Below are 72089 nucleotides of genomic sequence, written 5' to 3' on the forward strand. Positions count from 1 at the left end.
GTTGAAACAGTCAACGTGATCAACAGCGGTCATTGGTCCTACCCAAGTTGGCCAAGTGGAAAGTGACTCCAACTGTCGATCGGGCCTGAAGTGTCCGATCTGCCAAGCGACTTGTCTAAGTGAATCACTTGTCTGGTCAGGAGCACTACGACAATGACATTAAACGCTCATTACGGATCGGAGGAACACTAAGGCAATCGGAGCGCTTGTCCGGTCGGGTGGATACAATCTACTGAACCGAGTCACCGCGGGAAAAAGCAGCAGAGGTTGGCCAAGTGAAGGAGTCTCGACCGAGCGGCTACCCCTTAGGAGATAATGCAGCTGATAATAGGGCATGAGCAATAGGCGGATCGTACGACGTAAGCTTCTACTGTCTTGTTAGGGATTTGCATGCCCTGTTAAGGTATAGTGTCAGAGACACTTTTCTGGCATATCCTTTCATAGGACAGTTTAGAGAACGTGCTCATACTTTGAAGAGTGTGCACATCGCCCATTAGGGCACTATATAAGAAGGGGTCCATGTATCAACGGAGATACGCATTATTCACTATTCATATCTATGTTTACTGTTGTTCCGCTTTTCTTCTTCTGGTATATATATATATATATATAAAGTTACCCTATGTAACACCCCACCCTCCTCGCTACTGGACTGTGAGGGCGGAGCGCTACTGGACTACTAACTTTACTTAACTATCCTTGTTCACATGTTGATAGTAATTTCTAAAACTCTCAGAGAACTCAAAACATACAATTAACTAGCAGCAGAAGACTAAATGACTCATCTAATACATTCTTAATAAATGACAATATTAATAAATTCTTATGTTAGGTCCCAAGGCTTCTATAGTCCAGGCATCACACATCCATCCGCACCTTCTTGTCGCCTTCCTTTGCTATAACTTTTCCTTTCCTTTATCTGCAGTAAGAGGAAATGCAACTATAAGCAAAATTGCTTAGTAAGCGCTATCTAACTCACAAAACTCGAATATACATGTGAATATACTGAAATCTAAAAGCTGAATGCTCAAAAGGAAAACTACTCATGCTCATCTACAAGCAAAAGAAACATACTGAAATGCTAAACGTGTAAAACAAATCTATACAATCATGCTAGCATAATCTTGTTGAATTTTAAACACTTTCTGAATCTTATTTCACTTGTTTAAAAACTTATACTTTAATACTTTTATACTTATGTGAAAACTTATTTTACTTGTTCAAAAACTTATACTTATAATGATTCAAAATAGTAATCAACTTCTCTTGGGCCCAGGCATAGTACCATCTTATGCGCGTTCCCTAATAGGTTGGGGTAGCGAGCCACCAATCCTAAAAGAGCAGACCTCGGTCTACCATGTTGGTGCAACCTTAGGTCATAGTTGACCTGGTTGACCTGACTCGAGTTGACCTGACTCGAGTTGTGTTTTGATGTTTGACGATGTTTGACGAGAAGAGAGTTGTATTCTTGATGTTTGACAAGAATAGGTGTTTGGGAGATTGTAGGTGCAACCTTAGGTCAAGGTTGACCTGGTTGACCTGATTCGGGAAAAGTCCAAGCAGGGAGCTTGGCACGCGAAAAGTCCAAGTATGGAGACTTGGAAAAGTCCAAGTACGGAGACTTGGCACGGGGAAAAGTCCAAGCAGGTAGCTTGGCACGCGGAAAGTCCAAGTATGGAGACTTGGCACGGGGAAAGTCCAAACAGGGAGTTTGGCATGGGGAAAAGTCCTGGTGAGTGAAGCCAGGTGAGTGAAGCCAGGCAGTGGGAAATCCTAGTGAGTGAAGCCAGGTGAAAATCCTAGTGAGTGAAGCTAGGTGAAAGTGGAAGTCCTGGTGAGTGAAGCCAGGCATTCGGGAAAGTCCTGGTGAGTGAAGCCAGGCAGTTTGGAAGTCCTGGTGAGTGAAGCCAGGCAGATTGGAAATCCTGGTGAGTGAAGCCAGGTGAAAACCCTAGTGAGTGAAGCTAGGTGAAAGTCCTGGTGAGTGAAGCCGGGCAAGGGAAAATCCAGATGGATCAAGGGTGATCGGACATCTGGTGTTGAGAAGGTCAAGTAGGTCAAGGGAGTGACCGGATACTTGACACAAAGAGGAAAGTCCAAGTGGGTCAAAGGGATTGACCGGACACTTGGTAGGGAGTCTTAGCAGGTCAAGGGAGTGACCGGATGCTAAGCATGATGTACCAACAGGTCAAGGTTGACCGGATGTTGGTTTGAGAGACTTGGGACTTGGTTTAGGCAAAAACCAAGCTGGATCGGTCACCGGACCGATCCAATGATACGCTTGTGTATTTGATCGGTTTGCTGACCGATCGATAACAAAAAGGCACACATCGATTACGGAGCTCGATCGGCCGGGAACCGATCAAGCATGGAGCGATCGGTCCGCAAGACCGATCAGCGATATCTGATCGATGCCGACCGATCGGTGACGATCTTGAGGAGTGCGAGGAACCGCGCTTAAGCCTGATCGGTCGCCAGACCGATCAGGCCTTCCCTGATTGGTCCCCACGACCGATCGAGCACGATCGAGCTAGCGGTTTGGGAGAGCGCCGATCGATCGTGGATCGATCAGACACTCTGATCGATGTCCGTGGACCGATCAGGCACTAATCTGAACGGCCCTATTCCGTTTTTCTTCGCAGGTATAAAAGAAGCTACAGGGCTTCGTTGCTGCCACTGCTTCCTCCTTAGAACTTCTGTTCTTGTGCTCTAGAGCTTCTGCTCTTACCTGCTATCAGAGCTTTGCTGAGCTCCTCGCAGCTGAAGCTTCGCGTGAGCTTCTCGACTGGATTCTCGTCAGCTGCTGCTGGTGTGAAGCTGCTGCTTCATCACTCCAGTCAACAAGAAAGGCAAGCAAGTGTTTCATTTCGTTTTTTGCTTTCTTGTATCTGTTGTACTCCTATCTTGCTTGTGCAAGAAATATTGTGGCGAGGTTTCTCCACCCAGAAGGAGTATATTGTATTAGCCGGTTCTCCGGGGACTCATCCACCGACGGATTGGTAGGCTTCGTCCACCTTACGGACACGCCGAGGAGTAGGAGTTCATCTCCGAACCTCGTTACATCCATCGAGTTTGAGGTTTGATCTTCTCACCGTTTCCTTTCTACTGTTTTATTTCCGCTGCTAACTCGATTTGTAGAAAGAAAGCGAATTTGGGGTCGGCTATTCACACCCCCCTCTCTAGCCTCCGTACGAAGGATCCTAACAAGTGGTATCAGAGCGAGGCGCGCTCTTCGTCGGATTAACACCCGTGGGAGCACAAGCTAAAGAATGGATCGACTCGGAGAAGACATTACGTTTCCACCCTTCTACGAGTGCTGCGACTTCGCGTATTGGAAGGTAAGAATGAGGTATTTTCTTATGTCTAACCTTGAAAATTGGAGTTGTGTTCAATTAGGTTTCAAGCCTCCGATGGACAAGAAAGGAGAACCCCTAGAGAAGAAGGAGTGGACCAAGGAGCAAATCCACCAATCAACCATCAATGATGAGGTAACGAAAATCATTGAATTCTCTTTACCTAATGATGTTTTGTGTAGGATAGGTGGATATAACGATGCCAAGGAGTTGTGGAATAACTTGGCAAAGTTCCATGAGGAGAACTCCACTTCAAGTCATGAAGAGGAGTCAAGTGAGCCAAGGAGTTCACATCATGGAGGAATGGATTTAGAAGTTGAGGGCCACTCAACATCTAAAGAAGAAGAGGAGAGTTCTTCTTCAAGCTCGGAGCAAGAAGAAGAAGCTTCTACCTCCGGAAGGGATGAAGGAGAGAGCGTTCATCCATCCTCAAACCTAGGTAACTCAAGCATTTTAATTTCTAGCAAATTACACATAATGTGCTTTGAGTGTAGGGAATTTGGGCACTACAAGAGTAAGTGTCCAAAGAGGGTTAGGAAGTCTCCACCGGCGCCAAAGGTCAAGAAAGTCGGAGTCCCGATATGCAAAGGCAAAGAGCACGTGGTGTGCTTTCAATGCAAGCGAAGGGGACATTATCGGAGTCAATGTCCGAGGGGGAGGCAATCTCACAAGGACAAGAGACCGAGCACGTCGATAGGGGGAGCTAAGGCAAACCCTAAGGTAACATTTAAGGCACATTCTTGCAATAATAATAAGACTCATGCTAGTAGTTTTATTGCAATTGTCAAGAATGATAAGCATGATAATCTTAGGAATCAATATATGTGCTTAGGTGCCAAACATGTGAGCCTAGAGAAGGATAACACTAGGAAAGTCAACCCTAGAATTAACTCATCTAAGGCTAAGGAAAACCTAGGTAGGAATCCCAAATCAACTAGACACATACCTAGGAATGCCTCAAAGAACAATGAAAAATTAAAACTTGAGGTATTAGAGAAGGAGAATCAAGTCTTGAGGTCAAGACTTGATACTTTGGAAAAAGGCTCTTAAGAACTTGGAGAAGTCATCTCTAGGGTTTAAGGGTCAAAAACCAATGTCCAAGGACAAGAAAGGTTTGGGTCACAAACCTAGGTCCCAAGTGGTCAAGCCCACTTATCATAATGTTCCATTCGATTATGGAACAAAATCTAGGGCTAGGAAGACCATCACCAAGGTCACAAGGGGAGTCACCCCGAGAGTTGATCTTGATGAGTCCCAAATGACCAAGGCTTTAAAGCCTAAGAGGGTCATTAGGAGGGTTGCTAGGGAAGTTATCCCCAGTGAATATTTAGTGAACCCAATGAGCTCAAATAGGTATTGGGTTTCTAGGAGCATCTTCTCTACCCCATAGATGGGTTAGAGAGTGTCAACTCCGATTAGAAGGGTAGTTAACCCAACTTTGAGGAAATTGACGCTCAAGGAGCATTTTCAAGGTTTTTGGGAACCTTTGAAAATGAAATGGAATATTTACTCCTTGGAAGAGTAAAATGTGCCATCATGGAAAATGATGATGTTAATTTCAATTGGCACAATTTGGGAAAATCTAGAGAACTCTTGAGGAAAAATGAAACATGCCAAGATTTGAGGATAAATTTGATCTTTAAGTGGCATGAATGAATCTAGAGTTCAAGAAGTGTCAAAATTAGGATTTTGGCATATTAGGGCAATCAAGGGTTAAAGCTTAAGTATTAGCTAAGGCTAAGGATACTTAGATAGGTAATCTAGGTATGTCTTATTCATGCTAAATCTTGCCATGATTGTTTGCCCTCACATGTCATGACATCATATTTAAGTTTATCTTTTGAAATGTCATGATAATGCTTAGGTTAGTTTTATGTCATGTTTATTTAAGTTCCAAACTTTATGCCATGACATCATGACATAGGCACATGCTTCTATTTATGATATTATTTCATGCCATGTCATCATCTCTTGCATTAATGATCAATTTAAATTGATTTAAGGATAGAAACACAATTTGATATTGAGATCAAATTGGTGTTTAGAAAATGCATGAGAACTTAGCCTAAGATGACCTAAACCCATATCTCACATCAAAATTGACTTGGATGTGTTTGATACACTTTAGATGTGTGTGAGATATTAGGATCATGAGTTAGGATCAAGGTGCATAGTTCTTGTACCTAGATGAGCCTAATTCAAGAAATTGAGGATCATAGGGAAAGCCTATGTACAAGTCATGTACATTTAGCCCTAAGATTGTGGTCCTAAATTAAAGGGTTAAAAATCATTTCAAAATTGATTTGAGAAACCTTGATGAAGCCATTCTAGTGATATCATTCATCATTGAACATTGTGATACAAAGTTTACTTAACTTTGAACTATTTCAAAGTCTTTTGAACTTTGTATCAAGATTGAAAAATGGAAGTTATTTTCATAGAAAACTATTTTTCCTTGACAGTATATGGTATGAGGAATGTATCCTCAAAATTTCACAATTTTTCGAATTTTCTAGAATTTGTTGTGAGTTTCTGAATTTCGGGAGAGAAGAAATCAGAAACCGCCTGATCTGAACTTGGATCGGTCACTGGACCGATCCAGAGGGGTCCTGATCGGTCCGGTGACTGATCAGGAGTGCTGAATTTGCTGAATTTCGACTGTGGTCTGAAATTTCAGTTGTGGGAGTTGAGTTTCGGGTTTCTAAAGGTTTGAAACTCTCCAAGACATTGTTGGTGCAATGGTCAAGGGGGAGTTGACCTTTAGGGGGAGTCTTAACTAATTGTCAAGGGGGAGTTGACTTTTAGGGGGAGTTTTTAAGACTTTTGAGGATCAGTGATATGGGATTGTCACTAAGTTGAGTGTTGAGTTTAGTATCAAGGGGGAAATTAAGGGTTTCAATGAAAGGTATGAGACTTTCATTAGGAAGAAACTCTTGACCTTGATTCCCTCTTTTTGATGTGTGTCAAAAAGGGGGAGAGATGTCCAAAGGGGGAGAGTGTAGGTTTTGGAAGAATGTTCAAGGAAGAACATTGGAAAACCTAAGTTAGGTTATCGGGTTAACCTAACTTGATTTTGGATTTTGTCAAACATCAAAAAGGGGAGATTGTTGGTGCAACCTTAGGTCATAGTTGACCTGGTTGACCTGACTCGAGTTGTGTTTTGATGTTTGACGATGTTTGACGAGAAGAGAGTTGTATTCTTGATGTTTGACAAGAATAGGTGTTTGGGAGATTGTAGGTGCAACCTTAGGTCAAGGTTGACCTGGTTGACCTGATTCGGGAAAAGTCCAAGCAGGGAGCTTGGCACGCGAAAAGTCCAAGTATGGAGACTTGGCACTGGAAAAGTCCAAGTACGGAGACTTGGCACGGGGAAAAGTCCAAGCAGGTAGCTTGGCACGCGGAAAGTCCAAGTATGGAGACTTGGCACGGGGAAAGTCCAAACAGGGAGTTTGGCACGGGGAAAAGTCCTGGTGAGTGAAGCCAGGCAATGGAAAGTCCTGGTGAGTGAAGCCAGGCAGTCGGGAAATCCTGGTGAGTGAAGCCAGGTGAAAATCCTAGTGAGTGAAGCTAGGTGAAAGTGGAAGTCCTGGTGAGTGAAGCCAGGCATTCGGGAAAGTCCTGGTGAGTGAAGCCAGGCAGTTTGGAAGTCCTGGTGAGTGAAGCCAGGCAGATTGGAAATCCTGGTGAGTGAAGCCAGGTGAAAACCCTAGTGAGTGAAGCTAGGTGAAAGTCCTGGTGAGTGAAGCCGGGCAAGGGAAAATCCAGATGGATCAAGGGTGATCGGACATCTGGTGTTGAGAAGGTCAAGTAGGTCAAGGGAGTGACCGGATACTTGACACAAAGAGGAAAGTCCAAGTGGGTCAAAGGGATTGACCGGACACTTGGTAGGGAGTCTTAGCAGGTCAAGGGAGTGACCGGATGCTAAGCATGATGTACCAACAGGTCAAGGTTGACCGGATGTTGGTTTGGGAGACTTGGGACTTGGTTTGGGCAAAAACCAAGCTCTGGATCGGTCACCAGACCGATCCAGTGATACGCTTGTGTATTTGATCGGTCTGCTGACCGATCAGATAACAAACAGAAGGCACGCATCGATTCTGTGAGCTTACTGATCGGTCTGGGGACCGATCAGCATGGAGCCTGATCGATCTGCAAGACCGATCAGGCGATATCCTGATCGGTCTGCCGACCGATCAGGTGACGATCTTGAGGAGTGCGAGGAACCGTACTCAATAAGCCCTGATCGGTCAGCAGACCGATCAGGCCATACCCTGATTGGTCCCCACGACCGATCAGAGCACGATCAGTAGCTAGAGGAGTTCGGGAGAAAGCGCTGATCGATCTGTGGACCGATCAGGGCACTAGCCGTTGCGACGCAACGGCTATATTCCTTCATGTTTTTCTTCGCAGGTATAAAAGAAGCTACAGGGCTTCGTTGCTGTAGCTGCTTCCTACTTAGAACTTCTGTTCTTGTGCTCTAGAGCTTCTGCTCTTACCTGCTATCAGAGCTTTGCTGAGCTCCTCGTAGCTGAAGCTTCGCGTGAGCTTCTCGTCAGCTGCTGCTGGTGTGAAGCTGCTGCTTCATCACTCCAGTCAACAAGAAAGGCAAGCAAGTGTTTCATTTCGTTTTTTGCTTTCTTGTATCTGTTGTACTCCTATCTTGCTTGTGCAAGAAACATTGTGGCGAGGTTTCTCCACCCAGAAGGAGTATATTGTATTAGCCGGTTCTCCGGGGACTCATCCACCGACGGATTGGTAGGCTTCGTCCACCTTACGGACACGCCGAAGAGTAGGAGTTCATCTCCGAACCTCGTTACATCCATCGAGTTTGAGGTTTGATCTTCTCACCGTTTCCTTTCTACTGTTTTATTTCCGCTGCTAACTCGATTTGTAGAAAGAAAGCGAATTTGGGGTCGGCTATTCACACCCCCCTCTCTAGCTTCCGTACGAAGGATCCTAACATACCAGGGTCAAGACCTCGGAATTGGACACCTGGATTTGTTTAACGACAACCTCGGAAATCGGGTACTAGCCTCTTCAAAGTAAAATATCTTATTATCTTAATTACTTCTTCTTTAAATGCCTCGGCATTTTAACAAGCACCTTGTGTGCCAAAATTCCCTAAAGTCTTGACTTTGGGATCTACTTAAGGCCTTGGCCTTTTTCTTTCTTTTCTTTATCTTTCTTATACTTGTTAATACCTCTAATAAAAGATTGTTTCTTTAAAAAGAAACTGAAATGTTTAAACAAATTCTAACTTTGAAATGCATAAACAAAAATCTGCATACTATGCTAATCAAAATTCTGCATACTATACTAATCAAGATTCTGCATTCTATGCTACACTATTTCTGCATACTATGCAAACATAAATTCTGCACTATAATACTTAACCAAACTGCACTATAATCTTTTTCTTTAAAAACTGCACTATAAGTTCCATTAAAAATCTGCACTACAAGTTCCACCAAAAATCTGCACTATAAATTCCACCAAAAATCTGCACTACAAGTTCCACCAAAAATCTGCACTATAAACTTTAAAGAAATCTGCACCATAAGCTCTTTAAGAAATCTGCACTACAAGCTCTAAAGAAATATGCTCTAAAGAAATTTACATTTTAAGCTCTAAGAAATCTGCACTACAAGCTTAATTAAAATCTGCATTATAACCTTACATAAAAATCTGCACTATAAGCTTAATTAAAATCTGCACTATAAGCTTAAATAAAAATCTACACTATAAGCTTAATTAAAATCTGCACTATAAGCTTAATTAAAATCTGCACTATAAGCTTACATAAAAAACTGCATTATAAGCTTAATTAAAATCTGCACTATAAGCCTACATAAAAATCTGCACTATAAGCTTAATTAAAATCTGCACTATAGGATTAATTAAAAATCTGCACTACAAGCTTAATTAAAATCTGCACTATAAGCCTACATAAAAATCTGCACTATAAGTTTAATTAAAATATATACTATAGGCTTAATTAAAAATCTGCACTATAAGCGCTTCTTATGCTTCGAATTCAAGAAGAACAAAAGTCCGAAACTACTCCTACTGCAGGTGAGAAGCACTTACCTTGCTTCTTGGACTCACAACCGAACAAAAAGGACTTCTAGGACCTTGGCCGGTCGCCGGAGATGATGCCCTAACTCCCTTTCATTTTCTGCTCGAGCTCCGCCATCGTACGCAGAAGAGAAGGAGAGAATGGTTTAAGTCACAAGAAAACAGAGCATCAACTTATCCCTTTTTATAACTTAATATTTCTGTTAACTCCTTAAATAAATTCGCTATCTTTTCTAAACAAACAAATCCAACATCAACTTATCCCTTTTTATAATCCAATATTCTGTTAACTATCTTAAATAAATTCGCTACCTTTTCTAAACAGACAAATCCAACATCAACTTATCCCTTTTATAATATTCTGTTAACTATCTTAAATAAATTCGCTACCTTTTCTAAACAGACAATCCAAGATCAACTTATCCCTTTTATAATCCAATATTCTGTTAACTATCTTAAATAAATTCGCTACCTTTTCTAAATAGAAAAATCTGTTTGCACACCTGGTCAGCCGGGTTTTGACCGAGTCAAAGGTCGTGGGTTCAATTCTCGGCTTGGATATTTTTTTGTCGAAACTTCCTTCGTTTAGTAAAAATACCAAACGACCTCCAAAAATTACATAAAAATACTCTAAAAATTTCTAAAAATCTCTAGTGTTTTTCTAAAGTATTTCTAAATATTTTTAAGAACTTTTAGAACTCATAATGAGGAGAATTGGGTCGTTACACGTTACTTATAGTAGGTAGTGTGATAATATTTTTTTTATAGCTATCCCATGTATGATTGTGTGTGAGTGAGAGAATTTTTATAACTATTTTTTTTTTATTTTTTGCTTAGTTCGGGAAAGAAACCTTCTCAGTTTTTATTAGTTAACACTGAGTATCTAATTCTTCAAATCAATTAATTTTTGAAATGATTAACCTAATTCCATAAAAATTTTCTATCGATTCAGAGGTCTCTCTAGACAGTCTACTGTTTCAAATCTATTATCTATTAGATCCCTATAATTCAAAAAGAAATCCTCTTCGATCTGATTTTATATTGTTTGAGACCCCAAAATTGACGTTTATTTACGGTACCCCAAATAGTATTTGAGACCCAATTTTGTATTCTTGTTAATTTAAAAATAAAAACTATTAAATTTGAACACATGAAGCTAATAAAATTTATTCGAGTTCATCATGAAAAATGTGTCATTCAAATCTCGTGTCAAATCATGATATAATTTTCTTTCCGTCAGAAACTTCTTCTTCTTCTTATTTTATGCTCCATATCAATTGCATTGATAATGTTTCGTCGTATTTAAGCAAGATAACTCATGTAGCACATGGACGTGGGTTTATGCTTATGATATTTATTAAAAATGTTAAAAATCGAAATCAATTTGACTTTAGATTTCTAAATTATTCACTTGAATCCACTAATCAATTCAATGATATTTTCGTGTTTTGGCTTGCAAATTATTTAGTTGAAATAATAAAAGACTTTGGATTGAAATAAATTTCTGGGTAATTTAATCGAAAGTTTATGATTGCGAAGATAAACACTTAGGGAGTGTTTGGTACCGGGACGGCTCCACCCCTGAATATTTTGATTTTAAAAATATTTTTTAAAACCCTAAATAAAGATGCTCCAAAGACTCTCTTATAAAAATATTTTAAACCCTAAATATTTTTTACACGTCGCCTCTTAATTCTTTTAAATATTTTGATACCTAAACCCTAAATCCTACAGTACTCTTATATTGTAAAAAAATTATACATAAATTATAATTAATAAAATATCTTCCAAAATCCTTTATTAATTTGCAACTGAATGTCTGAATCAAAAGAAATTATTTTTCTTGAAAGATGCTCTTTGTCGGTAGTCTTTATCAATTACTTTTTTTGTTATGTGATAATTTTTTTATATATGTATTTATGAAATCTGTCGCTTTTATCCCCCCTTGATAAAATTTTTGAATCTGCCCCTGTTTGGTAAAGCTTCTACTAAGAGTTTCATAGATTTTAATTATCTGGAAGTATTTTTGAGTGTTTGTGAATATCAAATTCTATTTTAACTTCTATAACTTTTATTCAAATGCTAGAAGCAAGAATTTAGTGTTTTTCTTACTTTTATTTTTTTTCGTTTATGGTCTAAAATTAAAAGTTGATATTTATATATTTAATAAATTTATCATTTTATATAATTGTTATTACACTTTTGACCTAATTTCTCTTCTCATTCACATTACTTCCCAAATCATTTATAAAAATTCAATCATATTTTATTATAAGTATTTATTTTTAAATAATATTTTATATTTTTATATAATTTACATTTTCAGAATTTTGTATACATGGTGTATTTATAAAAGTTTTGAAATTTTTCATATTTTTTTTTTCAAACATTCATGCTATAAAAAATAATTTTGATATAATATTTAAAATATAATAATAATTATATAAACACATTATTGACGGTATATCAAAATTATATTTAGATAATTAAAAAAATTATTTTATATAATTTAAGGATATTATTACCATTTAACTAAAAGTTAAGTTTGAAAGTAATTATTCATCAAACATTCAAACTTTATCTTGTATTAGCTTTTGGCTCTATTTTCAAGCACTTCATACTTTAGCTTCTCACTAATTTCAAAATAATTTATATAAGAATCACTTTTAAATAAGTAAAAACTCTCCCAAATACTCTCTTAGAGCATTCGCATAAGTTTCTCAAAACACATAATTTATCTTAAATTTTTCATTTTATGTAAAAAAAAACTTTGCATAAACTACCTTATCTATTTCCTAAATTTATATTGTATAAATAATATCTTCTCTAAATTTAGGGAATAAAATTCATTCCCTAAATATTAAAATATTTTTTAATTAGGAAGAGAAAAAATAAATAAAAGGAATGGATTGGGAAATGAAAAATAGATATAACATAGGAGAGAAAAAATAATAAAAAAAATGGAAGAAAGAGAAAAAATAATTAAAAAAAAAGATAATAGAAATTTTAAAATAATTAATATAGTATATAGTAAAAATGATTATCTAAATTTAATAAAATAGATAATTTATCTTAAATTTTAAAGATAGAAAAATTAATATAAATACTCTCAAAGTTAAAATTAAAAATTTAGGGATGTACGACGTTCCACGTGCCGTTAGTTTGGCTCACTCATTTTGGATCAAACAGTTGACCCACCTAATAAATCCTAATGAATGTGTGGCCTTCTCACAAGTGGTTAGGTGAGAGCTACTAGTTTCAAGATATGTTTTAATGGTGCGTTTCAGGGTTTGGTTGCAATTATATTATTTATAAGAAATTATAATCCTAGTGAATTGACTAAACCGAATCTATCTAATAGGTCAAAAGGGTTACATAATCTAGACAAGTTGAACACGTTTGATGGGACCAAGATATTAGACTATCTAATGAACACGTTAGACTATATGTTAATTCAGAACTCAGAAGGATTAGGCCTATCATACCATAATTTGAAAGGTTGCCTTGCGTACGGAGCTCAAGCATAACACCAAACGAAATGTCTTAAAGACTTGTTGGAGAAAAGAGGTTCGGTCAAATAACTTAGGTGCCCTTTTCTATGAAATCTTGTTATTTGAGCACTTTCAAGTCGTCTCTAAGCATGTCTTGAACATGCATCGTGATTCAAAGGAGACGAAAAAGGCTCAGCTGAAAGTTGAAAAATGATGGAAATATTTGATTATCGCATAAAATAAATGACCAAAATAAATACCAAAACGATGAGTATCATTCATGATGGAGAATGGGCAATCAGAACTTGATTTTCTTTTCCATGAGTCCAGTAATATGGTACTAATCAAGAGTATCTTACATCTTAAAAAACAAAACTAGCCGAGCAATTAATATACAACGGAGCATGAACTAAGCAGTATGTAAAAGTGAAAGAAACCATCGAGATTTGCATACGAAATCTGGTTTACGACCTTTTCTTAATTCGAGCTTATTGCTAAATAGAGTAGTTCTCCCTGAAGAAAACTTCAGAAGCAACTTCTTCCACAGCAACTAATTCCATGCCGAGGCAAAAACCATGCTGAGTTTTTCTGAGTGAACCCGAGATATATTGTTTAGCATGGTAACGGCTACATAGAAACTTTATTTCCATGCTGAGGCAAAAACCAAAGGCTTGTCTTCCCAGCCAAAATGCAGCATCCCAGTCTCCTCCTTAACTATGTATCTGTCGGGGTACGATTTTAACAATGCTCGTATTGATCCATTGACATTGCTGCTGAATGGACATGAAACGAACCCAGCCATCGTCATTCTTGCTCTCCACTTTCCAGCAACCTCGTACCTTTTTTGATCGCATTGGAAGTTATGGTTAAGTGATGATTATAACACAAATATGTAAAGAATGTGATAGCAGCTTAGTTTTAGAACTACCTCTCTATGCGGTCCACACCTTCACAAGCAACAATGTTAACGATGTCTCGAGCAAGACATTGTCTCTCAACATTCATTCTGTCTGTGTTATTCCTTGGAAGAGTTGCATCAAGTGAATCAAAAACTGCTGAATAATAATTGTAAACCTCAACAAACCTGTTAATTCACATGGAGCAAACATCAATATAACAAAATGGGAGCTCAGGAAATATGTCAACTTCGAACAGTAGGAAAGAGCCTATATGATTAATGTAGAACTACTGGCATATGCACAACATGGTAACAGAAACAAATCATATAAAAAGTAAAACCAGCAAACTTTAGTAGATGCAAACAAAATCAGAAAAACATAAAGTCAACAAGGTGAAGGTGAAACATATATTTACTGTTTATACCTACAAGACAGTTAACTCTATGAGAAACTGAAAATTCAGGCAAGATATGGCCAATGTAACAAAGCATAAAACTCAAGAGTTCATAAGAACTAATGGCATAGTGAAAGTGGAAAAAGAAACAATATGTGCAATTAGCAAAACCAGCAAACTTGGGTAGATAGAGAATAAGATGAGATCATAAACGAGATAGTGAAGACAGGGGAAGCAACCTTGGGAAAAACGGGGTTGTATTAGTATTCATATTCTGCTCAACAATTGTGACTAGCTTTGGGCTCAGTCCTTTCACCATTCGAAGAAGTTGATCTCTCTCATTCACAGTTGAAACACTCTCATCAGGTATATGATGAAGATGAAAAGAAAAATTAACCACAAGAGATTCTCCAGGTTGGCAATCCAGCATTTCAGGTGTTACATCACCAGTCTTAGCAGCAACCACATGAAATTCAAATGGCACAGCAAGCTCCTCTGCCAACTTCTCTAGGCGCTGACAAATAACTTGCAAACCTCCAACTGGCCGTTGGACCGATTCAGGATCATCCACCCCTGAGACCCTTACATGTGGTGGTTTTCTTGGCCAGGTTGACAGTGTTTGTATCAGGTTAATGTATTGGACTCCTTGGGTCAGGTCAAAGTCTATGATATGAACTTTTTCTTCATCACTAAATGCTTCCAAAATTATATGATTGGCTGCCATGTAACCAAATTTAAAGCATGGACAGATCTCAAATAGAATCTGCATTGCTGATAGCCGATCAGAAGTGGGGGGTTCTTTACATTTTAGAGCCTTATAAATTCCTTGTCCTGAAGAGGCTATTCTTGCTGCAAGAGCTTCCACCATATAGGCTGCAAGCCTTTGGGAAGGCTCCGCTTGAATTGAAACCATTTGACGAAGTTCAGCTATGATGGCTTGTGCTTCCTCTATGCTACCTTCAGAGATTGCATTACCACAGTCAAAAAGTAGCTGCTTAGGACTCCGTGGTTCTCTATTGCTGCAAATACTGCTATTGCTAGAATCTGAAAATGACTCTTTTGGCGAGTTTGAAAGTAAGAGATTCTTGCTAGGCTCAGCCCAGTCACTTTCAACTCCCATGAACTCATCTGAATCCAACAATTCCTCATTATCATATAGTAGTGCCTGCTCAAGTTCTTGAAGCTTCAATCTGATTTCATCATCGCCATAGTCTATATCATGCTCTATACTCAAGTTCTCTAGACTCTGATGAGAAATGTTTAAGCTTGATAAGGAATCAACATGGCGATCCTCAAAGTAAGGATTATAAGAATTGTCTGATATATTAGCCATTAATTTATACCGAGCTGAAGGAATTTGAAGATAGTGGCCTGGAATGGTGGATCCTGATATGTGAAGTGGATTAGCATGATCCATTTCTGGTGGTGAATCGGTGAGGTATTGCTTGGGACAAAAGTCAGAAGGATATAAGGCCGCTCCATAATGATAAATCTGCTCATCTGCACCTAATATGTGCATAGATAAAGCAGAAGTTTCGCTGCCACCTTTACAATTATAAAGACTAGATTCATCATAGGCAGTAGATGAATCTACTGATCTCATCATAGACATTAAGTGTTACCCTAATATACTTGAAATGCTGAACCAAGGGTGCAGTTCACCAAGATGAGAGGTTTTGTAAGCTGATTGGCCAAGTCAGACCTAACTGCAACAAGTATCATAGTGCTGTGATCACAGAAGACAGTGTCAGAATGATTGAAGCATATATCATGTCATGCAATGACATGCATGGAACAATTTATACTGTGAACTTCTGTTTCTTGTAAATGTTTCAAAATAGAAGCAAGCATAAATAACACCAACATCTTACAAGATTATGCATCAACATGAAATAGCAATCATCAAGCTTCATTGTTTAGTGACACAAAGAACTAAAACACATGCTAGTGCTATACATCTTCCAATCAACCGATGAAAATAGATATAACTATTACTGCAAGTAAAGAATTGGGTGTAAATTGAAGCTTCTTCACAGGAAACTAATCTGTTTATATGTGAATACCTTCTTAGATTTTTTGAAATTAATGGAGATCTATACCTAAAACAACTAATCGAGTTAGGAATGACAATTTACCCCTCTCCCACCTCCAAATCAAGACCCAATTGAGGCCACCTCGTCCCACTTGTAATGTAAATAAAGCAGGCATGAGAAAATTTGCTCGTATAGGTAGAGCAGGTATAGGTTAAAAAAAAAATTGCTCAGCCCTACTTGCCTCACCTTAACTTGTCTTGAATATATAATTTTATTTATATTTTATTGTCCTGTCATATGGCAGGGCAAGAATAAGGAAGAATTTTTCTCCCCTTGGCTCATCCAACTCTATTGCCATCCCTAGCCGAGTTTAAGTGCACGACTTCTACAAAACCCAAAATATATTCTATAGAAGGGAACTAATCATGGGGTGGGAGTCCAGTTATACCATAAAATAAAATGACAGATCACATTGTGATTCCATTCTACACGTGGTCAGTGTGAATGACATTATTATGAAGGCAATGTCAAAAAGAAAAGTTACAATATTGACAAGTGCAAGAAAAGTACAAACATACATCTTTTTCTAGTTAAAATTTTGGCTGATGAATCACAACTATAATTGATGGACCATAAAGTAATAAGATTAACTTGAAGTCTCCAACAATTGATTTTGAAGTAAACTTGAATACTCCAGTAGATCCATTGAAGTAAACCTGAATTCTCCCGTTGTTCAATTTGAAACTGTTTGAAGCATAAGACATGGTCACTGTACTGACCACAATAATTATGAATAATTTTGCCAACTAGGTTTAAAGACCTATTGGTTGTACTGCTCATAATTGAATGATTGAGTATCAGCTAGCTAAGGATTTTAAAGTTATTGCTCAAGGTTTTTACATTTTGAATCTGCCTTCACCCAAATTTGAATACTTAAGGGCCCTCATAGCTAGTTTTTTTAAACAAAAAGAAACTGCACTAACCAACAACCCATAGATTTACCAATAATATATAACTCATTTAACTATGGTACAACAAGGGGATTGGTATATACTAATCCACAATAATGGACTTGTAATACAATTATTACAAATAGTGACATCTTATCTGCATTACAGGAGATGGATAGTTTCATATACAAGAGTTACGTGTCTAGAGTATATGCAATAAGCAAACAACTAGAAACTATAAACAAAAAAAAGCAATAAATGGTAAAACAAAAACTACAGAAAACACATGGCTAGTCATTTGAAAAACAAAAAAAAAAAAAAAAAACAGATGGTCCTACAAAATCCGTTACTGAAAAAAAAATGTAGGGGAGCATTAGTCTATGTCAATGCATGTTGTACAAAACAAAGAAGACATGAAAACCCATTAGAAGTTTTTCAAAATAGAAATCTTATTAGAAGCAAATGATTCACAACACATGTATCTCTTTATGCAGGTATCGATTGTTCACAATTAAGTAAAATCATAGTCCAGAATCTTCTAACTCTACAATGCATTTAATATTACCCTGATGTCCTGATGTCATCTGAAAAGAAAATACAAATAAAGTAGTATCATGATTTTACTTCAGTTACAAGTTCAGTATTGCAAATATGATAAACTTCTATTCAGAACTTCATACCTCCATAAAAGTCCGAGAATCATGCTATATGGAAATTTTGGGCACTTAAACATGATTCTTTGCCATCAACCATTATTTTACAAGGAAACTTCAAAGTTTGAACAGAGTTAAGTTCAATCAATGAACATTATCCATTTGTCAACAGATAGGATACATTGATCATGAGTAAATCTAGGCTGAAAACATGGCTTACTTGGAGAAATTGCAGTAACTGCATCTGTTAAAAGGGCCGCTCTTCATGGAAGCTATTATGGACCTAAGAACCGAAATACCATATAATATCAGGGATCTACTTGTAATTCTATATTAATGAATAAACATGGCTTACTAGGGTAATAACCCTATCAATTTTCCTCATTAATTAGTATTAGAACTACAACTGATATTCATTGCCAATTTCTCATCCACGTGAGACCTACACAAGCAAACACTAAGTAAAGGTCATTTCTCTTATGCGAGCATCTGAGCTCCTCACATGAGACCTCCATGTGAACAACACTTATCTCAAATGAGCTTCCCCTCCACACAACAATCATGCCATGACCCATGTAAATCACACCCTCCTGCACTGCCTCTAGTCTCAACATCGACAATCAGGTAAAAAAAGTGGTTGCTGCCTACTATTGCCATAAGGCCACTTGTCCTCGCTCTCTACTTCCAAGCTCTAATTGTCGTCTTCACGTGAACTCTTACCCATCACTGGTAGTAAGATTAAGTGTCTTCTTGTCTTCTTTATGACTAACCAAGTGACACAACCCCTTTGATGTTATTCCTTCTCTTTGAGGAGCTTCCCATAGTAAGCACAGGCAAGTATTTGCTTCCACAATAAATAGTTCACCACAGTATATTATTAACATATTATTTTCTTCTCTTTGTGCATGTTAACTTTCATTGTCACCCAAATATTTATTTTTATCCACTTTAGCTTTATGCCCAATCGCTTAAAGTGTCTAAGGGGTCCTTTTGAATCTACTTTGCTGCAAACCATAGTTGATGAGATGAATGTTCTTCACTCTAATACTTGTATGTTGATTTCTCTTCCTCTATGAAAGTGGTTACAAGTAGACTTTATTGTTAAATGTCATCCTAATTACAATATAGATTGGTTGAATGATAGCCTAGCAGCTAAGGGACACAACTAGATATTGTGTGAACCATCTTAACAGCTTTTCTCCTATGTCTAAGATTACTTCAATTCACCTTTTTCTTACCCTGATAGATGTCTTTCATTGGACCCTTGACTGTTTTCTTTCATAGTGCTCTTACTAAAGAGTTCTATATGAAGCAACCTCCATAGTTGTTGCTTAAGGAAGACTGACTCAGCGTGCAAGCTGAAAAACTAGATATATGGATAAAGTAATCTTCAAGGCCTTAGTTTAAAAGTTTAATTCTTTCAATGAATCACTCAATATTTCTCAATCAGAAAGATCATCCTTTTATAGTCTATGTAGATGACATCTTCATCACTCATGATGACTCCATTGGGATCATATGACTGAAGGAATCTCTCCATCAATTATTTAGAACTAAAGACTTGAGAGATATCTTGTATTTTATATATATATATATATATATATATATATATATATATATATATATATATATTTAACGGTGCTCACTCAAGGAAAATATTTTCATGGCTCATTAGAATGATAGTCTTAATATTATTATGGAGGCTAGTATGATAAAGACTAAATCAGTTAACACTCCTATACATCCTAATGTCAAACCAATACCAGAACATGAGGGAGTCACTAACTAATCCAAAGAAGTACAGAAGATTACAAGGCATTCCTTCTCATTTGTGTGATCACAGTGTTTAGAGACCCCATGTCATAATTATAAAGAGGTAATCTTGAAGAATTATACAGGGAAAGGCCTCTTGTTACAAGATCAAAGTCCTTTTCAAATTGTGAATTACACAACAACCTCTTAGATAGATGATCCATTTCATGATATTGTGTTCTTAGCTAACTTGTGTTACCTCTCAGGCATCAAGGGTTCTCAAATTATTGTTCTTATCATGTACAATTTTGTAATTTTCAAAGATTAAATCGAAATAATTTTGAATCATTAGGTTTAGTTAAAAAATGTTTGATTAAAATAGATTCCTTCTCTATTTGAAAGTGTTTGCACTATTACTATGGCTTGATGATCAAGAATCATAAAAGAATATAGGTTCATCCCCCACCATGAACAAAAACATACAAAAGGTTTTCTTTTCCATTTCATTTAAATTTGAAATGAAATGGATGCAAGGGCATTTCACCAACTATTGCTTTTCATAATAGGGGAGTCATCAGTGACTCCACCCTCACCATCAACTTTAAGTTTCAACAGCATCAATGTGATTAAAGAGAAGAAAAAGGAAGATGAGAATGACACTATGTGAACAGAGGAAGAGGAATCATAAATTCTATGATTCAACACCTATAGTGGTGGCGTCTAATGTCTTTACTAAAACCCACAAACAACCATTAAAGCCAAACATGTACATTTTTCAAGTTCCAATACTTTCAAAATAAACACTAAATACCAATTCAGTGATCATTCTACTAAATAATCATTAATCATTATATATCCAACTATTTGTACGAATAAGGCCTAAGCTTCTAAAAAGAAGCTAAATATCTAAACAACACTTGATATATGTAATCATGAATGAGGCTCCTCTTGAATATCCATTAAGAACATCCTCATACCACATGCAGAATGCTTACTCTATCAACAGAGAGATCATTTCTAAGAAAACATTCGCATTAGAAGGAGATGATAATACACATAACAAATCACAAACTATTGAAAATATCACAAATACTTCCAATTTCCTAATATATTTTCTTTGAGTTTCTACCTGATACAAGATAGAGAATTTCATGACTAATTCAAGTCAATAAACTGAAGGATAGTGAGCCAAAGAAAAATTAGGCATAGTCCTGATAGATATCAAAATGAGAAAAAAGAAGAAGAGAGATTAAGATGGCATCAGAAAAATTCAATAGTGAGCAAAACTGCTCAATTCGAGATGAACTTAGAGGCGTAAGTGGAGATCATAAGAACACTACCGAAAATAATTCAGATGTATAAACAATCCAGGAATTAATAGCAATATGACCTTAAATAGAGTTCATTTTTAGGATACAATTCATGTTTTTGACCATACGTAGTTTCCACTCACAGCTTATTGTGAAACAGGAAAATGAGAGAAAAAAAATCTTTTTTTATCATCACCAAGAACATCCAACGTGGGCACGTCAACAATTTCTCATGTTTTTGTGAAAACAATAGAAGCTAACAACAAAAATTACAATATATCCGCTTGCAGCTTCTTGTGGCACAGGAAAGTAAGAAAAGAGAGCTTTTTATTATCACTCAAATATCATCGACAACGATTTCTGATAATTTCATGAAAACAATAGAAACTAACAACAAAAATTAAAATATATTACAACCCTAACAGGTAGAAGCTAATCAACCCCTGGAATCCTGATTCAGCAGTAGTTGTTATGCAAAGGAAACAAATTAACTACTCGAAAAGATGATAACTCGAGTTGACACGGGCACGCGTAGTTCTACAGTGTAAATCAGAAAACTCCAACCAAGATACTGTTTAAATTGAATCACTGAATAATCAATACCAAAGTTGTTTTACGGTTCAGAAGGTCAGAGATTACCATACACAAACATTCGGAGAAAGAGAGAGGGATTCAACTTTCTATAGTAAAAACTAACAAATTAAACCAAGAAGAAGCCCGATTGCTCGTTCTAGGTAATACCTGCTCCTTGATCTGGAGATATAGTCACAACCGAGTCATGATCAAGCAAGGTAACAGTCGATCAAAGATATCCAGGGCTGCCGGCCGGCTATGGCTTTCCGTCCGAGGAACAAAGATCAAAATCACATAGCAAAAGACCGAAAAAGGTGGAAAAGGGAGACCGCGCTAAGTCATCGGCGTGGCGGCGGCGGCGGAGGGGGGGGACTCGATCGAAGAGTAGTTCAGAGATGACCAACAACGACCGCGGCGAACCGAATAAAAGCAAAAGGAAAGCCAAGACGCGCGCGATCCTTCTCTGTGAGTAAATAAAGAAGCGGCAGCATCCCAATGGGCGGAGTTTCGTTACTTTAAAATCCCACGCGACCATTTTACGCAAAATTTGTCGTCTACTCACTGACTCACGAAACTCACGACCACAACTCCGGAGCGGGTGAAAATTCGCGTACGTTTTGTATGCGTGAACTTAATAGGTTGAGAATGGGCCAAGGAATTCGGGCTAACGTCAATTAAAGCGAAACCCAGTACAAATTTCTGTCAATTTTCCAATTACTCACCCGCAGGACTACTTGCATCGTAATAGGCTAACTAGTTAGGTAACAGTGGGACCTCTGAGGCACGTAAGGCTAACTGAGGAGGGTGGCTGGTTAATTATTTACATATTGTTACATTTAGCAGTTATATACCTAACGACTTATATCATTCCGGGCGTTACAGACGCAGAAAACCGGGGCACATTGAAATCATTTCGGTTTTGACTTCTCAAATCCCACCAACTTTTGCACCGAACGCTGTGAGCATGCTTTCCGACCTTTCCAAGTGGGGCCCTCCCGGGTATTGATTGGAACACTAATTTAAATTGGGGATGATATTGCTCCGCCTCGACCAAGATTCCTTTCAAATTGTCGTCAATTCAAATGATCGGATTTAGGAAAATGTGGAGCTTCTTTTTTTATATATAATAAATATTAATATTGAAAAATAGAAATATCTTTGAAATAATAGAAATTTGAAAATATAAAATATTTTACAAATCATTTGGGAACTGAAAAGGTTTATTTTGATGGTAAAATCTTGTGTAAGGTCGTTTGCGAATTAGCTTCCCAAAATTTTGTATTTCTATGTCAATTTAAAACTATAGCCTAATTTATAAATTAATTTGTAGTGTAAAAATAATAATATTTTAATTCATTTTAAACATGGTTAGGGATAGTATTTGAAAGATAATTAAATTAATACATAATTATTATAATATAAATACACATTTTAATGATGATGATGTGACTAACACATAAATACACATTTTAATGCATTATTGCCTTTTTCACATTTGAATGTTTAGAATTTGTTTGATATTTGAGTCAGTATAAGTGAAAGCTTAAGACCTATTTAGAGATTCAGTTTTGAGTCAAAATAGATAAATGCCATCCAGCTGTGTTTAAATATTATACCCTCAAAATGATAACCATCATATGCCATTAAGACAAGCCTTTTAAAGATGAATGCAAGCAAAGATAAAAGAAAACTAGAAGAATATCTAAATATAAAATAATGGTCTTTATGCTGGTGCAATTATAATTGAGATGAGAAATTTATAATTATTTAAATTTAAGTTAATTTTTAATATATATCATAATTTCAACAAGATACTAATACAATAAGTATCAATATTATAATATCAAGTCATACTCAACCAACATTAAACAAGCATCAAAAAATTATGTCATAACAAACATGAATTTAAATAAAATAATTCTCCCTAGCTCTTTGTTAAATATCAAAATGAAGATAACACGGAGGAAACAAAAATATGATAATGAAGGGAAACTCCCCCTTAATACATGCACTTGAAAGATATAGGGCACAACCCTATAGTGCATAAAAATGAATACATAATCAAGGTAGAGGCACTCCCTCTAAACTTATAGAATGATAGGGTATATAACACTAAGTATCACACAAGCAAATAATCAACTGGTAAGGTACTTCCCCTTAAGATATACAACAAAAGGATACACCCCCTTACCATAGGAAAAACAAGCAAACAAACAAAGACGGAGTACACCCCCGCCAAAATGTAAACCCATAAAAATGACACATATGAAATATCACACATGAATAGTAGTTACAACTTACCAAAACATTACATAGGGACTAAAATTATCCATACAATAAGTGTCGACAATACATATCAAATAGATACATAGAACTCAATCATATCATCCTCATCTGAAGGATCAGTATCAATCAGATGATCAACATCACCCAGAGGATCAACATCAATCGGAGAAACAACAATTGCTGGAGGAGGAGGCTGAGGAGGAGGATAATCCGACATCCATGAGCGCACTAAATCAGTCAAAAAGTAACACTAAAGATCAATCCGTGAGCATCTAATAGTCGTAAGCTCTGTACACATCTTAGTCATATCAAGGGCACGATCCAAGCATAACTCCTCAAAATGTGTATTCATGGTCTCCTCGAGCTCAAGAATGTGAGATCGAATATCATCATCCTCACCATATGCATTGTACACAACATCATCCTCCTGACCAACTGTATTAGGATCTCTATCTACGAGAGTAGCTAGTGCCTGCCCTGCACCCGATGGTCGTGGTCTGAGCCCCTCACCTAAGATACGACCATTAATCCATCTCAAGTTAATGACAATAATGGAAAATAATCTTTCGAATTGATTCCAATCAATTAAGATTTATTAAATTTGGCATCACAATCAAGATCAACATCATAATCAAGATCGACATCATAATCAAAATTGATATGAATCAAATAGTAAAAATAATAATACTTCCAAATCTATTATATTTATTGCTATGCTTATAAATTGTATGTCATATTTAATCTTTTCATTATTGTTTAGACAACTTGTATAAATAGGCCTATTGGTTTTAGTAAATATCAATCAAAGAATTATTCTCTATCCTATTTCTTTTCTTATCTATTAGTTTCAATATGGTATTAGAGCCATCTTCTTTTCCTCTTAATTTTCCTCTTCCGAATTTTTTTTACAGCAGCTATAGGAGTTTCTACATCGAGGTTTGATATCATCGTCTACAGTGTGGCAACCTCGGCAACTTCGAGGGATTATTTCAGAGGTCGAGGTCAAGGACGCTGTCAGAGTGCTTCAACTATGGTCATTATTCTCAAAATTATTATCAAAGATATGATTTAAATTTTCGAGGAGGACCTGCATCATCAAATCGACTCCCTCCCTCATCTTGGCAATCTAGTACTCAATCATCTCATTCTGGAGCATTCTCACTCTCCATCCCTCCTAATGCAACGTCATCGGTTCCTGAAACCCCAGGATGACATCTGGATTCTGGAGCAACTCATTATGTTACACCGGAGTATGATATTCTTATGGGCACTTCATCTTATCATGGACTTGACGTGGTACAAATAGGCAATGTCTCATGTTTGCAAATTGCTCACATTGGAAATACATTCTTTTATTCATGTGATTGTACTTTTCACACGCACAACACTCTTCATATTCCTTCTATCACTAAAAATTTACTTTCCGTACGTCAATTTGCTCTTGATAATAATGTGTTTTTTGAATTTCATCCTCATCATTGTCTTATGAAGGATCCCGTGATAGAAACTATTCTACTCCAAATGGACATTAAAAACGGTCTTTATCATCTTCAACCCACCTCTCTCAAAACCTTTGTTGGAGAGCGCACTGACAAATTCTCTTGGCATGCACGTCTTGGTCATCCGTCTCTACGCCTTGTTCAGAACATTATTAATCATTTTGGTTTACCAACTTCTTTAGCGTCATCATCTAATTTATATGAAGCTTGTATGAAAGCAAAATCTCATAAACTATCTTTTGTATCCTCTACTCACAACTCTAGCTTTCCTTTGGAAATTATTCATTATGATGTATGGGGTCCTGCTCCTATTCTTTCTAATCAAGATTTTCTTTACTATGTTATTTTTATTGATAACTTTAGCAAGTTCACTTGGATTTTTCCTATAAAAAGAAAATATGATCTCTTTGATATTTTTGTCATTTTCAAAGGTATGTTGAGTGTTATTTTGATCATAAAATACTCTCCTTTCATTCTTATTGGGGGTGGAGAGTATCAAGCACTTTATCATCATCTTCCTTCCTCTTGCATCCTCCATCAAGTCTCCTGTCCCCACACTCTTGAACAAAATGGATCGGCCGAGAGAAAACATCATCATGTGGTTGAAACTGCCTTAGCTCTTCTTAATCATACCTTAGTTCCACTTAAATTTTGGGATGATGTTGTCCAAACCGCAGTCTACCTTATCAATCTTCTACCTACTCCACTACTTAAAAATAAGTGTTCATTGGAAAGACTTTATAATCGTCTTCTAGATTACTCTTTCTTTTATATCTTTGATTACGTATGTTATCCTTGGCTACGACCTTTCTCTGAACACAAGTTAAACTCTCGCTCTCTACAACGTGTTTTCCTTGGTTATAGTAATTTGCATCATGGGTATCGTTGCCTCTATATTTCAACCGGGTAAATATATTTCTCGACATGTTACTTTTGATGAATCTCTTTTTCCGTTTGTAGTTGCTACCTCGGATCCTCCTTCAGATAATCAAGGCACCTATCTAATGTCACCGAGTACTATACTAGAATCCCCATATATTGATTCATCATGACATACTGAAAGTACAAGGGGAGATAGTATCTTCGATCCTGCTTCATCTCCACATATTCCTGTAGACTCAGCGGCTAGTTGTGATCCACTCTCTAGTTCTAATTCTCATCCGTCTAACCACTCATCTCCGAGTAGCTCTGATGATGATACTCCTCAGTGAATGCTTCCTCTAAGTGATATTTATGCACAATGTTAACCAGTTTCCACTCGTTATCCTCTTCCATGTACTCTTATTGCTTCTTCAAATTTTGTTGAACCTTCTAGCTTTAAACAGGCAGTGAAAGATCCAAATTAGCGTACTGCGATGACTATATAATTTGATGCACTTCTTCGCAATGCAACCTGGAGCTTAGTTCCTCGTATTCAATCCATAAATATTATGGGCTCTAAATGGGTTTACTGAATTAAGGATTGAACACATGGATCTACTGAACGTTACAAAGCTCACCTTATTGCTAAAGGCTTTAATCAACAACCAGGTATTGCCTTCAATGATACTTTTAGTCCAGCCGTCAAAATTACAACTATCAGATTGCCACTATCTATAGTTGTTAGCTCTAATTGGATGATACGATAATTAGATGTTTTCAATGCTTTCCTTCATGAACATCTTGAAGAAACTATTTATATAGAGCAGCCACCTGGATTCATCCGCTCGCATCTTCCAACACATCTGTGTCGACTTCAGAAATTTATATATGATCTTCGGCAAGCACCTCGTGCATAATTTCATTGTCTATCTGCCTGGCTTCATACTCAGAGATTTTCTGGTTCAAAAACTGACTCTTTCTTATTCTACAAATGTAATGAGGAATTTTCAATATTCGTTCTGATTTATGTGGATGATATATTAATAATTGGTACTGATCAAAATGACATAACTACTTTACTTCATCTTCCTCGTCAAGAGTTTCCTATTCGGGATCTTGGCAATACTCATTTTTTTTCCTTGGCATAGAGTTTCTCTCACATTTTGAAGGTTGTCTTCTCTCTCAAAGTAAATATATTGTTGGACTTCTACAACGAGCTAAAATGGATGATGGACATCCTATCTCCATATCAATCATTGAAGGTGGTTTCACTACACCTTTATCATCCTCTTCAATGTCTAACCCTTAGATCTATTGAAGCATTATTGATGCCCTATAATATGTCATCATTACACGACCCGATATTGCTTTCACTATGAATCGTGCTTATCAATTTATGCATGTTCCTATTGAACACCATTAGAAAGGTGTTAAGAGAATTCTTCAATATTTCAAAGGCACTATTCTACATAGTCTTCTTTTATATCGTCAGTCCTCATGAGAGTTGATTGTCTACAGTGATACAGATTGGGTTGGATCTCCCGAAGATAGACGTTCTACTAGTAGATATGTCATATTTCTTGGACGAAATATTATTTCCTGGCTTTCAAAGAAACAACCTACAGTCTCTCGCTCAAGTACTGAAGCTGAATATAAAGTTATAGCTAACGTGACATCAGAAATTATTTAGCTACAATATATTCTTTCTGAATTACACTTTTCCTCAACTGTTACGCCTAAAATCTAGTGTGATAATATTGCAGCAACTTATCTTATGACAAATCCTATTTTTATAAATGAAATGATTAATGCACCAACAATGCAAGAACACAAAAATAACATGTAGATGATGCATGAATGGAATGCAACAAACAAATGATTAGTAAATTTGACATGAAGAATTAAACAGTCAAATAAAACAAGAGTTTAGGGTTTTACTTCAGCAGCATTTGCCACTCAGCAAGTTAAATGGGCCAAGAGATAAGGACAAACTAGCAAGGTTGCTTCGGAGGACTCACATCCAAAGAAGCAAGAGTTTGGAGCTGTAAAGATGTCTTTGAAAGAGGGTCATAACACTACTTGACCACCCTACTACGAACGAAATAAGTTCACCTACTAGAAGAGTCACATGGAGAATTACCTTATAATTGAAATAGATAGCTGGTTTTCTATGACCGAGGGTTTTATTGTGCCAACTCATGATGAAAAAATTCTAGAATCCTCAAAATGGTATACTGAACAAAAGTGGAAGGCACAAGCAAATGCTAAGGCTACCATAACCTTTCAATGTGGACTGAGTTCGAAGTTGATCCAAAGTTGCATGGTAGTACTGTAGGTAGTCTTCTTTATCTCACAGCTAGTAACACGATATATTATTTATTACGGGTATGTGTGCAAGATATCAATCTTATGCCAAGGAATCACATTTATGCGCTGTCAAATGAATTCTTCAATATTTTAAGGAAACTCAAAATGTAAGTCTTTGATATATATCCTAGAACCAAAGCTTTTAATCTTGTGGGATACTCATACTTCGATTATGCCAAATAATCGAAAGAGCACTAGTAGAGGATGCCAATTTCTTGGATCCTCCTTAGTTAGTTGGTTAAGTCACAAACAACATTGTGTTGCACTCTTCACAACCGAAGCCGAATATATCGCTATGGGAGAGTATGTATCACAATTGTTATAAATGACTCACACTTTAGAGGACTATAAACTCATTTACTAAAATATACAAGTCCTTTGTGATAATGTAAGTACCATAAATTTGGCCAAAAATTAGTTCATCATTCAAGAACAAAGAAAATTGAGATAAAACATCATTTTATTCAAAATCATGTGGTTAAAGGTGATATTGTCCATAGTTATGTTGAGTCCCAATTCAACTTAGCCGATATCTTTACTAAACCACTTTCCAAAGATGAATTTAGTTATTTATGAAGGGAATTAGAAATGTGCTTTGTTGAATAAACAAACAATCCTTCATGATCACTTCAAAAAGGAAACTCATTAAAAAAATCATTTTACCTTCAAATTGCATCTCATAAGAACATAAGTTTTACCTTGATTGTGTTTTTGATATACCTAGATGGGAGTGAGATGCTAGGAATAATCTCCTTGGTCATAATGTTTGTTATGATGCATTACTTTGATCAAGAAGATAGAAATCTTTTATTAATCATTGACTTGATCAATTGTGGGGAAGACCAATACATAATTAATGTGTATTTGATCCGAAAATCATGATTCAACATTTCACTAAATAAAAATACACCAATATACTTCACGTCACATATCCATCATAGTTATACTTCATAACCTAATTAACACAAACTGGGCAACATTGGTGTTAATTAGGTTTTATAAGTAATCTCAATCGATTGGTGACTCTGTGATTTCTCTCAGAGAGGATCGGAATCGATTAGAGGAGTCAACCATCGATTACAAGTTTGTATGGTTTACCATAGAATGATTTCTGATCAATTGAATCATTCAATTATGAGTACCATTTGTGAGCAACCTCACTAAATCAATGACAATGATTAATTCAGCCTGACTAATCGATTGGTGATACAAAATTTTTATGAGCATAGAGCCTCTCTGAATTGTGGTGATCCACTTGGCTAGACCAATCAATTGTGAGTAATTTTCGCACACACAGAACCTCATTGAATTGATCGCAGTGATCGATTCAATAATACCAATTAGCAACCGATTGGTGCAAATTTTCCCATGCACAAAACCAATTTGAATCGATTGAGATAATTGATTAAAGTCTCACCTAATTGATTGGGAGGCTCAATTTAAGACTCGTACCCTAACTAATTGATTCGTTCACTTGTTTTTCCTCGAGCCCTAGCCCTCTAAAATTTTCGTCGTCGGTGTCACCTGTTGTTCTTTATCTCTGGCGTCTCTTCGACGGTGCCTCAATGATTGACAATTACTTAAATTTAGATTAATATGTTGAATCTAACTTGAGTTACAAATATGTAGGATAAGAGAAATCCAAGAAGGTCAAGAATCAGAATCTTGGCAAGAAAAAGTCTTTATAGGTCGGAAGACCAGATACAAGGCAAGAAAAGTCCAAAAAGGTCGAGGGTCAAATTCCTTGCAAGAATAAGTCCTTGCAGGTCGTAGGATTGGATGCAAGGCAAGAGAAGTCCAAAAAGGTTGAGGACTAAATTCTTGGCAAAAGCTGGGATCCCGAGTAGATCGCGAGATTGGATGCTTGGGTAGATGAAGACTCAGAGATGAGGAAGCTCTAGGCACAAAGTCCAGGAAATAAGAGGTTCATTTGGCATAAAGTAATTGGTTTTGATTGATACATTAAATGGAATATGTGCTCGAGGGGTTTAGAAATTGATTTTTTTTTCCTATTTTAGGGTTTACCAATTGATTGGTGTAAACCAAAAATTCCAAGGCTAGCCAAATGGTGTACCAATTGATTAGCATAAATTGCCAATTGATTGGTAATCAAACTCGAGCACACTGAAACATTCCAGATCGATCAACCAATTGATTAGGAATTACCTAATCGATTGGTGCAATTGATTAGGAGTTTTCTTCGTGAACATAGAGGCATTTTAAATCTACCAACCAATCGATTAAGAAAGTCTCAATCGATTAAGCAAGTCCAATCAATTAGGGTCTTTCTTCATGAACATAGAAGCATTTCAAATTGATTCACTAATCGATTAGGGCACTAGAATCGATTGGTGTAATCGATCGGAAGGTGTTCTTTGAGAGTACAAAAAGCTCTTAAATAGATTGGTCAATCAATTAGGACTTGTTAATTGATTGGATCAATCGATTGACATAAGTTGTAAGTACTTAGGTGAGTTTTGATGTGATTAGCTGAGTTAAGTTAGGTTTTGTGGTTTGATGCCTTGTGTCTAAATGTGCAGGAACTTAGGTGCACAAGAAGTTGAGCAGAAGACACAACTAGCTAGAAGAATGATAAGGAAAGTAAGTCGACGGACTCTGTGCATCCGAGGGACAAGGTGCTACGGAAAAGTACATCGACGAATGAGTACATCGGCAGACGAGTAAGATGCGCACGGTGCTTTTGAAGGACGAGAAGCCGAAGAAAAGTCTGCTCCAAGAAAAGGCCGGAATTGAGAGTCGATCACTCGACTATACGCCAAACTGAAGGAGTTGATCATCAGACTCACAAATCTCAGAGAAATGGTAACGAATAGAAACTCCCTAAGGTATGCTCTTAATGTTTTTCCGAGGACCCTGAATTAGACATCGATAATCGACTCCTATTACATCTCTAAGGATCTAGAGGTAATTAAGTACTTTAAAAGGTTTATTTTCTACATTAGAATTCACGAATTTAGATGTGTAAGAAAAGGAGCCGAGTCAAAATATTGCCCTGAAAGCAAAAAGAGACTAACCAAACTCTGAAGCTTCTCTCGACGAAGATGAATAAGCTTTCTGGTAAGAAAGTTTTCAAAAATTTTAAAATCTAACAATTTTGACAAGAGGTCAACAGCAAAATTATTTCAAAGTAAAAGGAAGGTTTGGTGCTACAACTATCAAGAAGAAGGACATATCGAAGATAGCTGTTTGAAGTTGAAAATCAAAGGTAAGGACAAAGGGCCAAGCAGATCCAAGCATAAGAACCTAAAAGCAACATGGGAAGAGTTCTCATCCGAGTATGAGATAGAAGAATATACTAGGCTAACACTGATGGTGGATCACTAAGAAGACAACAAAAGTTCGTCTTAAATGAGCATTGATGAAAGGGAGATACGTCAAAAGAAAGCAACAATGAAAGGAAAACACCAGACTAACAGAACAACACGATAAGTGAGGTACGTTTCTTACTTCCTAAAAATTGTGTGAGTTTAGAAAATATTTTCTAGAAGTTCGTACAAATTAAAAACAATGCATGCACTATTAAAAAGAGAAAATATCGAATTAAAGGTTACCTTAATGAAAATATGTTTATTAGAAGATTATGATAAATTAAAAATTGAAAATAACAAACTAAAGAATCAAATAAAAATATTAGAGAGAATTATGCATATTCAAATATTCAGAACTTTATAAATTTTTAAAAGTTTAATTGGTATTTTAAATTTTATAAGGGTAAAATTGTAAAAATTCTTAGGAATTATATTTCATAAAAAATTATGATAAATAGGAACTTATTTTGGATTCTTAAATCATACTTAGTTAATTAAAATTAATTTTTATGTATACTTTAATTTTTTTAAATTTTTAATATTATTTACAAAATTAATTATTTCATATACTTAATGTTCATGTTTTATCTTGAAAATTTTTGTCTGTGCAAAATAACTAAATTATCAACTCATAAAAATAATTTTTTGACATTTTCTGACCATTGTATTATGTTTTTTTTTAAAATCTTTTCTCAAAAAATTAATTTTAATGATTAAAAATATTTTGAAAATTAATTTTTTAAAAACTTAATTTTTATTTAATATTGAATTAGGTTTTCTGTTAGAATAAAAATGTTCGAGATCTTTCGATAATTATTTGATTTTTTAAAAATTTTTGATAAAAAAAAATATAATTTAAAATTTCTTTAAAGATAAATTTTGAAAACCTTGATTTTTTAGCTAAATACCATTATATTTTGAACGTTGATAAAAATTAACAAGCTTTTTAGATAACAAATTCTATTTTTAAACATTTAATGATTATATTTGTTTAAAATATTTATTCTAGTCGGAATAAAAATAATTTTTTCATAAATTTTTTTCCTGTTCTAATTTTTTATATTAGACTAAGTAAAAAATTTTCATTATTTTTGGAAATAAAAAAATATTTTGTACATTATTTTTTTCCAAAATAGATAATTTATTGAAAAAAATCATCATCTTTAAAAATAATTTAGGTAAAAATACATATAACTGAAAATTTTGTTTTAAACCCCTAGAAAAAGTTTAAATATTTTTTCTAACTGTTTTTTTTTTTCCTAATATTTTTTTATGTGATCAAAGAGGAGAAATTATGGTTAAGTTAAGGGGAGGTATAAAATTTAATATTATTTCTTGAATTTATTGCACATTTATCACTTGTAATGATTGCATATTTATTTGTTTAAATTATCTTTTATTTGTTTTAAACTCTAACTTAACTTGGGTTGATGCAGATCAAAAAAGGGGAGATTGTAAGTACTCCGAATAAGTTTATATGATCAACCGAGTTAAGGTAGGATATACAGTTTGATGTCTTATGTCTAAGTATGCAGTGACTTAGGAGTACAAGAAATCGAACGGAAGACGCAACTAACGAGAAAGATACATGGGAAGCGGGTTGATGGGCTCGATACATCTGAGGGAGGAGGTATTACGGAAGAGTACACCGGCGAACGAGAAGGATGCGCGTGGTGCTTCAAAGAAATGAGAAGTCAGGGAGGAAGTCTGCTTGAGAAGAAGGTCAGAGTTGAGTTCGGATGAGCTCAACTCTGGACGGCCGGAAGATCACCCAAGCGACCGGACAAGTCAACCTGTGCTGACTATGTCCAACCACTGGACCATGTACAAGTGCCTGGACTCTAGGCACCTGGATCAAGTCCAGGAGCCCGGACTCCAGGCGTCGGACCAAGTCCAGGCGTCAGACCAAGTCCAAGCGCCCGAACTTCAGGCTCTTGTGGTGTCCTGACCATGTCCGCGATTCATTGTAGCGAGAATCAAATTGGAGGTCATGTCAGCAAGGATTCAAGTACCCGGACTAGGTCCATGTGCCCAGAAAGCGATAACTCCATTGACGAAGAGTCGTTGTGGAGTGAATCAAGGTGACCACGTCGAGGCGCCCGGGAGCTGCCATGTCAGCAAATGGTTAGTTGCGACCAGTGAGCTATAAATAGAGCTATGGTTTTTGAAGTTGAAAAAAAAAACACACACACTTGTACTTTCATTTCGTTATTCTGGTTTGTCATTCTAAGTTTGCAATGATAAGAGACTACTCTGCGTTCGTTCAAGGAGTTCTTTTAGTGGAGCCTTACATCGCCTTAGTTTAGCAACTTCCTTGGTTGTAAACCAAGTAAATCTTTATTTCTTCGTTTTAGTTAATGTTTTATTGTCTTTAACTAATTAAGTGTGTCCTTGTTAAAGTTTGAAAGCAAGAGAAGGGTTTTAATTCTAACTTACAGACTATTCATCCCTCCTCTAGCCGACCTACACGGGACCAATAAAAGTTTCGCGAGATAACAGAACGATGTCAATTAGATTGGTCAATCAATTAAGATGTTTAATCGATTGGTTGGAACTACCAATCGATTAGAATTCAAAATGGGATAATCCCATCCGTTGATCTAGAGTCAATGGTTTTTGTTAATCGATTAGTGGCGACCAAAAAGTAGAAAAACAACCTAATTCTGAAGCGTTTAAAAGAGACTTAGGGCATAAGAAGATACTACTGTGCTATTACTATTCTTCTAGTTATCTCAGTGCTAAGCTTCTATCTGGAAGATCTTCAAGCAACCAAGAGAAGAGAGTTAAGCCAAACACTATAGTCTTTCTTTTCTTCTCTACTATTGCTAGTTTGTTTGTAGAGCTTTGTAATCTCGCTATAAAAAGGTTTCTCTATCTCTAATTTTTATCTAAGAAGGAGAAGTGATAGTCGAAGTAAACAATTCGGAGTGACCCTTGGATTAGTTGTCTTAAGGAGACGGATATCAAGTAAAATCGGAGATATTAGCATCATGTTTTATTTTAAGTTTTCTACTGTAACTTAATCTTATTTAGAAGAGATCGAGATTATTCACCCCTTTAGCTCTCACAGTTCTAACACTTTACTTAATTTCTTAGAGGCATCCTTTACTTATAATTAAATAATCGGCATTAAAATGTACTTATAATTAATTATTAAGTTATTATCTAAATATAAAATATTAATTACCAAATTATCGATAGAAGCTCAAAAGTTGGATGAATATAAAAGTAAGTTATCAAGATAAATCTAAAAATTTTATTCTCAAGAGAAAATAAATATTGACGTCTAACTTGGACAATAGATCTGGTCTCATAAAAATTTTCATCGATTATCAGGATAAATTAAGAAGCGTCCGTGGCAGAATATAAAAGGTGTATTCTTAAAAATTCTATTCTTAAGAAGATTGTAAGCAAGTTTATCAAAACGTGTTTATATATTTTATCTTTAAATATAAATATAAGCATCAATTGTAAAAACATACTGAAAGATTCAAATTTAGAATGAACAAGACAAAGCCTAAGAACCCATCTCAAATCTTGAGAGTTGAATAAAATTGTAAATAAAAGTCATCTAGACATGTCTATATACATAGAAAAATAAAGAAACCCCGATCAAAGAAGTCAAAGCTAATGCTGGTAAAAGATCAGGTCAATCCAATAAGAGGTCAAGCCAGGTTAGGTCGGATACAACGGTAAACACCTATGTAAGTATTAGGGCAGACAGAGGATCAAATTTAAAGGGAGAAGCGCCCCCATCAATGTCTATTAAGGCTCATACCATCAATTCATCAGTATTTTATTATAATAAAAATTAATTATGCTCATCTCAAGTGTGTCTCATAATCCATTCCTAAATTATATAAAGAGAAATAAATCACGGGATCAATTTATAGTCGACCGTTAAGTTAACTAGGAGATAGAATTTTTTTTTTTTCGAAAACATGCAACCGCTAAGAATTAATTCCTTATCCTATTATAATAAGTTTGCTATCTTCTGACTAACCGTGTATCCCGTGGAAACCAATCCACTGGCATTCTAATATGCTGATGATACAATAATTTTCATCAAAGATGATGAGGAAGGAAATATGGAAAAGATAGAACATCGTATTGGTTTCCTACTCTCTATTCAGCGGCCTGAATATCAATTTCAACAAGAGCCCATCAAGTCACGTTGGGATTAAGGAAGGAATTGAGGACAACAATTAGCATCCGTTTTCTACTTCAATATGCCTATATATTGATGATTATCTGGGCAACCAACTGAGCATCAATCAATAGACGAACAAAAGGCTAAGGCTACTGGGACAATCAATTGTTAAAATGCAGAACATCTAGAATCTCGGAAAAGGAAATACCTTGGCATTGGAGGCCAGCTGACACTTATCGATAGTGTTTTAAGTCAGCCAGCAACTATGAAGTGGACAAAGTCAGCAAAAATTATCCCTACTTTGTTCTGGTGTTGGAACTTTAACTCAGCACTGGAAAATTCTTATTCCAATGCTCAAAGTCAATAGCAACTGGTCCTTTATTTGGAGAGGTTTATTCAAAACCACAGACTTCAATGCCATTAGCACTGACAAAGACACAAGCAATCATGAGCTTAAAATTTGTGATTTCAAGGTGCAGGATGAGGACATGGGAATGGACCTAGCAACTAGAGCTTGATGTTGAAGTTCAAAGACTGAAAGAGCAAGCGTATGATCTTAATCTAAACAGTGGAGCATCCCAGAAAACATATATTTTTTTTATTTATTAAAATATAAGGACGTTGATTTCAATTGTACACTTGTAAAGCAGAGCATCTTTATAATATCTTCTTGGATCGTACACTTGTAAAGTAGCTACACTAGATGAGGGAGTCTATTTCACGAGAGATATAGAAAGTGATAATGATGTAAGAACAAGAACTTCACATTTGTCGAGAAAAGGAAAAATAAGGGAGTAGGCTCTCGAAGAAGTCACGTTAGTTGAGATAAAGGCTCAACGTGAATGAGGACAATAGTTAATTGCGTCCCTTCTTGAGTCAAGAGAGTACTCAAGAAAAACACTTTTGATGGACTTGGGAGATAACTTGTTATAACTCGGAGACAATTGATGAACAAAACAAGTGCAAACCAAAATCAATATCTTGGTGGAATATAGTGCATAGCCTCACATAAAGAAATAATAATACAATCAATTTGTCCTTGTAGAGTGGAGAAGGACATACAATTGATAAGACAGCAAATAGTAAAAAGAGTATCAATCCAAAAGAGAAAGGAAATATGTATGTGCAATAGGAGCGTTCAAGCAATGTCAACTTGGTGCCTATTTTCAATGATTTTGTTAAGGGGTATGCGGACATAAACCACACACGAATAGTCATAGACCTAAGAGGCACGACAAAGACCACTAAATTTGTCCAATATGATGGCTATGGACGTAGAAATACTGGTAGCGTTCTATGCATCAAAATAGTGGCTCGGGAAGAGGCACTTGTGTTCTTGCATCAAAGAAGACTTCCTATTGGAGCAGTCGTTCTAATGTTGGGTCAACTATAGCAAGGCCCTTAGCGAGACGGCTCTGTGCCTCAATAAGGATCACTTCATGACCCCCTCCTTCAACAAGTTGAGATCATTACCCTCTCTTTGGATGAGTGAGGAAAAGTTCATTCATTAATGGAAAGGGAAAGAAGGGGAAGGGAGGAAAAGAGAGGGGAAGTAAATAATTTATCTTATCTTGTCGGAGGGAAGGAAAGTTCATTCAATGTCGTAAAAGGTGATTCGTTCGCCTCCAGCGCCCCGCCAACCCGTCCCTAGGCTAACACGGAGGAGGTAAATCACGGGTGACTACTAGCCATTAGTACAAATGGCTAAGACATGGGGGAGGTTATGCTCGGTCACGCCGAATTTCGATCCCAAGACCTCATATGACAACTCTCTATATTTTAATCATTGTACCGTCCCGAGGGGACATAAGGAAAGTTCATTCAAGAGTAAAGAAAAAGGAATGAAAATTAAATATATAGAATTATAAAAAAATCTTCTTTTTTAAAAATAAAATTGCATGTAAAAAACAAGGATAGAGTGTAAAAAATTTCATTAATTCACAAGCATGTAAGGATAAACTTTACCCTTTTCCCTTCTTCCCCTTCATAACTAACTTCCTCTCAAATAAAGATAAAAATTCTCCTTCCTCCTATTTATCCTTTCCTCCCCATTCACTCACCTCCTCACACAAAGAAACAATGACGAGTTATATGCCACACAAATGCATGGAGAGTGTTAAGATAATTCAACGAGAGAGAAAAGAGGTAACAAAATAAACTTCTTGATTAATAGTATGTCCATGAGATATTCAATTTATATAGAGGTAATAAGGTGCTTGGTCAATTGAACGATTAATAAAGAAAAAATCTAATCTAATAATTAATAATTAATGTGTCCTAATACAAATTTAATTTGATATCGTCGATAGCTTATTGAATAATTCTCTTTTATCTCTTGACAAATTCAACGAGAAGTCTCTGATATTGAGTTTACTTGCTAGCCTGTTTAAATTTTGTTTGGATAATGACTTAGTAAATATATCAATAATTTGATCATCTATAGAAATATAAGAGACCGATAATTGTTGAGTTACCACACACTCCAAACAAAATGAAAATCAATTTCCACATATTTTGTATGAGCATGAAAGATTAGATTTGTTGTGAAATATGTTGTTCCAATATTATCACACCAAATTTTTGGCACGACATTTAATGCCAGATGAAGTTCAGAAAGAAGCGAATGAAGCCAAATAATTTCAAATGTTATATTTGCTATAGCTTTATATTCAACCTCAGTACTTGAACGAGATATCGTAAGTTGTTTTTCGAATTCCATGAGATATGATTTCATCCAAGAAATATTTTATATCTACTAGTAGAGTGTCTGTCTCTAGGAGAACTTGCCCAATCCACATCACTATATACATGTAAATCTCGAGATGATTGACGATATAAAAGAAGACTATGTAGAATAGTACTTTTGAGATATCAAAGTATTATTTTCACACCTTCCCAGTTTTGTTCAGTGGGAGCATGCATAAACTAACAAACATGATTTATCGCAAAGGTAGTATCAGATCGTGTGATAATGACATTATAAAGCTCCAACAATACTTCGATAAATCTAGGGATCAGACACAATAGAAGAAGGTGTAGAGAAGCTAGTAATAGCAATTGGTGTGGAGACCAGACGTGCTCCATCCATTTTAGCTCTTTGAAGAAGCCTAGTAATATATTTACTCTGAGAGAGGAGATAACCTTCATCATGTGGGATAAGTTCAATACCAAGAAAAAAATATTACCCAAATCTCAAATAGAAAATTCTTAATTGAGAAGTCTTAATAGAGTTGTGATGCCCTTTTGATCATTGCCCGTTATTAAAATTCCATCCACATAATTGAGAAAAAAAATATCATATATCTATCATTATATTTATAGAATAGAGAATAGTCAATTTTTGATCCATAAAATCCTTAAGCTTGTAATCAGTTAGATAATCTATGAAACCATATACGAGGAGCTTGTCGAATATCATATATAGATTTCTTGAGTTGACAAACATAAGTTGGAAATTGTGGATGAATAAACTCAAGTGATTGCTCCATAAATATAGTTTCCTCAAGATGACCATAAAGAAATGCATTAGAAACATCTAGTGTTATATAGGTTAATTAGAACTAACAACTACCGATAACAATAATCTAACAGATGTAATTTTAATGATTAGACTAAAGGTGTCATTAAAGTCAATACTTGATTATTGATTAAATTCTTTCGCTACAAGTCGAGTTGTATACTGTTCAAAAGAACTATCAGCTTGATGATTAAGATGGAATACTCATTTAGAGTCCATAACATTCATAGAGGGGGTGCATGAAACTAGACTCCATGTTCCATTGCAAAGAAGTGCATCAAATTCTATAATCATTGAACTATGTCAATTTGGATCCTTGTTTGTTTATGAGAAACAAGTTGGTTTAACAACTTTGAAGAGGCTACTAGAGCTTGTGGAAGGGGATCTTGAGTAATCATTGGTGGACAACGTGCATAGATGTCACTTAAGGGAAGCATGCGATGAGGAGTATTATTATCTGAATCACTTGTTGATGGTGATGAGGTAGTATGTTGACATGGTGATTTTGATGACAAACTTGTATTATCTGAGGATCCAAAACCAAAAAGAATATTATCTTCAAACGGTGAGGCTTCTAAGAATGGAGCAGTAACTTGAGGTGATTCCAATAGTATAGGGGAGTTATCAGAGAGCTTTAGAGCAGGACCTAAGATGTCATCACTTCCGACTATGTTAGGTGGAATTAAGAAGGTGCCACATGTATCTAGAGAAGAGATTGAAGAGGCTGCTAAAAAAGGAAAGAGAGACTCATCAAAAGTAATATGTCGTAAAATATATATCCGTCTGATTGATATATCCAAGCAACGATTGTTGGTGCAATATCCCTCAGGTCAAGGCTGACCTGGTTGACCAAGCTTGAGTCTTGGTTTGGGTTTCGATGTTTGACAATGCAGTTGTTCATTTGGGGAGATTGTTTGGTGCAATTCCCCTCTGATCAGGGTCTGATCAGGTTGGTTGAAGAAGAGTCAAGTAGGTCAAGGTTGACCAGATACTTGACTAGGAAGTCCTAACTGGGATGTTAGGCAGTAAGGAAATCCTGGTGAGTGAAGCCAGGTGAAAGACCTAGTGAGTGAAGCTAGGCAGAATGAAAATCCTGGTGAGTGAAGCCAGGTGAAAATCCTAGTGAGTGAAGCTAGGTGAAAGTCCTGGTGAGTGAAGTCAGGCAGAAGAGAAGTCCTAGTGAGTGAAGCTAGGCAGAATGAAAGTCCTGATGAGTGAAGCCAGGCACGGAGAAATCCAGATGGGTCAAGGTTGACCAGACATCTGGTGAAAGTCCAAGTAGGTCAAGGGAGTGACCGGATACTTGGCATGATGAAGGAAAGTCCAAGTGGGTCAAAGGGATTGACCAGACACTTGGTGAGGAAGTCCTAGCAGGTCAAGAGTGACCAGATGCTAGGCATGATGAACCAACAGGTCATGGATGGACTGGATGTTGGTTTGGGGGCTTTGAGACTTGGTTTTGGGCAAAAACCAGAAGCTAGATCGATCAGCCGATCGATTGGCTGGAGCCCAATCGATCGGCCGATCGATTGAGGTGTCCCCGCGAGAAGTCTTCGTCCAAATCGATTAGTGGATCGATTGGGAGGCAGTCGCGAGCACAGAACGCCTCTGGATCGATCAGCTGATCAATCCAGAGACCCCGATCGATCAGTGGATCGATCGGGGAGGTGCGTTTTGTCGCGATAAGCCCAGGATCGATCAGCCGATCGATCCAGGCAAATTCCCAGAGCACAGAGGCGCTCTGAATCGATCCATTGATCGATCCAAAGCCTCCCCGATCGATTGGGAGCATTCCAATCGATCGGGATCCGACCGTTGGCGTCGTATTTAGCTGTAGGTGCTCGATTCCTTCGGTAGTTCTTCCGAGACTTCATACGATTCATCTTAGCAACTCCACAGCTTCTCCACAAAGTTCAGATCGCCAGTTCTTAAAGGTTCTTGGAGGTTTTCCAAGTCAAGAGGCGGATCTATAGCTGAAGAAGAAAGCTAGGGTTAGGGTTTCTTGTAAGCTTGTGCTGTATTTTGTTTCCCTTTCCCTTTCTTCTTGTAGTGTGAATTTGTAGGGCTTCTCCGCCTTCGGTAGTTACCGAAAAGGAGTGTTTATTAGTGGAGGTGTATGTGTGTGCGTAGATCCTTGGACTAGTCACCTCTTGTGAGGTGGATACCAAGTAAACCCTCCTTGTTAGCGTTGTGTGTTTTGTTTCTTGTACATTTCCGTTGTATATCTTTGAAGAAACAAGCAACGTCAAGCACCGAGCACGCGATGAGCTATTCACCCCCCCCCCCCTCTAGCTACTTTTCGGTCCCAACAACGATAACCATGGTGCAAATTGCTATAACCAAGGAAAATACATTGTAGTGAACAAAAGTCAAGTTTGTGTTTAGAGTAGGGGCGTAACAATGAATAATATCCACAATCAAAAATTTGAAGGAAAGTGTAGTCAAGGGGATTTATTATAAAGTTTTCCAAAGGATACTTATGATTGAACATGGAGTAGGAAGTCAATTTATGAGATATACGATAGTACTAACAGCTTCTTCCCAAAATTTACATGGAACTGATGCATGATAGAGAAGAGCTAAAGCAGTTTCAACTATATGTCTATGTTTTCTCTCAACAGAGTCATTTTGCTTCGGAGTATGAGGGCAAGAAACTCGATGAATAATCCCACAAGAGACAAGATAATAATGGAGAGCTTGATACTCACCTCCCCAATCAGAATGAAGAGAGATTGTTTTACCATTAAAACAATGTTCAACTTGTTTTTAAAAATAATAGAATATGTCAAATAAATCAAATTTCTTCTTATAGGATAGAGCTAAGTATATTTACTAAAATGGTCGATGAAAGCAATATAATATAAGAAACCTTGTTATACAAGATAGATGCAGGGCTCCAAGCATCGGAATGAATTATTTCAAGTGGAAAACAAGAAACATGATTGGATGAATACAAAGGCAACTTGTACTTTTTAGCTTCCATGCATGCCTTACATGAATGAGATGAGAAGGAGGTGAAGGAAGTAGGTAAATCATACTTATTGATGATTGACTAAATAATGGAAAAGAAGAATGACCAAGACGAGCATGTCAAGCTGATATATTTATGTGTTCACTAATAAAAACTTTGATTAAAGAATTTATAAGATAATAGAGACCATTTTTTTCCACCATGAAATAAGATAGTACATATTCTTCTATTTTTTATAAGATAATGATTATGATGAAATTCAAACATAACATTGTTATCAAAATAAAATTGACGTGTGGAGAGTAAATTTTTAGTAATAGATGGAACATGAAAGATGTTGCACATGTGAAAAGTATAATTAGATAAATGAATGTATATGTTTCCAAAATTAACAATTTGCAAACCTAAACCATCACCTACTTGAATCATATTTGAGCCATAATATGACATTACGTCTGTAAGAATATTATAATATGATGTAATATGATTAGTTACTCTAATGTCAATATACCATTTAGTAGATGAAAATTCTGGAGATTTACCATGAATAGACATAGATGAGAGGACTTTAGCATAGACTTGTGAAGTTGTTGATTGTCTTAAAGCTGCAGAACAATCAACGAAATTTGAATCAAATTGTCTAAGACATTGAACAATATGTCCAATTTTGAGGTAAACTTGACATTTTCTTTGAGTATATGGCTAATCAAATCTTCGGGAGCATTGATTACTAGTTGTAGGACCGTTGCGGTCGGCTAGAAGGGAGGGGTTGAATAGCCCTGTAAAAATAAAACACAACCCTTCTCGACTTTTCAAACTAACACTTGCATATAAAATAGAAAAGCAATAAATCGAAACAGAAAAAGATGAGGCACCAGATGTTTACTTGGTTACAACCGGGGAGCTTGTTAATCCAAGGAAAATAATCGTACTACTATCTCTTTCAGGCGGAGAAGCCTCTTTTACAGCAATGTAGGCACAGAAAGAAAGAAGCTAATCTAAACAGTGGAAGCGCGCAAGCGTTGTTACAATTTCTGAACTGATTGAAAAGCTTCTGGATCAAGGCACCTGGAGGGTTCCGGACGCCCTGGGGGGGGATAAATTTTATCCCCCAACGTTCAGATCGAGTCAAAGCTCGATCTGATCAAACTTCACGGTCCGAGCGTCCGGAAGGGTTCCGGGCACCCCGGGCTGGTCCGAGCGCCCTGAACTGTTCCGGGCGCCCCAGACCCTAAAGTCAACCAATGGTGACTTTTTCATCCGGGGGCCACTGCTCCGATTCAGTTCGCCTCGGTCAGGGTCTTCTATTCCGGATCTGCTCGCTTGGGTGATCTCTGCCATCCGGAAAAGGGCTCACCCGAACCTAACTTCCGGTCTTCTCGAGCAGGCTTCCCTCCGGCTTCTCGCCCATTGGAATCATCGCGTGTTTCCTTCTCGTCCGTCCGCGTACTCATCCGCAGTCTTTGTCCCTCGGACGCACCGCATGCCGTCCTTCTCGCTAGCTGCGTCTCTTGCTCCTCGAGCAGTCTTCCGCTCCGGCTTTCGTCCCTCGGAACCCCCGCATGCTTCCTTCTCGTCCGCCGGTGTATTCTTCCGCAGCGCCTCATCCCTCGGATGCACCTCGTGGCCTCCTTCTCGCTAGCTGCATCTTCCACTCACTACCTGTGCTCCTAAGCTTCTGCACACTTAGACACAAGGTTAGAAACATACAGGACCTAACTTAAATTGTTGATCACACCAAAATAACCTTAGGGTTCCAACAATCTTCCCCTTTTTGGTGTAAGCGACCCAAGTTAAGGTAGGGTAAAAATAGACATGAAATAAACTAAACAAAATTTACAATTTAAGTGCAAAAAATAAAACAAGTTAAATTTTGGTCTACCTCCCCTTAGACTTATACTTTTCCTTCTCCCCCTTTGATCACAAAAAAATGAGGTTTCAAGAAAAAATCTAAGGGTTAAAACTTAAAAAATTTGAGATCTTTAAAAAATTGGCAATAATAAATAGTCTCTGAAAATTTTAAGTAAAATTTTAAGAAAATTTTCTAAGTGAAATAAAAAAATCCTAAAAAACTTAAGCAGAAAATTTTAATTTCAGAACAGCTTTTAACCTAGGCAAAAAAAATATATATATATATCTTCTGAAAATTTTTCTAAGTATAGAAGAGAATTTTTCCAAAGGAAAAAAAATTTTAAGTAATTTTTTTTTAAAATTTAAGTCTTTGCAAAAATAAAAAAAAATCTAACTTAAGATTTTTCTAAGTAAGATTTTCTAAGTTAAAATTTTACGTAAAAGTTTTTTTTTAAGCATAAAAATATTTTGAAAAAAATATTTGAAAAACTTTAAAAGTATTAATTAATTTTAATTTTAATGCTTTGACAGAAAGTTAATTAAACATTTATTTCAATATTTTAGCTTCCAAGTCGTGGCAAGGCACTAGGCCTTCTTGGTTATTGGAGCAACAACCACTTCCTTAGTCAAAGCCTCATAGAGAAATTCATTGTTAATTTTCTCACTGAAAGTGCTAATTTTTATTAATATTTAAACTAAGCAAGATTTAGGAACCCAATAAAGGTTCCAGCCTACTGGATTGATTAAAAATTTCTTAGGGACATATTTTCTAGAGATATTCCTAATTTGTCCCTAGTGATATTTAAAGTACTAATTTAAATTATTAAATCTTCTAAAATTGGTTTTAGGTGAACATGAATAGTTTTTTCAAGTTGTCTATTTGAATTTTCAAATTTTAATTTTCTAATTGTAATTTTTCATTTTTCAATTTTGATTTATCTAATTCTTCTAAAGGACAAGATTTAGCTAAAATTATTTTTAAATTTTTGATTTCCTTTTCTAATTTACAGCAGTCTTTAGTTAATAACTTAACAACTTAAAAATTTTATCGGGAGGAAGAGAACGTACTTGACTTACCTTGTCGAGCTCGTTGTCTGTTTCTCCCCCTGAACTATTGCTTGCTTCCGACGTGGCTCCCCCTTCATCGATGCTCTCGATGCTTATTTCGGAAGAGCTTGACTCGCAGTCGTTGTCTTGATGACTTGCCATTAGAGCAAGTCTGGAGAATGCCTCGACTTCCGACTCCGACGACGTATCGTCCCACGTCGCCTTTAGGGTCTTTCACTTTTGGATAGGATTCTTACCCTTCTCCTTGTCCTTGTTATTCAGCTTGGGGCAGTTGTCCTTGACATGCCCTTCTTCGTCGCAGTGATAGCAATGGATCGTCCTTTTCTTCTTCCCCTGCGGATGGTTAGTAGATCCGAATTTACAAAGTTTCTTGAATCTTCTTACCATCATTACCATTTCTTCGTCGTCGAGAGAGGATTCCGACTCTGGTTCGTCTCTCGAAGCTTTAAGGGCGATGTTGTTCTTGGTCTCCTTCATTCCTACACATCTTGATTCATGCACTTCAAATGTTGAAAAGAATTCTTCTAATAAAATCTTTTCTAAATCTTTAGAAATGTAAAATGCATCTACTAATGATGCCCATTTGGTATTTCTAGGAAAGGAGTTTAAAGCATACCTTAGCGAATTTTGGTTACTTACCTTTTCTCCGAGATTCGAAAGTCCGGTAATAATTTCTTTTAGTCTCGAGTACAGATGCGCGTCTGTCTCGTCTTCCCCAAGTCGTAGGCTGGTGAGCTGATTACGAAGCAGATCTCTTCTGGCGAGCTTGGCTTCGGACGTGCCTTTATGCAGCTCGAGGAACATCTCCCAAAGTTCCTTTGCCGAGTTGTAGTGCCCGATCCTGTTGACTTCTTGAGGTGAAAGAACGCTTAGTAGATGATATTCTGCTTTACCGTTCGCCACGTATTCAACCTGCTCCTTTTTTGTCCATTGACATTTTTCCTTACCTTCTGGAGCTACTAAGCCATATTCCATTGTTAAAACTAATTTGAAATATGTTGTAAAAAATACCTGTATCAATTTTTTTCAGGTGGCGAAGTCCCCTTCGTATTTCGGCGAGTGGATGCTTGGTCCGGCCATCTCGTTGCTTCGTTCGGCGGTTAGTCCTCCTGAAGCGCATCAGCTCTGATACCACTTGTAGGACCGTTATGGCCGGCTAGAAGGGGGGTTGAATAACTCTGTAAAAATAAAACACAACCCTTCCCGACTTTTCAAACTAACACTTGCATATAAAATAGAAAAGCAATAAATCGAAACAGAAAAAGACGAGGCACCAGATGTTTACTTGGTTACAACCGGGGAGGTTGTTAATCCAAGGAAAATGATCGCACTACTATCTCTTTCAGGCGGAGAAGCCTCTTTTACAGGAATATAGGCACAGAAAGAAAGAAACTAATCTAAACAGTGGAAGCGCACAAGCGTTGTTACAATTTCTGAACTGATTGAAAAGCTTCTGGACCAAGGCTATATTTATAGCCTTGGTCGGGGCGCCTGGAGGGTTTTGGGCGCCCTGGAGGGGATAAATTTTATCCCCCAACGTTCAGATTTAGTCAAAGCTCGATCTGATCAAACTTCACGGAACAGGCGCCCGGAAGGGTTCCGAGCGCCTCGGGCTGGTCCGGGCGCCCCGGGTTGGTCCGGGCACCCCGGACTGTTCCAGGCGCCCCGAACCCTAAAGTCAACCAGTGTTGACTTTTTCATCCGGGGACCACTGCTCCGATTCAGTTCACCTCGGTTCGGGCCTTCTACTCCAGATCTGCTCGCTTGGGTGATCTCTACCATCCGAAAAAGGACTCACCCGAACCCAACTTCTGGTCTTTTCGAGCGAGCTTCCCTCCGGCTTCTCGTCCATCGGAATCGCCGCATGTTTCCTTCTCGTCCGCTGGCGTACTCATCCGCAGTCTTCGTCCCTCGGACGCACCACGTGTCGTCCTTCTCGCTAGCTGTGCCTCTTGCTCCTCGAGCAGTCTTCCGCTCTGGCTTTCGTCCCTTGGAACCCTTGCACGCTTCCTTCTCGTCCGCCGGTGTACTCTTCCACAGCGCCTCGCCCCTCGGACGCACCTCGTGCCATCCTTCTCGCTAGCTGCATCTTCCACTTAAGTACCTGTGCTCCTAAGTGTTGGTGCAACCTTAGGTCAAGGTTGACCCGACTCGAGTTGACCTGACTCGAGTTGTATTTTGATGTTTGACGAGAATAGAAAAGTTGTATCTTGATGTTTGACAAGAATACAAACTTGGAAGATTGTGGGTGCAACCTTTGGTCAAGGTTGACCTGGTTGACCCGACTTGAGTTGACCTGATTCGGGTAAAGTCCAAGTATGGAGACTTGGCACGGAAAAGTCCAAGCAGGGAGCTTGGCACGGGAAAAGTCCAAGTATGGAGACTTGGCACGGAAAAGTCCAAGCAGGGAGCTTGGCACGAGAAAAGTCCAAGTATGGAGACTTGGCACGGAAAAGTCCAAGCAGGGAGCTTGGCACGGGAGAAGTCCAAGTATGGAAGCTTGGCATGGAAAGTCGGAGAGGGCTCGGTTGCTCGTTCTCCGGACTAGGTCAGAGAGGGCTCAGTAGCTCGTTCTTTGGACCGGATGAAGTCAGAGAGGGCTCGGCAGCTCGTTCTCTGGACCAGACAGAGTTGGAGAGGGCTTGGTAGCTCGTTCTCCGGACTAGGTCAGAGAGGGCTCGGTAGCTCGTTCTCTGGACCGGATGAAGTCAGAGAGGGCTCGGTAGCTCGTTCTCCAGACTAGGTCAGAGAGGGCTCGGTAGCTCGTTCTCCAGACTAGGTCAGAGAGGGCTCGGTAGCTCGTTCTCTGGAGCAGATGAAGTCAGAGAGGGCTCAGTAGCTCGTTCTCTGGACCGGCCGAAGGCTCGTTCTCTGGAGCAGATGAAGTCAGAGAGGGCTCGGTAGCTCGTTCTCCAGACTAGGTCAGAGAGGGCTCGGTAGCTCGTTCTCTGGACCGAACGTGGAAGTCGGAGAGGGCTCGGTAGCTCGTTCTCCGGACTAGGTTATAGAGGGCTCGGTAGCTCGTTCTCTAGACCAGGAAGGCTTTAGGGTTCAGGGCTGGGAAGCTCTAAGGCATTGGATCGGTCTGGTGACCGATCCAGTGATACTCTGATTGTCTGGATCGGTCTGGTGACCGATCAGTAACCAAACAGAATGTTTCTGTGGGTTAACTGATCGGTCTGTAGACCGATCAGGAAGCGATGGACTTCAGAGAGCGATAGGAGGGGATCGGTCTGTGGACCGATCCACCTATAGTCTGATCGGTCCACAGACCGATCAGACTTCGAAGCCAACTCTCTGTGAGAGTTGGTTGATCGGTCTGGGGACCGATCAGCCTAGGGCATGATCGGTCCACATACCGATCAGGAGTCTCCCAAACCGATCAGGTTGGAGCCTGATCGGTCCAGGCCTAGCCGTTGTGACACAACGGCTAGATTTCTGTGTTGCTCTTTGTCTTCTTCACAGGTGCAGGATATATATCGAGGTCGAGGGCCTCTACAGTAACTCTTCTTCTTGTTCCTCACTCTTGCGATCTGAGCTTTGCTGAGCTCTGTGTTTCTGAAGCTTCGTGTGAGCTTCCCTCGGCTGGTTTGCTGATCAGTTGCTGCTGGCATCGTGAAGTTGTTGCTTCATCGAACTCCAGTCGACAAGAAGACAAGCAAAGTGTTGTTACATTCATATTCTTCTTGTTTTCTTGCTCTATCTTGTACTCCTTTATTGCTGTTGCAAAAGAGTTTGTGGCGAGGTTTCTCCACCCAGAAGGAGTTGTTGTTAGCCGGTTTTCCGGAGTCTCATCCACCGACGGATTGATAGGCTTCGTCCACCTTACGGACACGCCGAGGAGTAGGAGTATCATCTCCGAACCTCGTTACATCATCGTGTTTGAGGTTTGATCTTCTCCATTTTCGTTTCTACATTGTATTTCCGCTGCGCTAACCTAAATTGTAGGAAGAAACGATAATTTGAGGTCGGCTATTCACACCCCCCCTCTCTAGCCATCCGAAGGTCCTAACACTAAGCTCCTGCACACTTAGACACAAGGTTAGAAACACACATGACCTAACTTAACTTGTTGATCACACCAAAATAACTTTAGGGTTCCAGCACTAGTATGACCAATGATATGATAGATTTAACATTATTCTGAACTTTTGCCTTTGACCATGATGTTATTGATTATGTGACATTATCCTCTTCTTCTCCAGCAGTGTGATGGAAGGGTCTCTTAGGGCGGCAATGGTTCCCGCGACAGTAGCTTTCACTGGAACAAAATTTCAATGAGACAACACTTTCCACAGAACTTGCGGCAATGATGGAATAGGAGGTTTGCTGGTGTGAGCAACACTTTGTTGTGGCCGGAAGAAGGAAGCGGGCCGACGTTCAGTGGGTAGGGCGACAGAAAGGTCGATGGCAGAAACTGAACATCAGTCATTGCTGTTCGGTGGTTACCTGGATGTTTCTCGATAGCAGTAGCTTTCACTGGAACAAAATTTCAATGAGATAACACTTTCCATGGAGCTGGCGGCAACGAAGGAATAGGAGGTTCGCTGGTGTGAGCAACACTTTGTTGTGGCCGGAGCAGGGAAGCGGGCCGACATCCAGTGGGTAGGGCGACAGAAAGGTCGATGGCTGAAACTGAACAGTAGTCACTGTTGTTCAGTGGTTGCTTGGATGTTTCCCGATAGCAGGGGTCATGGCTAGAGAGAGGCCAGCGACAACAAGTGCACTAGCAACAGCAAGTGCACAATTTCATTAGGCGGCAATAGCCCTTCCTTTGGCTGGAGCACAACCAGTGATTCTTCAATTTGGCGGAGCACCACTTTGGAGAAGAGCCTTGGCTGGAGCAACCACTTGTTGTCAACGAAGGAGCAGCAACCTTTGCTAGCTTGGCCAATGGCTAGGAGGAGTAGGAGCAAGGGTTGGCAGGGTTGCAATCTTATTGCCAAAACAGCAACAACTTGCTATGTTCGCCTACACAAGGAGGACAAACAGTAGCTAGGGAGTCCGGTAAGCTAGAGGTTGCAGATCGTTGACCGTCAGCGCACGAAGAGAAGGAGGTCCTCTTGTTGAATGGTTGCGGCGAAAGAAAGGAAAAAGGGTCTGCCCTTTTTTTCTTTTTCTTTTTTCTATGAATCCGTGAAAGAAAAAGGGGGGAGATTTTTTTTTTATTTTTTTTCAATTGTTGCTTAGATCTCAGCCTCAAGAAGTTGAGGGAAGAGAAAAAGATATGGCTCTAATACCATGTTAAGATAATTAAATGAGAGAGAGAAGAGTTAGCAAAATAAACTTCTTGATTAATAGTTTGTCCATGAGATATACAATTTATAGACGTAATAAGGTGTTTGGTTAATTGAAAGATTAATAAAGAAAAAGTCTAATCTAATAATCAATGTGTCCTAATACAAATTTGATTTGATCCAGTCGATAACTTATTGAATAATTCTCTTTAAAAGACTGGGACACGAAGGGTATCGAGATTTAAGATTAGGATGGTGATGTGCATAAATTATATATGTTATTTTATATAGTTTAACACACATCTTTCTGTATTCATTTGGCTATGATCTATACTTTTGCACCCTTTTCTATCATATTTCATCATAATTACTATTTTATATCTAGAGATTTGCTCGGTATTTATTTTCACTTTCAGGAGCAAGTTAGAGTGGAAAGGGACTCTAACGATGCAAATGAAGATCATTTGACGAAGACCATGACCTAACCTTGCTAACCTCGTGGAGTGAAGTGCATGCAACAACCATTCCAGAGACAAATTGGGTCTGACCATGCCTTGAGACATAGCCAAGGAAGCAGCAAGGAGCAGGCCATGCCAAATGGCACGACCAAGGGAAGAAACCAGAGCAGACCTAGCTCTGGCCGTGTCAAATGGCATAGCCAAGAGCCAGCCCATGCCCATTTCCAAAGGGGAATTGAGATTGGTCGTGCCTAGAGGCACGACCATGCCTCTAAATCGCAGTTTTGAAGATCAAGCCGTGCTAAAAGGCACGACCCAGAAGGTTAAAACAAAGCAGTCTATGCTCTGGTCGTGCCAAAAGGCACAGCCAAGAAGCTAGAGACAGCTTTGGTCGTGCCAATTGGCACGGCCAAGCTATCTTGCCAGAGTTAATTTGGCTTTAGCCGTGCCAAAAGGCACGATTAGATGCCCAGGGAGCGGATAAGTTGTGCCTTTAGGCACGATCACCCCGTGCCTCACCTCTATAAAAAGGGAATCTCATCTCCTTCCAAAGGGAGCTTGGAGGGGGGAACGGGAGAAGACCATCTAGGTCAAATCCTTGCATCCGGAGGCATCATTTGGGTGATCTGAAGCTGTTCTGCTACTCTATCCTCGTCGACACGCCAAGATCTGCATCCAAAGGCTTCACTCGACATCAAAGGATAAGATTTCCTCCTCCTTCTCTTGGATTTATGTTATTATGAGTCTTTGGATTGCATTTCTAGCTATTATGAAGTAAATTTAAACTGTTCTAGGATGTAGGAAGTAATTGTAATGTGTGGATATTGTAAACTCTATTGAATTGTCAATTCCCTTGTTTAATGAAGCTTGTATGCATATGTTCTATTCGATGTAATTCTTGTAAGAAGACTTTCTTTATGGACATGAATTTATCTATCTAGATTGTATTTCTGTATACGTAGATCATATTTCTATAATAGATACATTGCTGTGTGTCTAAATCTGAGCATGAACCTAAATTTTCATTGAGTAGATGCATGAATTGTTGCCTCTTTTGAGTGTACATTTTGATATAGCTCGGCATGGCCCTAGGATATTTGTTTAACATTGAATATCTAAGGTAACTATCCTTCTATATGGAGTGTAACCTCCTAAGAGAGAACAATTCTATGTATGGATAAATCTATCACTAGATCTCATGGGCTTTCCCTAATCATATGCTATACAAGTGACCTACGTAATCTAGAGATGTAAACTCAGGGGAGACCTTGTGACAGGAGGTATTCTACTGAAAACTCACTCTCTAAGTTACTTTTTCACTTGATGACATACTTGATTACTGGCAGGGGAAGTACTCCGATATACCATCGCGGGGTGGTATTCGGTAGTAATTTAGATTGTCCTACAATCATAAAAGTAGAGAACTAAGGAAGGGTAAATTCATAGCACAACATTCACCATTACAATGAAACCAATGGTCTAGAATATTCACCATTATTAGGAAATATTTCTTTGGAACCTTCTTCGGAGGTTATCCTGTTTCCCATTTGTGATCTATTTATAACAGCATCCTCCTTCAACGACTTCATAGAAGGTTTAAGCTATAAATGATAAAAGAGGTACATCTATAGGTAGAAAAAAAATTCCTCGAAGACTCTTTGAGAAACAACCTAATAAACTCTGACATAAGAAGTCACCTCATGATCATGGAGATTATAAGAGGTGGTATATAAAAGATAGGTCCTCTTCGTTAGCAAGGTACACAATTGGCATCTTCTAAACATTATTCTTGTGCATATCCTCTATTGTTCTTCTTTGTCTACTTGCAGGAGAATGTACTGACTTGAGCGTCGGAGAGCCTTGCCAGAGACCCCTTCCCCGGTCTTTGGTCACTAACGCTTTGTTGGATTATGCGAAAGATCGTTGAAGAACTCCATCTCCGGTCAAAGAAGTCTTCCGCCGATCAACAGACCATCCACCTGAGCCAGCGCGCCATCTCCCTGACTTCAGACAGGATCAGGGCATTTGAAAAAATAGCGTAGATGATGAGTGACCTTAAGAGTAGATGATATCGACGAATGAGGTCAAAACATAAGTGATGTCGAGGTCCGGGACATGGAGGATGTTAGTGGTCTGGGCCTAGCCATAGGCAACATCAGGATCTGAGAGTGAATTAGAGAAGATGTTGACGACCAAGACCGAGACATAAGTGAAGCTGGAATCTGAGACATGGAGGATGTCGATGACCCGAGCCTAGCCATGGGCAACATCAGGAACTGAGATTGAGCCAGAAGAGATGTCGTCAACTTGGGCCTAGCCATGGGCAACATCAGGATCTAAGATTAAGCCGGAAGAGATGTCGGCGAATGAGACTGAGACATAAGTGAAGCTAGGATCGGAGACATGAAGGATGTTAGCGACCTAGGCCTAGCCATGGACGACATCAGAATTTGAGACTGGGGCGAAAGAGATGTCGACGACCAAGGTCGAGACATGAGTGAAGTTGGAATCCGAGACATAGAGGATGTTGGTGACCTAGGCCTAGCCTTGGATGACATCAGGATCCGAGACTAAGCCTAAAGAGATGTCGGCGACTGAGATTGAGACATAGGTGAAGCTAGGATCTGAGACATGGAGGATGTTGGCGACCTAGGCCAAGCCATAGGCGACATCACGATCTGAGACTAAGCTAAAAGAGATGTCAGCGATTGAGATCGAGACATAGGTGAAGTCGGGATTTCAAATATGGAGGATGTTGGCGACCTGGGCCTAGCCTTGGACAACATCAGGATCTGAGACTGAGCTTGAAGAGATGTCGATGATTGAGATCGAGATTGAGACTAAATTAGTGGTTGGAGGTGTCGGAATCCAAATTTGAACTTTTGAGATGAGCGTATTGAGCAAGTTCAACTAGATCTGAATTTCTTTCATGCTGGGTTAGACTCTCCGTGGATTAAATCTATCTCACCTTTAACTTTAACTAATAATTCAACGTGACTCTTCATCATACAAGATAAGATCGTAGGATTCCTCCGCGTCAGTTGGTGAACACAGCAATTGCTAAGATACTACGTGCAATCTTCGGAAACATAAGCGCACTGCCGCTAGTGGAAGACGTTAGTGGGAGGGAGCGGTAGCAAGAGACGCCTAACTTGAAAACAAAGCCACACTCAGACAAATACTGACGACGATCTACGAAAGGAGAAGGAACTAGGGATGACTTTAATAGCTCTAGATTATCTTCCACTAGTTTATATAAATTGTATTATAAATACATTTTCATATATTTACATAGAGATATTAATGGATCGGACTGCTCACAGCCAAACTTGATTTTGATTATATCTGGTGCGACCAGCAAAGAATGAATCGTGCTCAGCATGCATGATCCGTGAGGGAATAATCATCGACTTATATTTGTTGGGCTTAATTTAGTATATATACAGGATTTGAAAAGGATGATATGCCTGCGAGTTCAATTAGATAATTTAAATATAAAAATAAATAAAATTAGTAAAATTAAAAATATTTTAGTTTTTTAGAAGGAAAAAAACTGATACATATATAGGATTAGATACCTTCATGCTGTGCAGTCATAGTCATAGGCCGTGCCCTGGACAGGAAGAGCACCTGTGACGGCCCGTGCTTGTCTGATTCTATATGACAGGAAAAGAGGTTTACCAAACGTGAAACAGATGGTTCGGCCCGTTTAATCCGTTAATTGACATAGCTGCATGGTCCCAACGACAAGTCTAAACGACCCACTTAAAATTTTGGGATAAAAAAACAGATGGAACTTGATTCTCTCATACTTATTTTTAATGGAGACGTAAAGGAATAACTACTGTTGCGTGATAAGGACTCTGGACCTGCTACTTTTGTAGACATCCGTGCCATTCGAATTGTCACTGGTTTTTACCTCTTCCTTCCTGATAAACATCTTTTCAGGAATGGAATTCCAATCACCATGTTTAATTAAATTGTTAAATACCATTATATTATGTAATCCTCTAAGAAAGGTTACTCATCCACTCCCTGTCCCTGTCCCACACTGCAGTTGCAGCAGTTCGACTGTTTGCTTAGTGCATCGTATATCTCTCTGCCATCACGCGTCCATCTCTTTCCCTCAAGGCATCCTCTTTAGCATGTACTCAAAATCTGCATCTTGGAATTGAAGGAGTGGTCATTTTGGCTTTGGGCCCTGCAGCACATCACGATTCATGGCCGGCATCGATTTCCATTTCCCATGAGCGCTACATCACGTCGCTCTCGCTTGTCCTTGTGCCTGGAACTGGCCAAGTGAGGTGACCATTCTTTGCATCCGGAAGAAAAGTTAAGGTGGCACAAGCTCTATAAATGCCTGTCTTTTACTGAGAGAGATGTGTGAACATCGAATCCCCTTCCGAGTTTCAGAACGGGTGAAAGCAAAAGGAAATGAGGAAGAAATCGTCCACCAAAAGCTAAGAAACAAAGCTGATTGGGCCCTCCCGTTGGAGGTTTGGCATCAAGTGCGGATGTCTGACATCAATCAGAATTCCTAGACAAGGACTCGTGTTCATATTAACTTTTCAAGAAATCGGTAATTAAGGAATTACCATGTAGGTTTGGAAACTGGATTGTTCTAAATCTAAATCGACCATATATTTATCTTTTTTTCTATAGCAAGTAGATCATCCTTATCTGCGCATCAGCTAGCTAATCAACAAAAGGTTCCAAAAGTAAGGATGCTTCTTTTCATTTTTAAGTTGAAAAAAGGTATCTTGTCAACATGGCCATCATAATATATCATGTTTTGGTGCGGTCGATCCAAATTCCGTCTGCAGAATTGTATTCATTAGGCCATTGAATTGAAAAGCCAACTAGTAGCATAAAACACTGGGGATGGCATCATGCTGGTTGTTATGAGTCCGTGTCATATCCTCAAAGGATAAAAAAGAACTGGTCATGCCTTCACCCTTCCATGTCAGGATGATCGAAATTGCCAGCAAATGGCCAAGTCTTAGGCAACCACCACCTTCTTAGGTCTGGCCGGGACACAACTGCAAAAGGAAACGCAGAAAGTTGCAGGATTCAGTGGATGACAATGAAATGAAGACAAGTGAAGACTAACAGTAGACAGGGACAATAATTGTGGCAGCGGTGAGCTCATGCCTCACATTTAAGACAGAGGTTGGGAGATTTCTTTCAGACTAAACGTGACAAAAGAGGGAGGCATGATTGGGTGGAATGGAGAGAGCAACAACTGCAATGGCTTCCTGTAGCTTGATAGTCAAGTGACTGAAAGCAACTTTTATCCCAGACACTCTCCTAATAAATCAAACTATTTCTCAACGTTTGCGTTGGAGCAACCTGGCAACAGTGTATCATCATTCCTCCCAACGACTCAAAATCACACAGATCAATCATGTCTTCAGTCTCGTCTTATGAATTGAGACAAATGTTCAGCTATCAACAATTAGAGAAGCTGTGGCAGTTGGACGGCAATAAGAGGGCTATATCAGCAAGATCACTGTCAGAAGTCGTCCTTTTCTTATCTTTTATTCCTCTCAAATTTGTTCAAGCAGGTGGTGCTTAATATATTTTATGGGTGGATAAACAGGTTGAGTATTTAAAACTAATACCTCATCTATCTGATCTTTTCTTTTTTTATGGGAAAGATGGAGAGGTAAAGTAAAGACAAGACTATATTTTATTTATTGAATGGAGAAGTAGAAATCATCATTGTGGTTGACATGTTTTTTCAAAGCAGAGAAAGTGACCAGATGCCTGCAATGCCAAGTGGGGCACCATCATGATATAGAGAGTAATTAAATACATTTGTCCTGTTCTTGAATACTTAACCTCTGTTGTTTACTATACTGATCTTGTGGAATATTTATTATCTTATTTATTCTTCACTTAATTTCTTACATTTAATTTGTTTAATTAACTTATAGCTCTCAGCTTTCATGAAACCGTCAAAGAGTACCGTCTCTAAAAATAGATACAATCACAAATCAAATCATAGTAGTGATCAACTCTACGTTTTACCTGAATAAAGATGAATTCTTAGATCTATAGCTTTCCAAGGTTAGCGAATAATTATCTATCCCAACAAACCTACGTGCTTCGATTGATTTCGATTTGTTCTAGTTCGAAGGACTTATGTCATCATTTCTTTAATATTCCTGTCACTGCAGTCCTTTCTTTGTCCCAGTCGATGGCTCCTCCATCAAAAATGACCCTACAATAAAGGCCCAAGGATATATTTTTCTTTTCAAAAAATAAAATGAAATGAAAAAGTATACCCATGAGGCAACGAACTACCCCAGCATCAATGTTTCAGAGGTCCTTATCATGTGGCCAAGTACAAAGCTTCCCTAGTGAAAACAATGTCAGACAATAACATTTCTCCTTATCGGAAAGCATTTACTCCACTTCCCATATTTTGGATCTTTGTGAAAGTGTCCAAGAAACTCGAACCTGTTCTTTCTTCTTAATTTTTTTATGTTTTTACATTTCTCTGTTGCAGGCCCTACATGTTCCCCCGCTGCATCTTATATGGCCACGGATTCAGAGCAAGGACCAGGCTTTGATGTGATCTTTTCGATATTATTTCTGGCGTTTAAATAATTGCAGGAGGAGGACGGTGAGTGAGCCGACGGTGTGGAGTGAGGTGGGTGGAGTTGCTTCCTCTCCTCCTCATTATGCATTCTTCTATTCACATTTAACGCTTCCTTGGACAAAGACTTCTCTGCAAGCATCAGACGCTCCTTCTGTCAACTTGCAGCAGCCGAGTGCCGTGGCTTTCTAATTAAATTAAATTGTTCTATCTAAATTTAATCTAAAAAACACGCATTTTAGATAATTAAGGAGTTTTTTTTATTTTAATCATGAGTAAATATGTTCACACGTGAAATAAATCTTCAAATGTCGTTATATGAGTGATTAAATAGATGAAATAATTCCTTGCGTCGACAAATCTGTAATGGATTCCATCCAGTTCCAACTTTCAATAAGAATTAAGAACCCTTCTCCTCCTCTGTCTCCATCTCCCTTCAACACATGTTTGATGGAGCGAGTGGTTCCGAGAAATAAAGATTAAAAAGAAACAGAGAAAGAAAATTAAAGAAAGAAAGAAAGAAATGTTTTTGTTGTGGGAGGGGAGTAGCTAGCAAAGATAGGGAGCATCTTTTTGTGCTCCGAGATCTCTCGAAGGTCAGGATGCGTGCAGAGCAGGGCAGTGAGCCTCGAGAAAAAGTCAGTCTCTCGAGCTAGGTTGAAAATTCCTGAGCCTCACAAGTTATTTTCTGCCTTTTTCTTTATTCTTCCCTGGCATCCAATCCAATCCAGCTCTCTTATTCTGTTGGCCATTCCATATGGTGGCTCCTTTTGGATCTCCAGCATCATATTTTACACCGAATATGCCTGCCCATATGGCCACACATCCAACCCCATCTCCTCTACAATTCAGTTATTAAAAACGACAGGGACTTCAGATGCTGGTCCACTTCCCTTCCTTACTAAATGGCCCGTCCATTATACGTTGTAAATTAAATTATTAAAAGCTCCACGAATTCATCATGCTCCCTCCCTCCCTCCCTCCCTGTTGTCAAAGGTTTGGTGTCAAAGGAAATAAAAGCCCGTCGCTGTCTCTAAAGCGAGCTGCCGAGCCAGCAGGGTGCCCATCCAAATCCAACAGACAAAATCAATTTTATTTTAAAAAAGTCTGATAACAATTGCGGTTTGATTATCAGAAAGTTGATCTGAAAAAGATTTGGAGCATATCTTTCTGCCCTGTCACTAAGCGGGACCACGCCCGGCGCCTAGAAATGAGCGTGATCCCCTAAAATTGGGTGTGACTGGGACAGCTCCAATTCCAACACGAGTAAAGCTCACAGGGAAATGGAAAGGCAGCAGCAGCAAGCGAGAAAAGGTTTGGAGAGTGGATTAATCTGTAAGATTCTGGGCAGAGCTTTGCATTTATTTATTTATTTATTTTGTGCCTTGTTCTTGTTGGTGGCACTAGCTGCCCACCACCAGCAAATACTGAAGGGCATTTTAAAAGAAAACACAGACACAGAATTGATTAAATATTTGAACTAACCTGTTGGGCAATAGTATTTAACCTAGCAAGCCTGTCAGTTCTCGGGCTCTCAGATCTCATCCATCTTTTTCACTAGTTCATACTTTATTTTTGTGGTAATCAATTATAGTACAGTTGAAGGTGAGAGGGATGATTTTTGGGTGGTTGATTTGTCCTTGTCGACCGAGCCAATACCAATTACCAATGCAATAGCGAACATGGACGATGAATGATGAGTGCCGTGTGGACTCCAGCTTTCCACCATATCGAGGAAATTACTTGCGAAGAGTTGAGGAACGACGAGGGCCGGTAAAACTGGCGTTGCATTGCGTGCGAATCTCTCTTGGTGCTTATTTAGGTGATGAGGAGTTAAATAATCCTTTGGGCACTTCGCCACCAACTCGCCACAGATCGTGCTCTCTCTCCCTCGGCTAATGTCATAATCCGTGACGTTGCCTATTGAATAATGGATATAATAAAAGACAGGGATTTTTAAACTGAATTATGAAAGGGTTAGTTTTTTTTTTTATATTTATCAGTGTTTCATCAGTTTTTTTTTTTTTTCAAATTTACTCCTTGCCCATTTATTAGAAGGCAAAACTCAACCTTTTTCCGATCTAACTTATGAGATCCAATGCCTAAATCCAGGCGAATCCCACTGATATACTATATTTTTATCTTAACCTATGGATAAACTTCAACCTAAGCAGAGTTGCAAATTTGATTGTTTTTTTTTTTGATGAAAAATATAAGAATGATATTAATTTATCCCGTATAAATAATTTTAGTATAATTTAAGTGCATTAGAAATTGAACTCTAAAATATTGAATTTCGAATTTTAGTTCTCTTAACTTTTCCTCTAGTGTTTTACTTATCACACGACAACCGTGGGACAGAAAAAAAAAAATAGTAAAACTCTTCAAAAATATTTAAGTAGTAGTTTTGGTTATAATTGTTACTTGTGGTATCTTTCCTTAAATGGTGAATCTAATTGGGTAGATATATTTTATAGATGTCGGAAATCCACTCATTCTCTCAATAGTATGAAACTTCTCAATAATATTTTTTTATATATAATGAATCTAAGTGGTTAGATGCATTCTGCTTTTAAGGTCCCTCTTTACTTTTAGAAATGTAAAAACTCCTGCAAATTATCCAAGTATCCAAGTGATGTGGCTGAATCTTGCCGCCTTCACTTGTGTTAAAAAGGTATATTGAGTTGTCAATGAAAAAGTCAAAGTGGGGGCAAAAGTGAATCATAAGGTGTCAAACTTAGCTTAGAAAGGAATGAGTCTAATAAAACACACTCATAACACTCATCCTAAAAATTCAAATTTAACAAAGGATAAGACAGTTATTATACCTCAGCTTTAATTATCAACATCATCTAGAACTCAGTCCCAAGCATTGACTTGATCCAGGATTCGTCTTTAGTCGTCGACATCGTCCATGCCTTGACCTCAGATCCCAACATCCTCCATGTCTCAGTCTAAGTCGTCGTCATCACCCCTAGCTCGACCTCAATCTCTAACATCATTCTGATCTTGTCCTCATTCGTTGACATCTTCCCTATCTTTGTCTCAGATTCTGACATTGCTCGTGGCTTGACCTCAGTCGTTGATATCATCATGTTCCCGCCCTCAATCACCGACATCCTCCTTGTCTCAACCTTAAATCCTAACATCCTCCACGCCTCTACCTCAAATTACGACATTGCCCTGGCTTGACCTCAGTCATTAACATCATTTCAACTTTAGTCATCAACATCCTCCACGCCTCTACCTTTGATCCCGACATTACTCAAGGCTAGGCCTCAGTTGCCAACATCGTCTTAGTCTCGTCCTCTCAATTATTGACATCCTCTCTGTCTTAACCTTAGATCTCGACATCCTTCACCTCCTTAGTCTCAGTCGCCAACATCACCCCAAGTTCAACCTCAATTGTAAGTATCATCTTGGTCTTGACCTTAGTCACCGACATCCTCTGTATCTCTGTCTCAGATCCTGATATTATCCCTGATTCGACCTTAATCGCCCACATTATCCTGGTCTCAACCTCAATCACTGACATCCTTCCTATCTTAGTCTCAGATCTTAACATCCTCCAAACCTTTGCCTCAAATCCCAAGATTTTTCACGTCTCAGTCTCAGTCACCGACATCACCCCTGGCTCAGCCTCCGTCGTCGACATCATCCTGGTCTTGGTCTCAGTCATTGATATCCTTCTTGTCTCTGCCTCAGATTCCAACACCACCTCTCACTCGGTCTCAGTCACTGACATCATCCTGGTTTCAGCCACAGTCATCGACATCCTCCATGTCTCAGTTTCAGATTACGACATCCTCCGTGCCCCCGTCTCGATCTTTGACATCGCCCCTAGCTTGACCTCAGTTGCTGACATCATTCTAATCTCAGTCACAACCTCAGATCCTACATCCCCCTGCTTCAATCTCAATTTCGTTTATCTTCAAGGCCACTCAACTTCGACCTCATTTTCTTATCCTCGAATCAGGTCCACACCTACTTTGGCCTGCTGAAAATATGTGAGGGATGCGTGAATAAGGAAGCAGTGTACTGCGTCATTGATGAGATTGTTTTTTTTCAAGAGATGCAAATAATGACTATGAATATTTTGGAATATATAACACCAGATGAATGAAGAGGTGGTTAAGTAGCTATCAGATCTAGTCTCCTAGATGCCTTCCTTCAAATACATATCATTTGATGAATGGAGAGACAACTAATGATTGCCGAATTTGGTTCCTCCATTAGCTTATACAAGGATGATGAAGGAGAATGCACTGTCTGAGGTGGAGATACTCTTCTGACAGCTATATAAACCTTAGAGAAGATAAGTGCAAGGAGACTCTCTCTTCGGCTACATCAAGCTCTCTTGCTTCTTCCTCCTCTAATTTCATATCTAAAAAAAAATCTAATTTGAGTGTCAAAGTGGTTTGCTGAGATCCCTTCTAAAGAGCATTTTAACTTTTTGTTGATGTATTTTTTTTGGGTACTTTCATCCTCCTTACTGATGATCTCCAAAGAGCATGTATGTCAGTCCATTCATTGACTAATGTCTTGATAATCCATGATATTTAATTGGAACACATATAATTTTTTTCCCGTAAAATTACATGTAAAAACTTTGCTAGACCTCATCATTCTTTCAATACTATCAAATTTCATGCCCTCATGGGTGTGGTATGATATAGTAATAAAATACCTCGAGCAGTAAAATCAAAATTTGAATCTCAAGTAAAATGAATATTTTAGAAATCAACTTTGAATATGCATAAATTATGCTTCAAATTTAGTGTATATATATACACTATTAAACTTCTCCATAGTTATGCTCCAAAGTGCTTTTCAATAGTTGGATGAAAAAAACTTTAAGTCAGGCATTAGCATTACACTGAAAAAACATATATAATAGGTAAAAACTAAAAACCTAATTAACACAATACTTCAAAGACTTAGGGAGCCTAAATAGTGTTTTTTTAATGAAATTTGACTAGTATAAAAATTATATAATTTTTTTTTATCATATAGTTACCCGATCTCTTGAATACAAACACCAAGCGTAAATAACATAAAAATGAAAATGTAGAATAATTTCAAAGGCTTTAAGGAATAAAACAGAGAACTTTGAAATTGAGAGTGTCTGATTCTGAGCACATAAAATCAGTTTTGCCAAATGTACTGCATGATCTCTTAGTATTTAAATAAACTAGTAGAATACAACTATTATAAGGGCTACACGAAATATAAAACGGGCTAATTTTAAAATTTTAATAATATATGAATATTTAATAATTTTGGATGAAATTAATGTATGAATCTTATAATACACAAATAGCATAGAATAACTTCCTAGGCTATAGAAAACAAATCTAGAATATAACATAAAAGTCATTTACCCTAAAAAAACATAGCATGCTCTAGAGAATACAACATAAAAGCATTTTCAATTTTGAGGCAATCTAAATTAATAATAATAATAATAATAAGATAATTTTCATAAAAAGGGTTTTTTTTTCTAAAAAATAACATCCTAATATATTTTTATCTAAAAATATTTTTATTTCAAGGTTATAATAATTATAAATGTAGTAGCTCTTGATCTTATCCAATATACAGCATGGTCTAAATTTGCTAGATTTTAAATCTTCAACGGCCTTGAAAACTCTTAAAAATAAAAATAAATAAATAAATATTAAACTAGAAAATAAACCCTCGAACATAACGCCAAACTCCATTTTCAACCATGTTTTTGCCATGACTTCGAGAGGCTAAAAGAATCTCACAAGGTATCAGTCAAATATATATAAAAAAAAGGTTAACGCGCAATTTTAGACAATATACTTGCTCATTAAACTTCTAGTCTTTTTAAAAGTAAAAAACTATTTAATTAAATTTAAAAGAGCAAAGTTGAAGGTATACCTTTTTTATGATAAATAAATAAAACGCTCCTTTCGATGTGTTCGATATTTCCACCCTTGGAATTGTTAAATCCAGCGAAATTAGACGAAAATTACGTAAGTGAACAGTAAGGTTGAATTCCCAAGCTAACAAACGGGCTATGGATAGATACAACACGACAAACGCTATAAGCTTTCGACAAAAAGAAAAAAGAAAAAATTGCTAAAAAGAAGGAACGATATGAACAAATTACACAGCCGAACCGACTGGCGAACCGCCGGGAAAACGAAAAAAAAACAAAAAAACCGCGCGGACAATTGCCGGCGGTTCATCAGCACATGAAGACTTGTAGGCGGCTGTTCTTTATGGCGCCGCAGACGGGACAGGCGACGGCGACGGACTCGCACACCTTGCAGAGACAGAGATGCCGGCAAGGAAGAAGAAGCATGCAGACGTCCTTCTCGCAGCAGACTTTGCATGCCTTGGCCCTCCGGGATTCCACCGCCGGAGCGGCGGCGGCGGCGGCGTTGTCAGCTTCGTAGCAGCACGACTGAGCGTCTTCAGCCCCTAAATCGCAGGACATGACGTTCGTTTCTCGGTTGGCCACGCGCTCGTGCAGCGCTTGCTCGAGAGTTGTCCTCAGATTGCTAACGATGGCTTCGTTGTTCTTAGCCATGTTGAACCAGAGCTGGTTCTCCGCGCTCATCAGCCGTATCTTCTCCTCCAACTCTACATTCCGGAGGAGAGCGCTCTGCAACCCTGTTTCTTTCTCCATCAACTGCTTTGCCGCTTGTTGCCCACACACAGAGAGAAACGCCCGGTAATGTCTGTTGCACATCTCCTCCAATTCGCATCGCAATCGCTCGTTCTGTAAGCAATCCGAGTCAGTCACCGATAGTAAGAAGCAAGAAAAGAAAATTCGAGCAATAGACTAATTGATACGGAAGGAATCATGGTACCTGAAGACGAACGAGCGAATCGACTTCCAGATTTTGTTGGTAGAGAAGAGAAACGAGATCATGGACAGTGGAAGATACGGGCTGCGGAGTCAAAGCCTGCCGGCCACTGGTTGAAACACCACAGGACTCCTGCAATCGACTCTGTACAAGCAGTTCGTGCACGCCAACTCCAGCTCCCTTCGGCGGCGCGCTGATGTAGGTAAAAGGATGCGTTGCCGTAATCTGGTTATGGCAAGGCAAAGCCACAGACTCCACCCGCGCCCGCTTTCCCGGATGGGATTCGTTGCAGGTGAGCTCGCTCTTTCGGTCGCTTAACATCGTCGGATTCAACACGATTTGTCTCGCCTGCTGCTGCATCAGCAGTTTTCCTCCTTCGCTGCCAAGGTTGCTTCCAAGTTGCAGAAGATTGCCAGCGTCTTGGTTCACAATCTGGAGTTCATCCATCCCTCTGAAACACCAATCACGGAAGAAAACAAAGGTCTGAGACAAAGAAATCAAACACGAAGGGGTCTCATATGGGCCGACGGAGGCATCGACTCCGATACGAGAAGAATACCCAGAGAATCGCTCTACGAAGTAGACGAATCAACCGAGAATTCGACGAGAGCGAGAAATCTGAAATGACTCACCGATACCCGAAATCGGAGGCGAAAACCATGGCTTCCACTGCCATCACCGACCGATCGAAACGATCCCGCTGTCCACCGCGAAACCGTCTTCGTTCCAACAAACAGAGCGCACGAAATGCTGGGCGTGCGTGACACCTTTATAACCTTCTCCAACTCCCCTCTCCCCCTTTATATACAAACCACATAAAAGAGAGCGTGGGAGAGGTGGACACGTAGGACAGATGAACCCAAACCAAAATACGGCTCGGCTCGGCTCGGCTTGCCGATTAAAGAGGCGTGGGAAAGCCAACCCGTGGAAACAAAAAAACAGAAAGAAAAGAAGTAATTGCAGGGTTCGGTTAATTGTATTTTATTTTATAATTACGAGTTAATGGCGGCAACGGACGGTCAACGACGCACGCGAGACGTGGTGGCGTTTTCGTCGACTAGCGAACGTGCTTCTCGAAATGGTACGTGAACTGCCGCTTCTGGATTCCATGTACTCATTAAAAACCCAATATTAATTTCATCCTTTTGCTTTACCAATGCGACGCACCAACTGCGAAGGCATCCGCGTCAGTCATGGGAATAACGTGACTCCCCCCACACCCCCCACACACACCAACAATTAAAAAGGCTACGAAACGATAGCGTCATAATTATGGTGCCGGGTCGGGCGTTCGCTGCGCTGCGCTGCACCGCCGGAGCCGTTGACAGCGGGCAGTGGCCGTGCCTGCCCTACCCTGCACTGCAGCAGCGAGCGACAGCCTTGAACGGCTTCTGACAGCCAGCGTCCTCTGCGATTTCCTTTCCCCGAACCTTTATTGATTACAAGGTCACGCCATTACTACTCCATGTCTCGGATTCATTGTTCCTGTGGCGGTTTGATTAATTGACTAATATAATGGGACGGAAAAAGGCGAGGGGGGACCACGGCGATTGGCGGGAAGAGGAGGAGGAGGAGGTGTAGCCTGTAGGGGGAGGAGGAGCACCTCGTCCCGTGTCCGTACTTTATGCCACTGTCTGCTTTAAAAAGCGATCTCTCAGACCAACGCCAGCCAGTTCCTGCTCCACCATTATAGCGGAGCAGCAGTAAATCGGCAGCGGTAATTTTACTATAAATATAATATGCGCACACCGGAGGGCGGGCACCGTATTTGACACGAAGGGTGCTTCGCCGGTGGCATGGTGATCCGGTCAATGGAAACAATCATATCGATCTCGTAAGCCTCGCCGGCGCCCATTTCTGCGTCGTCTTGGCCTTGTGACCTTCCGTTTCCTCTTCCGGGCACAGTAACGATGGAGCAGTGTGGTTTATTATTCGTATTAGTGATTGATGGCGTACGTCTCAGGTAGAGGTAGCAGGCAGGGTACGTGGTGATCCTGTGCCATGGCCAGTTGGCCTCGGCCTGCTGCATGCGTCTCTGTCACGAAGCAGCGACTGCGAGCAGTGCCTGTCTACGGACGTCCATCCATCCATCCAGACCGTATCGCGGACGGATTAAATTTACCATTTTTGTGTCAGATCGTAACTTTATATTTAGCAAGTGATGAGCGATCGATGATTTCATTTGGGTTCATTAAAAAGAGGACTCGTCGATTGCAGGCAGAATAGTTATGAGCAAGGTATCCACTGTCATCCCTTGCTTGGTAATTGCACCAATTGACTTTTCTTTGCTCCATTAATGGCTACATACGGCTTTTGCCTTCGTTTCTTACATTGTTGGGTCCGAGCAGTGCCCACTAAACTCTCGAAACGTGGGCGTTGGGTGCGTTTGGAGATTCAGGGAGCACGTTGGGGATGTTGGAGAAGGTGGAAGCAATTAATTAACTTAATCAAAGTCTTAACGGAGGATATATACCATGCTTGCCGATGTGGTCGAGTTGATTTAATTATGTGAGCACGTGGTTGAGAGAGGCTGATAAGCCATTTAGATTCGATCATGCCATCATGGGCTGAGTTAATTAAAAATTATCGATTATGGTTCGCCATGTTTTTATATTTAAGTTCGGCAAATATAATGGAAATGGAGAATAGGTGGTGACTTATGGAGAGCTACTAGCCATTCCATTTTTTATCATTGTTTTTTTTTTTTCAAATATAAATGATGAATTGAAACCTCTCTTACAGCTACGATGAGGACTTGCACATCATTGCATCAATTAATCGAGTTGGATAGGAACTAATTTATAAGCACGGGATTAAATCGCCAAACTCGTTTATTATTTTATTTGTATGTGACAGGATCATATCTCACAACAGAATAGTTATTGCTTCTGGATTTGCATTTAGTTAACGAGGGGAATGAAATTTATTTATAATCAGAGTTCTTGCCCTTCCGATGTGAATTATTAGTAACCCTACATCCATTGATCGAGTTGTCTTTTCTATTATTTATTTGTGCTCGAGCTTATCATTACAACGACATTTGGCCTCGACACTTAAATTAATGCTCCAAATTCAACATGTTTAATTGCTTTGGGCCTAAGCTTATCTTGTATACAACGATCCCCCAACAAATAGTTAGATAAGTCCAATAAATGCCAAAGACTTGCATGTTGCCATTGCTCGAGCAAGCACATGTTTCACAATGACTATAGTTCACCGTTTCTTTTCTTATTAATCCAATCGAATCGGATAAGAACAGCTCGTGACCCACCACCGGACCATGCGTGCACTGAACAATTAGCACATATAATGGTGATTGAGGGAACGTACGTGTAGTAATTAGTTACTCATGACTTTGTGATCTAATGGTTATTGGTCTTCTTCAGGGTCATAAAATGATCTTTCAATTCACATTTAATCGCAAGTAATGCCAAAGTTTGTCTTCTTGATTGACACTTTATCACTTGGAAAAGTAGTGGAATTATCATCCACAATTCCAACTGGCTGATCTATTCAATTCGCGCGGTACATGTAAAAAAATAAATCCTAATCCATAAATATTAAAAATATCTTAAATATCATAAAAATAAAAATTATTAAAAATAGTAAAAAATTTCGAAAACTAAAAAGGGGTCTAAACAATTGATTTTAGGCCCAAAATTTTACGGTTGTCTAGCTTCCAAGCACAGCCCTTTTCAATAATGAACCATGTGCCACACAATTAGCTCTGTGTTGTCGTGTTGGAGCGCCGGCCATTGCTCATTTTCTTTTTGAATTAATGTGCTGTTCAGAGCTTACATGCGCCTAGCTAGAGCTTGTAAGGTGGTGTTACTAAATCATTTAGATCTCCAGAGATCTATAGCTGCTCTCTCCGTCTATGGGCTGCTATAAATCCACATCCTTTCTTGCTTCTCCATTTTATCTTTACCTTGTTGAGTTTTTAATTAATCATCCTCTCTCCTACTTATTTGCTGCATCTGCACTTTCTGAAGCTTGTAAAAACCTCAAGAGTTGAGCTATGTTATTCAGTTTTTTTCTCTCTAAAAAATAGACAAAGGAGCTGATTTAGAGATTCACACCACTAGTTACCAGGTAGCTATGAACAACAAATTGAAGATTATTGGAAGCTACTTGGAAGTTAATTTAAACACCAACAACCACTTTATTAGAATCTTAATACAAGAAGTAATTTCCCTTGTTGCCTTGCAATGCTCGTCATATAGATATATACAATGTCTTGTTTTTATAGTGACGTATTATTTGATCGATATCAATTAAGATCATGTTTAATGAGGTTAATTCTGGTCAGTTGAAATCTAATCAGGATATCTATCAACTCAATATTTTAATATTTCAGATTGGAAGTCTATATTGATCCTACAATACTAATGGAGTCAATTTTGGGAATCAAAGTCTATGTTCCATTACAAAAGATATCAGATGTTGTGTTTACTACTGGCCACTCGTTTGGATCTCTGATTGCTCTTGTAAAGTTGATGTAGATATTACCATCAAAGCTCTCGAAAGAGGATTTGCATCAAGCGACACCTCAAGGAGAATTGGTTGCCACTAGAGACAATGCACCAAATTGGAGATGTGATCAAGATCGTAGAGCTTATAGTCAATGATCTAGAAATAAAGTTATAAAATAGATTAATCACACTAGGTCGGTCATGCATGGGCTCAATCAGTTCAGTTCATTTAAAAGTCGTGTCGGATCAAGTATGAATAAAATAATAAAAAATATATAAATAAAATTTAAGAAATATATCAAAAAGAGTTTTAATTTTTATTAATAGAGTTATTTTTTCTATTTTAAAAATTACTTTTGTATCTTTAAAATTTTGAGTCCAGTTCGTGTTGGGCCTTCTCAACTTGTACGCCGAACCACTGATGCCCATTCCACCTTGTGGACCAGGCCAGGCCCTATTACTTGGCAGACCATGCTAAACACTATATAAATCAGGCTAAGGCGGAGGAATACTCTAACAAGCTTCAGTATGATAAATTATTCACTTTATCCCGGACTTTGTTTTAGGTACATTGTTCAAAGAACAAATTAAATACAGCACAGGATATATAAATTATTTGACATGCTACAATATATCTGCAATATTATACTTTCAAGTAGCACTATGCCGTGGCCCACCAGCGTAAGCTTTGATCATGATAGCTTCAGATTTCTTTCTTTCTTGTAAATTATACTTGTTTCTGCGTTTACAAGTCCTAGATTTACACGACTAAAACTCTGGATAGACCTGTTGCCAGTGCTAGAAAGAAACAAAGTGATACATATAAAAAATGAAATAGAACAAAACCTGTCCAGGATGCATTCTCAGATCTAAGAATTTATCTAGACTATTTACATATAACTCTACTCTGACAAAGAAGACAGGCACTAAATGCCAATGTTCAATCAGGATAAACAATAGTTGGAGAAATACACCGTCAGTTGATCCAAAGGAGGCAAACTCATCACGAGCATCACTGAGGAACACTTGCTAAAAAATTTGTTCAGCAAGTTTATCCACAACTGAGCTTGCATCTTGCTGTTGTGACGAAAACTTACAAGGCATCCATGCAATCATGTGTGATCATCCAAATGAAACAGGAGAAAAGAGTTGAAAACAGAGATATGTTGTGTCTCAGAAATTGGTATTTGTCCATGGATAGGATATTAGCACACTGGAGATCACATCGAGATGGTTTTTTTTAAAAAAAAAAAGTAGGATGATATCTACAAGAACAGATTTAACAACAAATAGATCTCCACAAGAAACTAGTAGCCCTATCTTTCACTGAAGAAAGATGGGGATTTTACACCACACTTGTTATTCTTAGCCTTCTGATCTCTCCACCAAACATAAAGAAGGGGAAGCAGCGGGGGTTAAGGATCGGGTGGGCGGAACACACAACACATATGCAAACATCAATTTCCTCTCTGAAGCAATCGAGAATCACCAAATCGATGTTTTTTTTTTGTTATTCTAACTCATCTTCCATGGACGGAGTGATTCACTGAGCCTCCACGGTAGAAGCGGGGGTGGCCCCTGACGGCCGTGGCGAGGGGATCGTGGTGGGCGAGCGCGGCGAGTGGCCTTGGGAGTTGGTCCTGTGGAGGCGACACTTGAAGGAACCAGCGTGGGTGGCCGGAGCGCACACGCACTTCGGGGCCGCGCCGCCGGCGACGCCCGGGCCGCAAGAGGAGGAGTTCGAGGAAAAACTCCGCCGCACTACCCCCCGCGGCGACGGCGCCTGGTGGTGGCTATGGTGGTTGTCGTAGCTCTCCTCCTTGATCACGAAGTTAGACGCCATCACTTCGGCTTAATTCTTGATGCTCTTCTTCAGATCTGAAGCAACAAAAGTATCGATCAGAATAAGAAAATATCCTAAAAAAATGCAACCAAAAAAAAAAAAAAAAAAAGGAAATCCGAAACAAATAAGAGATTATTAGATTGGCATCCACAGATCTGGAGGAAAAATAAACTAAATATCTGTTCTAGAAAATAAATATCTAAACTGATATAATTGCGAAAATGAAATCAAACTGTAGCAATAATAGAAACGATGACGAGCGGGAGAGATAGTGACTCCTGAGTCCCGACTGAAAAGATCCGCGCTAACTTTGGAGTTCTGATTTATTTCAGATTTTCTGATATACTTCGATTAAATCCAAACAAACAATTCTGGAGAGGGGAAAAACAAGAGAGAGGAAAGAAAAAGAACCTTAATAACAAGATTGAGGAGCCAAACCAGCAAACTGCATTCCCCGGCAAGATGCTCAAATTTATAGAGCCGACGACCCCAGCAGGGGCAGTTCGGGGTGAGCTCACCGCAGCGGTGGGGTCGGCAAACGTTTGGTTGTTTGCTGAGGTGTCCCAACTAAAAAGTTTATTCGCGCACACAAAGTGACATAACTACCCTTGAAATGGAGAAAATGGATAAGCTTATAAGTTATTTGATTTAAGTCCAGTTAAATTTAAAATAAACTAATCTATTAAAATAGATGATCGTCCAAATTTGATTTATTTTTTTTATAAATTTAAGTTTGATTTATTATTAATTTGAATTTAATTCATTTAGATATTATTAAATTTTAATTTTGAGTTTATTTTATGAATATTAACGAATTTATTTAAATTTATTCAGTTCATTTGTATCTCTAAGTGAAATAAAATGGGAGGCTAATGATGTAATTTGGGCGGGGACCACCTTGTGCAATTTTGTCCCCGACCTCAATAATTGCGTGCAGGCGGCATAGAGGGGCCCGCTCAGGCTGGACGAGATCAACCAACGGGATAGGTCATAGGAGGAGCCGGTGTTGAAGCGGGTCAGGTCCGTATGGTAGAGTCGCGATCGAGCTCAAATGGGTGGGGCCCACTTGGGAATTATTAAGATTTAAGGGTGAGATGGATGGGAAATCAAGTCACCGCTTTGAGCTTATCCGAGAAGAGTCAAGTTACGTGATGGGGGGAGGTGGCGGCATTTGACACAGGGAGTATCAGTCGGGTACAGATCGAGTCGACGTTAGGTAGGATAATGGGGCGGAGGAGGTAAAGAATAAAGATGGAG

At 38.5% G+C, this 72089-nt stretch overlaps 2 protein-coding genes and 1 long non-coding RNA gene across 4 annotated transcripts; all 3 read right to left on the minus strand.

Annotated features, from left to right (window-relative positions):
• Window positions 1-13200: 13200 nt before the first annotated feature.
• On the minus strand, window positions 13201-21937 carry LOC122021593 (scarecrow-like protein 1). Of its 2 annotated transcripts, XM_042579717.1 has the most exons (5): window positions 21652-21937; window positions 18069-18131; window positions 14452-15938; window positions 13848-14003; window positions 13201-13758 (listed from the first exon to the last, which is right to left on the minus strand). In XM_042579717.1, exons 3-5 carry the CDS (start codon window positions 15822-15824, stop codon window positions 13560-13562), a joined length of 1728 nt encoding a protein of 575 aa, XP_042435651.1. In that variant the 5' UTR covers window positions 15825-15938; window positions 18069-18131; window positions 21652-21937; the 3' UTR covers window positions 13201-13559. The 2 variants fall into 2 exon arrangements, with proteins under 2 accessions (XP_042435651.1, XP_042435649.1); XM_042579715.1 differs by lacking the exon at window positions 18069-18131.
• Window positions 21938-63678: 41741 nt separating this feature from the next.
• On the minus strand, window positions 63679-65308 carry LOC122021824 (BOI-related E3 ubiquitin-protein ligase 1-like). Its single transcript, XM_042579991.1, has 3 exons — window positions 65150-65308; window positions 64521-64968; window positions 63679-64429 (listed from the first exon to the last, which is right to left on the minus strand). The coding sequence occupies exons 1-3, from the start codon at window positions 65191-65193 to the stop codon at window positions 63893-63895; spliced, it is 1029 nt and encodes a 342-aa protein (XP_042435925.1). The 5' UTR covers window positions 65194-65308; the 3' UTR covers window positions 63679-63892.
• Window positions 65309-70267: 4959 nt separating this feature from the next.
• Window positions 70268-71366, minus strand: LOC122021210. Its single transcript, XR_006122475.1, has 2 exons — window positions 71244-71366; window positions 70268-70867 (listed from the first exon to the last, which is right to left on the minus strand). It is a non-coding gene; the product is annotated as an uncharacterized LOC122021210 (long non-coding RNA).
• Window positions 71367-72089: the final 723 nt, after the last annotated feature.

This window comes from Zingiber officinale, chromosome 9A, assembly GCF_018446385.1.
Source record: "Zingiber officinale cultivar Zhangliang chromosome 9A, Zo_v1.1, whole genome shotgun sequence".
NCBI classification, from domain to species: domain Eukaryota; kingdom Viridiplantae; phylum Streptophyta; class Magnoliopsida; order Zingiberales; family Zingiberaceae; genus Zingiber; species Zingiber officinale.

What these genes read in the sequence shown, in the direction of transcription:
- LOC122021593 (XM_042579715.1), bottom strand. Translation starts at nt 15,824, where the DNA reads ATGTCTATGATGAGATCAGTAGATTCATCTACTGCCTATGATGAATCT. An exon ending in ACAACCCCGTTTTTCCCAAG is followed by an intron (nt 14,004 to 14,451) that starts GTTGCTTCCCCT and finishes GTGAATTAACAG; the next exon opens with GTTTGTTGAGGTTTACAATT. An exon ending in GGTGTGGACCGCATAGAGAG is followed by an intron (nt 13,759 to 13,847) that starts GTAGTTCTAAAA and finishes CGATCAAAAAAG; the next exon opens with GTACGAGGTTGCTGGAAAGT.
- LOC122021824 (XM_042579991.1), bottom strand. Translation starts at nt 65,193, where the DNA reads ATGGCAGTGGAAGCCATGGTTTTCGCCTCCGATTTCGGGTATCG. An exon ending in GCCTCCGATTTCGGGTATCG is followed by an intron (nt 64,969 to 65,149) that starts GTGAGTCATTTC and finishes TTGGTGTTTCAG; the next exon opens with AGGGATGGATGAACTCCAGA. An exon ending in ATTCGCTCGTTCGTCTTCAG is followed by an intron (nt 64,430 to 64,520) that starts GTACCATGATTC and finishes GATTGCTTACAG; the next exon opens with AACGAGCGATTGCGATGCGA.